Source organism: Helianthus annuus, chromosome 6 (genome assembly GCF_002127325.2).
Source record: "Helianthus annuus cultivar XRQ/B chromosome 6, HanXRQr2.0-SUNRISE, whole genome shotgun sequence".
Lineage (NCBI taxonomy): Eukaryota > Viridiplantae > Streptophyta > Magnoliopsida > Asterales > Asteraceae > Helianthus > Helianthus annuus.
Window position 1 is genome coordinate 14457317 of NC_035438.2, and position 72089 is coordinate 14529405.

General features: G+C 34.6%; 2 protein-coding genes, 1 long non-coding RNA gene, 1 other non-coding gene and 1 pseudogene across 9 annotated transcripts; 2 read left to right on the forward strand and 3 right to left on the reverse strand.

The window, feature by feature from the left end:
• The window catches only part of LOC110944436, a 2198-nt pseudogene extending 2054 nt beyond the window's left edge, over positions 1-144 (reverse strand).
• Positions 145-1750: 1606 nt separating this feature from the next.
• LOC110864824 lies at positions 1751-2206 on the reverse strand. Of its 2 annotated transcripts, XR_002550108.2 has the most exons (3): positions 2113-2206; positions 1927-2007; positions 1751-1858 (listed from the first exon to the last, which is right to left on the reverse strand). It is a non-coding gene; the product is annotated as an uncharacterized LOC110864824 (long non-coding RNA). The 2 variants fall into 2 exon arrangements; XR_002550109.2 differs by lacking the exon at positions 1751-1858 and having other exon boundaries at positions 1926-2007.
• An 8798-nt stretch (positions 2207-11004) lies between these two features.
• Positions 11005-14047, forward strand: LOC110944435. 2 transcript variants are annotated; one of them, XR_004860126.1, is made up of 6 exons: positions 11005-11105; positions 11216-11266; positions 11338-11489; positions 11700-11824; positions 12515-12994; positions 13486-14047. It is a non-coding gene; the product is annotated as an uncharacterized LOC110944435 (transcript). The 2 variants fall into 2 exon arrangements; XR_004860125.1 differs by having other exon boundaries at positions 11353-11489.
• A 21261-nt stretch (positions 14048-35308) lies between these two features.
• LOC110864822 (transcription initiation factor TFIID subunit 1) lies at positions 35309-51473 on the forward strand. 3 transcript variants are annotated; one of them, XM_022113983.2, is made up of 22 exons: positions 35309-35401; positions 36960-37035; positions 37111-37217; positions 37564-37626; positions 37714-37759; positions 37923-38186; positions 38281-38381; positions 38504-38681; positions 39245-40256; positions 40928-41368; positions 44631-44967; positions 45065-45274; positions 45964-46041; positions 46935-47138; positions 47243-47449; positions 48162-48651; positions 48741-48925; positions 49432-49563; positions 49673-49726; positions 49843-50151; positions 50242-50808; positions 50910-51465. In XM_022113983.2, exons 2-22 carry the CDS (start codon positions 36975-36977, stop codon positions 51258-51260), a joined length of 5397 nt encoding a protein of 1798 aa, XP_021969675.1. In that variant the 5' UTR covers positions 35309-35401; positions 36960-36974; the 3' UTR covers positions 51261-51465. The 3 variants fall into 3 exon arrangements, with proteins under 3 accessions (XP_021969675.1, XP_021969672.1, XP_021969674.1); XM_022113980.2 differs by having other exon boundaries at positions 35310-35401; positions 49843-50808; positions 50910-51473; XM_022113982.2 differs by having other exon boundaries at positions 35311-35401; positions 37926-38186; positions 49843-50808; positions 50910-51473.
• Positions 51474-59292: 7819 nt separating this feature from the next.
• LOC110864821 (jasmonoyl--L-amino acid synthetase JAR4) lies at positions 59293-63217 on the reverse strand. 2 transcript variants are annotated; one of them, XM_022113977.2, is made up of 5 exons: positions 63069-63217; positions 62046-62353; positions 61860-61961; positions 60337-61130; positions 59293-60023 (listed from the first exon to the last, which is right to left on the reverse strand). In XM_022113977.2, exons 2-5 carry the CDS (start codon positions 62339-62341, stop codon positions 59482-59484), a joined length of 1734 nt encoding a protein of 577 aa, XP_021969669.1. In that variant the 5' UTR covers positions 62342-62353; positions 63069-63217; the 3' UTR covers positions 59293-59481. The 2 variants fall into 2 exon arrangements, with proteins under 2 accessions (XP_021969669.1, XP_021969670.1); XM_022113978.2 differs by lacking the exon at positions 63069-63217 and adding an exon at positions 62664-62927.
• Positions 63218-72089: the final 8872 nt, after the last annotated feature.

Below are 72089 nucleotides of genomic sequence, written 5' to 3' on the forward strand. Positions count from 1 at the left end.
ATCATCTGGTTCATCACCCGAATCAATCAAATCAGGTAATGGGAAGAACTTACAGCACATGCTTATTTCAGAAACATCTGAGTAAGAGTTGTAGCAGCATATGGGTGAGCTTCCACCCTCATCCCACAGTTCCTTTCCTGCCATCATTTCAGAAATAAAACCGACCTAGAAAGCTACAGACAACTCAAAGGCTGCTTGATTCAAAGTTCCCAGCATAAATCCAAAGTCGCTGAAACAAATTCAAACATTAATATCCAAAACAAAATTGATGACAAAAATAGACAATGTTATTACATATACAATATTTTATTAAAGACAAGTTTTAGTACATTTGAATGCACTTTAGATGACTTTCAATCAATGGAAAGTAAATGAGTTAAGTGCCATACTGCTAACAGATCTTGGGGTACTTGAATTAAGAGAGTAAATTAAGACATGAGTATGCACTAAACTTTGACCAAACTGTGTGACTTTAACCGTGTAAATTAACATTTACATTCAGAAAAACGCAAGCGGGTTTATTTTAGCAATTTTAAACATGCAAAAAACACCTGTGACGGGTGGAAATAACCAGTAATTTATCAGTTCTTAAAAGCAACACTTGTAACGGGTCAACGAACACCAGACATTTATGATTAAGAAAACTAAGAATGAGATACACTCACTGTTACCGGCTGTAAACACTAAATGCACAGGATAAAGACAACTGTAATTAAAATATCGTTACTTACATAGTCGCTAACCAAGTTGTGCTGTAACATGTTGACCTCTGATTGCGATCGCCATCAATTTCCCACTCACATCAGCCTTTAATCAGCCATCGATGAGGTCACACACATCAACAATTACACCAAAACAAATGTCCTGAATCACCCACTTATTGTGCCCTAACTCAACCCAATATGAACACCACCTATTCTTTCACATAACAAATATCCGTTAATAGCCCCTTACGGTGTCGCAAATAGTTACTGCAGCTGTTAGAATCATCATTAAAGCCTCCAGAACTACAAAATTTCAACATCAGTTGCTAAATCTAATAGAAACTGAAGCACGTGACCTAAAAAAATCAAATGAAGGTCGCCAGACGTACCTTTGTTCTCGAAAAATATACATGCGGCCGCTAAATCGGAATCGGGTTGTCGGAACCAACCTTGACCACCATGTACTGCTAGGATCTCGTCTCAGTTCCAACCGATCTGCTCAAGAATCCTACCACCAAAACCATTTTTGATAAAATGAAGTAAATAATAGCAATCATATAAATTACTAATTAAAAACAATAACTCCTATCTTTAATTTCTTTATTAACAACATCATTTGTAATCCGCCAATCCAAAATCTACAACAATAGCAAGTAATAACAATACCAGAAGCTGCTATCAAATCTACTATAAAACAACAAATTCTCTATACACACAGTCCAACAAAATATGTCAACAAACTCTTAAAAGTTCATGTTAATCAGCCAACTTATTATACTAACATCATAAAACAAGCAACAACAATCACATAATCTATTATTCTACAAAACAAAATTAAAGTCAAAAACATTAAAAAAATAACCAAAACTGAAGAAAAAAAATACATACAAAGTCAACAATGGCGTCAAATTTATGCAAATGATTACCGCCAGTACACGCAGCAGAGTTCATCAAACCTTCATAAACCTTAGAGCATCCATTATCTCGGCTCGGATTCCGGCTGGGTTGGTTTAAAAAAGGTTTTTTTTGTTAAAATACCTGCAAAGTTTACAAATTCCCATCAGGATTCCAAGATTCAGCCTTTCAATTGAATCAAACTTTACCCCAACTTTCCAATATTTTCAAACAATTCTTTGATTCAGGTATTTTTTTTCCTGTATGAAAACAAAACACATCTATTTTCAAGCTCTCTAAAAAAATTAACCAAAGAAGCTTTGCTTACCAGATGGTTGGTTGAATCGAAATGATTGCACCACCACCGCCGTCGCCGTCACTTGAGTTACCACACCATTGCTTTAGAGATCTAGGGTTTCATATTAGATGTGAAAAAGGAAAAGTGATTAACAGCGATGATATCTATGGGTTAAACGACGATGAAGACCTTAGATTTAGGGTTTTGCAAGTTTACCTCTACTTCAATCATCGCTCGTTGGAAATCCAGAACTGAATCAATTAGGGTTTTGTAAGCTTGAATGAAAGCGTGAATGAGAAAGAATGATGCGTTTGAGAGATCTAGGCTAATTAGATAGTTTTTATACCCGGGTCCAAAAAACGGGTATGGATATACCACACGCGAATCCCATGTAAAAATATAACGTTTCTCATATTTTCCCGCCAAAAATCAAGTGAGGTTGCACCACAACACGACACGTGTCCCAAACCTTATTCATATATTATATATATAGATATAGACTAGTAAAATTTCCTACGCTTCGCGATGGGAAGTTTGTCGGTATCTGTCTATTTCGCAACAATATTGCTGAAATGATGCCTACATATGTTTTATGTGTCACGATCGAAATTTATAAAAAAAAAAGTTATTAATGAGGTTATAAATATAGGATAAAGATCAAATACAAATAAACTTAACGTACTAAACATACGAACTGAAGGAAAAGATAAAAAAGCACGGTGTCATTTTTGTAATTATCAGTAACTATCAAAATTACTCTTGTAGAGTAATTTTGATCTTTTGTAAAGTAATTTTATAAAATGTTCTTGTAGAATAATTTTGTTCTTGTAGGGTAATTATCAAAATTACTTTTACAAGTGAATCAAAATTACCCTGCAAGTTTATCAAACAAAATACAATTCAAAATTACTCTACAAATGATCCTGTAGAGTAATTTTGATCTTGTAGAGTAATTTTGTAAAATGATCTTGTAGAGTAATTTTGATCTTTTGTAATGTAATTTTGTAAAATGATCTTGTAGAGTAATTTTGTTAGCATTTAGTTATGGGGTTTAGCTTTATGGTTTAGTTTTTAGCTTTTAGTTTGGGTGTGTGTGTGTGGGGGGGGGGAGGTTAGTTTTTTTTTAGGTTTTTAGGGGTGTGGGGTTTAGGTTTTTTTTTGGGGGGGGGGGGGGGGTAGTGTAATTTTGATAATTACCCTACAAGACCAAAATTACTCTTCAAAAGATCAAAATTACTTTACAGTTTTTTTATTTATTTATTTTTTGGGCGGAGGGGTAGTGTAATTTTGATATATGAACATTTTACAAAATTACTCTACAAAAGATACTGATAATTACAAAAATGCCACCGCCTCCTTTTGTCCTTTTCATGCAATACGTATGTTTAGTACGTTAAGTTTATTTATAGAGTAACTTTCCCCTATAAATATATTACAACAAAAATACTATTTATATACACACGCATAACTTCGGTCTCGTTATAAATATGTTGTATAAAGAAAACCAAATAAAAAGGTATTTGATGTGTTTTACTTCTTTCAAGTTATTAACTTGTTACAATATCTATATCTATAATATATTAAAAAGGAGAAGTGGTGTACAAGATGGTAATTTTACCATGTGTATCAATTTTAAAGCAACATGTACAAGGTGCTTAAAGCCATTCTCCAAAATTTTAAGACGCTGCAGGGTTAATGTTGAGATTTCACATGGAATTCTAGAACCCTAATAAAAGCGTGTGATAATAAACTGGCGTCTCTTGATTTCCCCTGAATTGAATTGGTGATTCGTGGCTTCACCGTTTATCTCTTGAAACCCTACTGTAGTTGATGTGCGTGAAGTGTGTTATATTTTTAGATATATATTTAAGCCCTTTTTACACTTTTAGCCAAGTTTTAAATTTATAAAACACGATATTTACTAACACTAAACACACATATGGGCAAGTGCACCCATCGTGGACGTAGTATAGTGTTGGTAAGATACCGAGGTCGTCCAAGGACACAAGAGCTTTTAATACCGGTTTATCCTCAACGTCTAATCAAATCAAAAAGTTAGAAAAATTTTTTTAAACTAAGAAAAATAAAAACTAACTAAATGCTGAAAAAGAAAATAAAATAAAAACAGATAGACAAGATGAATCACTTGGATCCGACACGTGTATTAGTATAACCTTTGATTATTTTCGCACTTTTGCACTTGTTTAAGAGATTATCTTAGTTATTGTAGTAGGCCCCTCTTTTGAAGGCGACGTTACCCTCAACCCAGTAGTTTGAGTCAGCAAGGATACAATCCTAAAGGGTCGGATTATTGAAAGATAATGAATTAAGTTATTAATGCAAATTATGGTAGGCCCCGCTTTTGGCGGTGACGTTACCCTCGGCTAAGTAGTCTGAGTCAGCAGGGATACAGTCCTAAATAGCCGGGTTATAGTATTAATAGTAGTTAGCTTATGAGGGGGTCAAAGAGTTTGGATCCCCGCCATCCAATACCTATGGGCATTGAAGGAGATCCTACTAAATTTGACCCAGGTCCCAAGCAGGACCTCTAAACGCTGAACAAGGGCAAGACCTTTACCAAACCGTTCCCTTAACCCCCGACCAGGTAGCCAACATACCTCCATATAGACCGTGGAGATATGAATGGTGAAAATCTTTTATTTTATATAGACAGTAAAATAATGCCAAGACACCACGGACAAACGATAAGGAAAGATCACCTTCAACATAAGTAACTAGTTATTAAAGTCATTAATACATAACCAAATAAAAAGTGCAAAAGATTAAAAATAAAAAGTATTATACTAAACACTTGTCTTCACCAAGTGATGTAAGAGACTTAGGCAAACATGGCCTTGATTGTCAAGAACTCTTACGATCAATCTTGGATCCCGAGACGACTCACACACTCTATGATGGACAATGGATGATGGTGGTGGATGATGGTGTTATGGTGGTGGTGGGTGGTGGATGAAGTGTGAGAGAGGTGGTGTGCCAAGGGATGAGAGAGAATGAAGCCAAGCTCCTCTATTTATAGGCTGAACAGAACGCTGGACACGGCCCCGTGTTCGCTGAACACGGCCCCGTGCCCGTCTGACATTCTCTCTCTTCATTAATTGTAATTGCGAATTACAATTAATGCGCCTGCTGTACTTTCAACACGCCCCCGTGTCCGCTGGGCACGGCCCCGTGGTGAGCAATGGAAGCTTCTACTGGTTTGTCTTTTCTGCTGCTTCCTGGGCACGCCCCCGTGTTCACTGGACACGGGGCGTGTTCAGACTTCTGTTCTCTTCTCTTTGTCTTGGGAGGTGCCGTTGAGGGTCCGGGCAGTTTACTTTTGTTCCTTTTCTTGTATTTATGGTAGAATTAGTGGTCTTTTTGCTTCTTTTGTGATTTTGAGCTCATTTCATCCTGAAAATACAAAAGGAAGACAAAAACACTCTTTTTCCAACATTAGTACTTAAAAAGGGTTAGTTTTATGCCTTAAATGATGTGTTTTATATGTTGCATTTTACACACATCAAATACCCCCACACTTGAACTTTTGCTTGTCCTCAAGCAAAACTCTTTTAATGTGGCTTACACTCCCAAATGGAATAGGTAGAAGAGAGGTTTTTTAACTTGTCCTAGAGTGTCGGGAATCCAAGGTTTGTATAGGTTCTATTTTTACCTTATTTACAATCTTATTCGTCATGGTTTATTTTGAACTTTTCATAAGATAAACTACTTATTTGGGCATAGGATGCCTTATTAAAATTCCATTTATATACAAGTTCACATACCTCACGGGAGATCACTCAATCACTCGGCCGAGGGTGTATATTTAAGTGAATCGCTCGAGAGCGGCACGGATTTACATTTTCCATATGCTTGCCAAGCGATCAATCCTCCTCCTTTTTAACTTTTTACCTTTGTAAATATCAAGAGGTCTTTTGGGGTGAAGGCTTGGGTTTAAAGGTGGGTGGTTGGTTAGTGGTTAGTAAAAAGGGCGAAAATCGTAACAAATGTCGGTTTTCGTGAAATACCTTATTTTTTTGGTGACATTTATTTTTGAAGTATTTCTCCAAACAAGCTTTTTGTAGCTTATGTTTGTTTTTGACTTCATATATATATTTTTTTTTTTTTCACGTAAAGGTATGTTTATGAAAAACCGAGTTTGTTACTAAAATAAAGGTGAAAAAATGAAAAAGGTTTTTGGTGGGTAGAAAATTGTTTTGGGGGTAATGAAATGAAAGGTTTAGGCTCAAAGGGGTTTTCTAGGGGGGTTTTGGGTAGGTAAAAAAAATTAAAATAATGGTTTTGAAAGAAAAATAGTTAGTCCTAATGCCTCCATCATTTACTTACTTGGGTTTAAGTTGGTAAGGACCGGGAATGTATCGTCGTGGCAAGTTCTAGATTTGTAAAGACCGAGCGGCTATTCACACAAGAAACGAAAAATGAGCATTTAATCTAAGTATGTGTATTTTTATGCTCAATACAGGCTCAAAACTCACTTTTTGTGGGAATGGGTTTTTAATGTGACCAAGCATATATAATCGAATTTTAGCTAGACTTGTTATACCGTTTCATAATTTTCTTATGTTAGTTCTTTTTATCACGACGCTATCGGTTGTAAGTTTGTAAAAATATAACCCTTTTATAACTTGTTATTCCCAACTTAAACTAAGACAAGTAAATAAAATAAAAAATTGAAAAAGTTTTTGAAAAAATTTGGGGTGTTTAGCGGTTCCAATGGAGTTTTGTGTAAGGCTTGTTTTAGGATTTTGCAAAATTCCAAGGTTTTAGCATCCCCCCCACACTTAAATTACACATTGTCCTCAATGTGTCCAAAAATAGAGTTTTTGGTTGATTAGAATATGTAAAAGTGTGTTTAAAAAAAACAAAGATTTGTGTTACTGGCGCTCTGGACACGGCCCCGTGTTGACCGGGCACGGCCCCGTGGTCAAGTGCCAGTAACAAAAATTATAGAAATGAAACAGAAGCCTGGACACGGGGGCGTGTTCGCTGAACACGGCCCGTGTCCAGTTACCTGAACTGGGTGATTTCCTGCAGGGGGCTCAGCACGGGGCCGTGTTGGTTGGGCACGGCCCGTGTGGAGCCTTCTGTTTTGGAGATTTTTGTCGGTTTGTTCTGTTCTTCTGCATGGTTCCAATTTTTTCTCGTTCCCTTTTTCATCCATTACCACCATGAGTCCATAAATCATAAAAACCATCATAACATTGCTAATAGAGAGATAATACATAAAGATAGTTAATTAACTAAGGGGTACATAAGGTTATCATAAAGGTTCTACTTATTTAGGAAAATTTCGGGAATAGCTTCCCGATGTAGAAACATTCTTCAGCCCATGGCTCCTAGGTTCTCACTCAAAGCCATTCTTCTATCTCCCTTGGGAGGTAGAAGGTAGCTTCATTCTCGTCGGTATCTTGAGGAGGAGCGCTTACCGGGACTCCTTGCACTACCCTTGGTTGCGATACTTGGTGCAAGGCGTGCCATTCTGCTGGGATGATAACCTCGGGTACCACATTCCACGCCCTGTGTGTAATCACCGGAACCAAAGGCGGGGAAGCAAGAAGGTTTATCCTTTGGTGCAGAAGGTTTACTTCTTGCAGGCAGCCCTCCAAACTTATCGTCAGATGATTAACGCGATCCACCAAAGCTTCTTCTACACTTGTCAATTCGTCCACGGCTTCCCTTAAAGCGTAAACGTAGTTTACTAGGGAATCCTCTGCGGTGGACGATCTCCTTCCATTTCGGTTATTCCTTGAAGATGCTCCGCTGTTCCGGCTGGCCATTTTCTGCGAAATAAGCCGAGGAACTAAATTTTTGCAAAACAGTACCTCGAACACGGCCCCGTGCTCAGTGAGCACGGCCCCGTGTTCACTGTCTGCAGGAATTTTTGTCTAATGGTTCTAGGTTTTTAAATTATTTCTATATACTTTCGTCGTGTTATGAGCTTGGATAATTTAAAAACACAGTTATGGAACTAACTTTAGACAAGAATCCATAGCGAAAATTCCTACAAACCTTGCATAGAAGGTTGGAATCATGGGTTTCCAAGCTTCCATGGAGGTAGGGTTTGAAAAATTTTTGGAAGAAGAGGAAATGAACAAAAGTGGAAAAGATAAGATGGTCCTTAGGAACCTTCTTTTGGTACTTACCTAGGATGGTATATGTGAAGATTCCAGGGATCTCTGCTTGGTGGAGTGGTCAAAAATGAGCAGGATTCAGGCTGCATTTAAAGAAAACGACAGCACACTGAACACGGCCCCGTGTCCGCCGGACACGGCCCCGTGTGCAGAGAAAATCCTGACACATTTTGTCCGTATTCTGACAGAATCAGCAGAAAATCTTCTGAGCGAACACGGGGTCGTGGTGACCGGACACGGCCCCGTGTCGGAGGGCTGTCTCGTGGAGTTTTGTCTTTTCTAAGGCGCTTACTTATATCGGGTGGCTCCTGACTTGTTGGAACAACCCCAAAGTGCCTAAGATACCTTAATTGTCCTATACTAAGGCGAGAACGCAAGAGGTTGTCGGTGAGGGTAATTCCTATTTTCATTCTAGGTGGACAAGTCCAACCCTTTCCCGGGCTCTCGTTAAAGAAGGTGTATGCCGAATCGCTCAGGTCTATGTATGCACCGAACGAGGTCGATGGGGAGTCCTTCACGGCACAATCGGCACAGGGACGACTATCGTCCACGTCTTGTCTAGGAAGAAAGGTATTTTCGGGAGCAACGAGGTTGTCAGAATGCGGTTCCAACATTTCCTCATGGTCATCGTCTTGGGATGGATCTAAGAAATCCTTCCTAAGTTCTTTTGACCAATTTAGAAGTAGTTCTTCTAGTTGAAATAGCTCGTCAAGGAGCATATCTCCTAGAATATCCGGTTGGGCGCATTCGAGGGAGAAATAGTGTTTATTTTTACTTTCGCCCCTCTTAAGGCTACAAGGAATTGGTGGGTCTATATAGTGTGGCCTATAAGTGAGGAAGAAACATTTTAATTCCTCGTGTTCGCCTCCACATATTTGACACCACAAACCATAAGAGTGCCGAAAGTAAAAAGAATCACTATTACTCATGTTTGTATCAGAAGTTACCAACCGCCGGGATCAAACGGTTCTGTTTTCAGCAACTGAATCTTGGGCACGGGGGCGTGTTGAGTGGACACGGCCCCGTGTTCAGCCTACTGTCTGATATAAAACAGGATTGCCAGTTCCAATGATTGGGCACGGGGGCGTGTTCAGCGGGCACGGCCCCGTGCTGAGCTCTGCAGAAGCTGAAAAATCTAAAAAAAATCCTAAAAAATTAAAGAAAAATAAAAAGATGATTAGGCCGTTGATTCCTAACTTTCTTAAAATCCTTGTGTCCCCGGCAGCGGCGCCAAAAACTTGATGTGCGTGAAGTGTGTTATATTTTTAGATATATATTTAAGCCCTTTTTACACTTTTAGCCAAGTTTTAAATTTATAAAACACGATATTTACTAACACTAAACACACATATGGGCAAGTGCACCCATCGTGGACGTAGTATAGTGTTGGTAAGATACCGAGGTCGTCCAAGGACACAAGAGCTTTTAATACCGGTTTATCCTCAACGTCTAATCAAATCAAAAAGTTAGAAAAAAATTTTTAAACTAAGAAAAATAAAAACTAACTAAATGCTGAAAAAGAAAATAAAATAAAAACAGATAGACAAGATGAATCACTTGGATCCGACACGTGTATTAGTATAACCTTTGATTATTTTCGCACTTTTGCACTTGTTTAAGAGATTATCTTAGTTATTGTAGTAGGCCCCTCTTTTGAAGGCGACGTTACCCTCAACCCAGTAGTTTGAGTCAGCAAGGATACAATCCTAAAGGGTCGGATTATTGAAAGATAATGAATTAAGTTATTAATGCAAATTATGGTAGGCCCCGCTTTTGGCGGTGACGTTACCCTCGGCTAAGTAGTCTGAGTCAGCAGGGATACAGTCCTAAATAGCCGGGTTATAGTATTAATAGTAGTTAGCTTATGAGGGGGTCAAAGAGTTTGGATCCCCGCCATCCAATACCTATGGGCATTGAAGGAGATCCTACTAAATTTGACCCAGGTCCCAAGCAGGACCTCTAAACGCTGAACAAGGGCAAGACCTTTACCAAACCGTTCCCTTAACCCCCGACCAGGTAGCCAACATACCTCCATATAGACCGTGGAGATATGAATGGTGAAAATCTTTTATTTTATATAGACAGTAAAATAATGCCAAGACACCACGGACAAACGATAAGGAAAGATCACCTTCAACATAAGTAACTAGTTATTAAAGTCATTAATACATAACCAAATAAAAAGTGCAAAAGATTAAAAATAAAAAGTATTATACTAAACACTTGTCTTCACCAAGTGATGTAAGAGACTTAGGCAAACATGGCCTTGATTGTCAAGAACTCTTACGATCAATCTTGGATCCCGAGACGACTCACACACTCTATGATGGACAATGGATGATGGTGGTGGATGATGGTGTTATGGTGGTGGTGGGTGGTGGATGAAGTGTGAGAGAGGTGGTGTGCCAAGGGATGAGAGAGAATGAAGCCAAGCTCCTCTATTTATAGGCTGAACAGAACGCTGGACACGGCCCCGTGTTCGCTGAACACGGCCCCGTGCCCGTCTGACATTCTCTCTCTTCATTAATTGTAATTGCGAATTACAATTAATGCGCCTGCTGTACTTTCAACACGCCCCCGTGTCCGCTGGGCACGGCCCCGTGGTGAGCAATGGAAGCTTCTACTGGTTTGTCTTTTCTGCTGCTTCCTGGGCACGCCCCCGTGTTCACTGGACACGGGGCGTGTTCAGACTTCTGTTCTCTTCTCTTTGTCTTGGGAGGTGCCGTTGAGGGTCCGGGCAGTTTACTTTTGTTCCTTTTCTTGTATTTATGGTAGAATTAGTGGTCTTTTTGCTTCTTTTGTGATTTTGAGCTCATTTCATCCTGAAAATACAAAAGGAAGACAAAAACACTCTTTTTCCAACATTAGTACTTAAAAAGGGTTAGTTTTATGCCTTAAATGATGTGTTTTATATGTTGCATTTTACACACATCAGTAGTATATCTGCTAATTAATGCTTTCATATCCGTCTCCTCCTTCCATTCCAATTTAAAACTCCTGATGATGTTTGAAGCCGAGAAGAAACAAGAAACGGGGACGACGATGATGATGTGCACTCAGGTAACGTTTTTGGGGTTTACGAATAGATGTTATTGCAGATAATTATCACTCCATATGACGGATTTAGTAGTTAGGGTTTTAATTTTACCTTTCTTTTTTCGTTTTTGTAGATAACCCAAATGAAATTTAGGTTTATCAAGTTTCAACAATATACTTCTCAGGTTTGCAAGTTTATTGTAATGATTTATTGTGTTTGTTTGTGAATTGCTGAATTGATTTGGTAAATTGGTAGATTTGATTGTTCTAGGGTTTGGAGGATCGTTGGATGTGGCGACTGTTTTGGATTTTGTGGACTCTGGTAAGGATTTGATTGTTGCGGCTGATGCGAGTGCGTCGGATTTGATTCGGAGTATTGCGGCTGAGTGTGGAGTTGATTTTGATGAGGTAGTGTTGTTTTGGACTTGTTAAGTTTGGGATAAGGTGTTGATTTGATTTAAATTGTTTAAATTTTGTTGAATGTAACTTGTTAGAATGTGGATTTGTAGCTTAATTGATGATACGGTGACCGATTGTTTTGAGTGTTGAGTAAAGTATAGTACTTGTGTGATTTGTTATAGTGCCGTGTTAGATTGACATTTTTGTTTTATGTTGTAGGATCCGTCTGCTGTGGTTATCGATCATGGGAGCTATGCTGTGTCAGGAACTGAGGGGGATCATATGTTAATTGCTGCTGATGATTTTATTAAATCTGATGTGCTTTTAGGAAGTATAAAATTGAGGTTAGCTTTTGCTTGTTTTATTTGAAGAATAGTATTAGTGTATTACTTTTCCAATACATAATATGTTTTTTAATTCTTTTTCATTGTTCGCTTTTTTTCCTTGGGCTCTCGCTTTTTTTACGCTTCGCGCCTAGGCCCCAGGCAAGGCCAGTGCGCCTGGCGCCTTTAATAACTATGGTAAAAAGTATTAACCTTTAGAGGGATTCAGTGATTCTAATAAAAACAGTATCAATAAGAGCAATTCTATTATTTTCTAGCAACAGTCTTAAATACTTTGTAGTAAAGCACTCAGTCCCATCTCTCCTCCACACCCATCTACCTTAGCAAAATAAACCCCATGTAACAGAATCAAACATTGAACCAGCTCATCCTTCTCTTTGGCCAATGATCAGTATCAATCATAATCAGTATAGGTTTTGCTTTTTATGTGACTGTCTATATATGTGTTCATCATAAATTAATATTTTTTTCCATAGTTTCTTTGGATTTTATGTCGTGAATCAACTTACATATTCGGTATTCTTTGTATTGTTTTCTCTTTAGTTCGTTTAGTGTTGAAAGTAACTTGCCTATTTGCTACTGTATACACCCTTTGAAACCACGCTTATGCCAGTTTTCCTTAGTCATATATTTCAGATTCATTAGTCTTTTTTTATTTTTTCAATCTTAACTTTTCTGTTTTGGTTTCAGGTGGTTAATGACATGTTCAATCCAGCAGGGCAAAATTAAACAATAAGGAGGATAGTCAGGTAATTTGTGTATCACTATGAGAAGAAGATGAGCTGGGCAAAATTATAGATTTTGTCGAAGAAGATGAGCTAGGCTGGGATGTGAAACTGGGTGTTAATCTGCCAGTACCGTTTAGAACCAAACCGTTTCGACCAGTACCGGTTCGCGTCGAAACGGTTCGATTCGAAACGGTACTGGTCGAAACGGTTCAATTCAAAACGGTACAGATCAAACTGTTCACGTCGAAATGGTACGCATCGAAACGGTTCGTGTCACAACGATTCGCGCCGAAACAATTTGGTTTTATTTTCATTAAGTGAGTGGGCGGTTAATATTCAGAGAGACAACTATGCGTCATACGTTGTCCATTATCCCATGCTCGCTTATTTGGCGATAGTGGAAAATGAGTCTATTGGGAGAGAACGCTACAATTTCATGCAGGTGAGCTTCATCATCAACTTTTTATAATTCTTTTATACAGGTGGTCATTTCCTCTTATTTTAACAAAAAACTTAACCAAAGTTAGTGTTAATACCCAAACACGTTACAAACTAAACTCACAAGCCCTAAAGTTGTTACCGAAAAAAGTAGATACCCAAACCTGTGATTCGCGCAGAACCACAGGGACTATTTGTGTAAATAACTCTTCTTTTACATTTCCTTGCTTCTTTTTTTCTTTTTTGAAAATTCTACATGCTAGGTAGGATTATCTTTCAAAACAGGATCATTCACTTCTTTTTGATTCTGCAAAAAAGTTGGGCAAAAAGTGTGTCGGCCAACCCAAGCCGGCCCATTTCCATCAATACAAAAAGGGCAAATATGCTATTATTATTATTATCATTATTGTTGATACTATTAATGTTATTATTTTTGTTATTATTAATTATTGTGTTCATAAATTTTTTGTTGATATCTTTATGGTGCACCGTCAGGTTCTGCTACAGGAAAACGGGCAAGTTTTGGAAATGTGAGATCTGAAAGGCATTCTAGATGGGTCCCACACTTGCCGAAACAAAAAATACGGGTGAATTGAGGACAGCGAATAACGGAACAAGCAGCACTAAGCCTTTGGTTAGCGATGGCAAGCGCAAGCCGATAAGAAGAAATTCTCAAATTTGCCCACATTTCATCAAATCTTTCGACACGTGAGATATGGTTTTGTTTTTTTAATTTTGCTTGTAGTACAAGGGGGAAATGAGACTGGATGCGGTTAATGATGTTGACGAGGACGAGATGCTGGATGTTGACGTAGATTGACTCTTGTTAGCTCAGAAATATAGAATGCATAGTCACCCTTGTTTTTTGCAGTGTGTAACAGCTTTATTTTGATATGCTTTCATGTTTCTAATACCAGGTAACAAGTAAAGGTTATGCACTTTAAGGCTTTGGCAGGGACTTCTGTAGCAATCATATTTGCTATTTAGATAATGACATGGTAAATCTTAATGAACTTCATTACAAGACGATAAACAACTTTAAGTGATCGTTTGTTTGCGGTGGGCTTGGGCTACCTAGCGTTGTCTGTGGTCGCGGGCGTATGGGGTCGCCTTTATTGTTACTTGTAGGAAGGGATGGCATACAATATTATCATAGGAACAACAAAGATTATAAACGGTAATACCTTGAATAAAACCTTAACAAATATATTAGGCCACTAACCCCAATGGTATGTATTACTTTACTACTCATCAAAAATTATATTATGTGGAATACAAACTTCTACGACTATTTTTTGTTGAATGAAAAAAAAGTGTTAGATAACCGTAATGGGTTGTGGTTCGTAATAGGTATCATAATTGAATCTGATATGAGTTCGGACACCCGCCGCAACGCGCGGGCATTCCCACTAGTATATATATATATATATATAGAGAGAGAGAGAAAGGTTAACATACTTCACGACTTGTCATACTTCACGTAGGAGACAATGGTAACCGTTGGATCAGGGGTATAATCACGCATGGGACCACATAATCACGCATGGGACCACATAATCACGCATGGGATCCAAAATCACGCACGTTATTTTGGTCAAAAAAATAATTACGCATTTTATATATTTCGTGAAGTACGTTAATGTACGTTAAGGCGTGAAGTACATTATACTTTCTTTCTCTCTCTCTCTCTCTCTCTCTCTCTCTATATATATATATATATATATATATATATATATATATATATATATATATATATATATATATATATAGGGGAAGGTTATCTTGAGAACACTAAATATTGTGAGAACTATGAGAACGAATGAAAAAACCAATCAAAACCAATTTTTTTTAATACAAAACTCATTGTAATTAAGATATAACATCAAAAAAAGAATCTACAACATCAAATAATTCATTTCTCCTTATTTTTTACACATGTGTAAATATAACAGATTTACACATGTGTAAATGGCAAACTTACACATGTGTAAATTTTCTTTATTTACGAATTCACGTAAATTTAAACGTGTAAATTAAATTTCTAACATTGTATTCGAATAATAATGATAAGTGTAAAAAAAAAATTTGAATTTGAATTGTTTTTGACCAAGTTCTCGAGGTTTTTTCATTTGTTCTCACGGTTCTCACAATATTAGCGTTCTCATTTAAACCTTTCCATATATATATATATATATGGGAGGTTTCATTGGGGAACAACAAAAAAGTGGGGAACAGGGGAACAAGGGCATTTTTGTCCAACTATAGTTTAAACTGTGTTTTCATCTAAATCAATCTTTTGAACACGCGCGTACTTTCTTCTACGGCTGCCATAAACTGCTACACCAGTCGCCGGTGTCATTCCTCATCACCGCCGGTGTCATTCCTCGTCGCCGCTGGCGTGATTCCTCATGGCTGACGGCGTTAGCAGATCTCGCCGCCGTGATTCGTCGTCGCTGAGAACATGAATCGAGTTCATCGGAGATGATATTGGACTTGTTTCTCGCTGTTGAGAGTTCCGAAGTTAGGTTACATCCGATAGGAAATTCAGCGAAGGTAAATTTCATGATTTTGTTTATTTTGATAGTATATGTTTATCTACTACAGTATCTTTAGTTTAATTTCTATTTGTTTTGTTGAATGACCTAATTACACAGTATCTTTAGTTTAATTTATGTTTGTTTTGTTGAATGACCTAATTACACAGGAAGATGAAAGTTTTAGGGTTGCTTTGTGTTAACCGTTTGTGAAATTTTGTGATTTTGGAAGATTATTAGTGTATGTTTGTGGTGTTTTATAGAGGATTTTTGGGTTTGATAAGAGTAGCAGTAAGAAGGATTACTAGAAATAAGGTTTTCTAGCCCTAGTTTGAGTAAGAGGTTGTGTTTAGTTGTTAGGAGACAGAAATTGAGTTTTGAAAGTGATACGAATTGCGTTTCGGATTAAATATGACCAGATTTTGTATGTATTGCTTGCTACAAGTTGTAGATTGTTTTGCTAGGCTGAAAGAAAGTGAATTGTTTACGGTGAGTCGGTGACACGAAGGTTTTGTGATTTACAGTTAGGAGATAGAAGCCGCGTTTTATACTCCCTCATTAGCGGTCAGCGAGTCACACTTACTCTTATGGAACTCATTCGTATGGGACTTTTTAGGTTTTTGACTGATATGAATTGCGTTACGGATTACGCATGACCTGCATTTGTATGTATAACTAGTTACAGATTTTAGATTATTAAGCTAGGCTAAAAGAAAGTGAACTGTTTACGGTGACGTGAAGGTTTTGTGATTTAGAGTTTGGAGACAGAAACTGTGTTTAATACTCTCTCATTAGCCCTCGCCGAGTCACACTAACTCTTATTGAACTCGGTATGGGACTTTGTTAGATTTTGTATGTATAACCTTTTACATATTTTAGTTTATTTAGCTAGGCTGAAGGAAAGTGATTTTTTTATGAAGACATGAAAGTTTTGTGATTTAGAGTTATTTTATTTTATACATCAAGTACAAGGAATACTTATTTTGTTGAGTTGGAGTATGTTGTTTGTTGAACTTCTAAATCTTTGTTTTGTTTAATGATTTGATTACTGTCCTTATTTTTGTGACAACTATACAAAGTAGGCTACAAATGGCGTTGGAGGTGCGGGATAGTTTAGAGATAACACATATAGGGGAGTACTTGAATTTCCTTAATTGTTATCTCTGTCCATTTTCTGGGATTCTTTATCACATCACATAACAAAGCCTCAGTTTACTTACCAACCCTGAGCATAAACTGCGAAACATTATTAATGAAATTCTCAATCGCATTCCTCATAGTGAAGTGCTAAGGCCTTTTGTTCAAGAGCTACTAAAAGTTGCAATGCATGTTCTTACTACTGGCAACGAAGAGAACCATTTGATTTTCATTCGGATCATATTTGATCTATTGAGGAATTTTAGACCAACTCAAGAGACTGAAGTGCAACCTTTCCTTGACTTCATGTGTAAAATTTACCAGAACTTTAAACTCACGGTTAGCCATTTCCTTGAAAGTGGGGCACTTGTGGCTCCAGCAATGCCACCTCCTTCGTCAATGTTAGCATTACGTTCGCTTGGTAGTGAAGACGTTAAGCCAATGGAGATTTCAGATCAAGTTGGGTCTTCCACTGCCGGTCTTCCACTGCCTCGAGCACTAGGGCTGGAAAACTTAATCCAAGTACCAGGTCGTTCAAGATTGTGACCACGAGTCCTTTGGTGGTTATGTTTCTCTTTCAACTTTATAACCAACTTGTGCAGACTAATATCCCCCCAAGTATTGCAATTGATGGTTGCTGCTATCAAGGTGTTCTTTAAAAATATGCAGTTTAATTGTTTATCATTCTTTCTAGCCATTTTAATTGCTTCAACACATCTTTATATGCGAAAAGTTTGGTTATTTTTTTAATTAGTTAACCAATGTTGGGTTCAACGAAGAACAAAAAAATGTGGGGAAACGAGAAACCATTCATTTAACATGTTAAATATATTATAGAAAATTAATTTTAACAGGTTAAATTGTTTTTTATTTTTTTTATTTTTAGATCTTTTGCATATAAATAGATGTGTGCAGGTCTTTTTAATAAAAAATCAAAAAACTAAAAAATAAAAACATACTTAAAAACACTTTAAAAAGGTAACAATTTCTTTTTTACATAAATGATTTTTTTTATTTGAATGACTTCAACACATCTCCATATGCAAAAACTTAAAACAAATTGAAAAACATAATAATCTTTAAAATAGTGAATGAGGGTTGAGTTCAGTAGGAAACCAAAAAAAAGTTGAAAACCGAGGAATCATTTATTTAACAAGTGAAATATATCATAAAAAATATTTTAACATGTTAAAAAAATTAAAATTTTCAGATCTTTTGCATATAAATACGTGTAGAATTTAAAAAAAAATCAAAAACTTAAAAATAAAAACATGCTTAAAAAACACTTTAAAAAGGTAATAAATTATTTTTTACAAAAAAATGATTTTTTATTAAAATAGCTTCAACACATCTTTATATGCCAAAAATTTGGTTATTTTTTTAAATAGTTAACCAAGGTTGGGTTCAACGGAGAACACAAAAAATGTGGGGAAACGAGAAACCATTCATTTAACATGTAAAATATATTATTGAAAATTTAATTTAACAGGCTAAATTGTTTTTTTTAATTTTCAGATATTTTACATATAAATACATGTGTGCGGGTCTTTTTAATAAAAAAATCAAAAAACCAATAAATAAATACATACTTAAAAACACTTTAAAAAGGTAACAATTTCTTTTTTACATAAATGATTTTTTTTATTTGAATGGCTTCAACACATCTCCGTATGCAAAAACTTAAAAAAACTTGAAAAAAAAATAATTTTTCAAATAGTCAATGAGGGTTGAGTTCAGTGGGGAACACAAAAAAAACTTGAAAACGAAGGAATCATTTATTTAACAATTGAAATATATCATAAAAAATAATTTAACATGTTAAAAAAATTAAAATTTTCAGATCTTTTGCATGTAAATACATATAGAAGTTTAAAAAAATAAAAAACTTAAAAATAAAAACATGCTTAAAAAACACTTTAAAAAGGTAATAAATTATTTTTTTTTACCAAAAAATGATTTTTTATTAAATACATCTTTATATGCCAAAAATTTGGTTATTTATTTAAATAGTTAACGAAGGTTGGGTTCAACGGAGAACACCAAAAATGTGGGGAAACGAGAAATCATTCATTTAACATGTTAAATATATTATAGAAAATTAAATTTAACATGTTAAATTGTTTTTTTTTTATTTTCAGATCTTTTGCATATAAACACATGTGTGCAGGTCTTTTTAATAAAAAAAATCAGAAAAATAAAAATTTAAAACATACTTAAAAATACTTTAAAAAGGTAACAATTTCTTTTTTACATAAATGTTTTTTTTATTTGAATGGCTTCAACACATCTACATATGCAAAAACTTAAAAAAAATTGAAAAAAAATAATTTTTAAAATAGTGAACGAGGGTTGAGTTCAGTGGGGAACACAAAAAAGTTAAAAACCGAGGAATCATTTATTTAACAAGTGAAATATATCATAAAAAAATATTTAACACGTTAAAAAAATTAAAATTTTCAGATCTTTTGCATGTAAATACGTGTAGAAGTTAAAAAAAATTCACAAACTTAAAACTAAAAACATGCTTTAAACACTTTAAAAAGGTAATAAATTATTTTTCACAAAATTTTTTTTAATTAAAATAGCTTCAACACATCTTTATATGCGAAAAATTTGGTTATTTTTTTAAATAGTTAACCAAGGTTGGGTTTAACGAAGAACACCAAAAATGTGGGGAAACGAGAAACCATTCATTTAACATGTTAAATATATTATAGAAAATTTAATTTAACAGGTTAAATTGTTTTTTTTTTTTTTTAATTTTCAGATCTTTTGCATATAAATACATGTGTGCATGTCTTTTTAGTAAAAAAATCAGAAAACTAAAAAATAAAAACATACTTAAAAACACTTCAAAAAGGTAACAATTTCTTTTTTACATAAATGATTTTTTTATTTGAATGGTTTCAACACATCTCCATATGCAAAAACTTTAAAAATTTTTGAAAAAAAATAAAATTTTAAAATAGTGAACGAAGGTTGAGTTCAGTGGGAACACAAAAAAAGTTGAAAATCGATGAATCATTTATTTAACAAGTGAAATATATCATAAAAAAAATTTAACATGTTAAAAAAATAAAATTTTCAGATCTTTTGCATGTAAATACGTGTAGAAGTTTTTTTAAAAAAATTACAAACTTAAAACTAAAAACATGCTTATAAAACACTTTAAAAAGGTAATAAATTTTTTTTACATAAAATGATTTTTTATTAAAATAGCTTCAACACATCTTTATATGCCAAAAATTTGGTTATTTTTTTAAATAGTTAACGAAGGTTGGGTTCAACGGAGAACATAAAAAATGTGGGGAAACGAGAAACCATTCATTTAACATGTTAAATATATTATATAAAATTTAATTTAACAGGCTAAATTGTTTTTTTTTTAATTTTCAGATCTTTTGCATATAAATACATGTGTGCATGTCTTTTTAGTAAAAAAAATCAGAAAACTAAAAAATAAAAACATACTTAAAAACACTTCAAAAAGGTAACAATTTCTTTTTTACATAAATGATTTTTTTATTTGAATGGTTTCATCACATCTCCATATGCAAAAACTTTAAAAAATTTTGAAAAAAAAATAATTTTTAAAATAGTGAACGAGGGTTGAGTTCAGTAGGAACACAGAAAAAGTTGAAAACCGATGAATCATTTATTTAACAAGTGAAATATATCATAAAAAAATTTAACATGTTAAAAAAATTAAAATTTTCAGATCTTTTGCATGTAAATACGTGTAGAAGTTTTTAAAAAAAAATACAAACTTAAAACTAAAAACATGCTTATAAAACACTTTAAAAAGGTAATAAATTATTTTTTTACAAAAGAAAATGATTTTTTATTAAAATAGCTTCAACACATCTCTGTATGCCAAAAATTTGGTTATTTTTTTAAATAGTTAATGAAGGTTGGGTTCAACCGAGAACACCAAAAATGTGAAACAAGAAACCATTCATTTAACATGTTAAATATATTATAGAAAATTTAATTTAACATGTTAATTTTTTTTTAATTTTCAAATCTTTTGCATATAAATACATGTGTGCATGTCTTTTTAGTAAAAAAAAATCAGAAAACTAAAAAATAAAAACATACTTAAAAACACTTTAAAAAGGTAACAATTTCTTTTTTACATAAATGATCTGGTGTTGGTTCGAACCCGACATTGTTTTGGAATGAAAGATGGGTACACATCAAGATAAGAAGAAGTACAAAATTAATTCATACGCAAACTTGTGATCCACAATCAATCAAATGAATTATTGCAACATTTTTGTCTCTCTTTTGGAAGTCACCACTCTCTGATCTTTATTAATAACTGCATCCATCACTTATTATCAGATATAGATTGTATATGTTGCACATATGATTAACAGAGCCCCTGCAAGGGATGTCCATGTTGTGACTCCAACTTACAAAAATTTAACATGTTAAATCCAAATTATTTCAACTATACAACGCTCAGTGCATCCACATCCAATTATGGTAATACATAAATTTAAAACAAAATGTAACGTCAATAATAACCAACTTGTTTAAAGATTGAAAGAGGCTTACTGAATTCTTCCTTGAGTCTTCTTTTATGATCATCATCCAAGTAGAAGACTTCATCAAAAAGTGGATGGTCAACATGTACTATTAGAGTATTAGCTCTAAGCACTAAAAGTAAATTTGGTGACGATGACATGGCATTTGTAGAACAGTTAAATCCCACAGGTTGGTTTCCTGGGCGAGGCATTCCCATAGGGCCACCGAGAGTTGTGGACCAGGAGATGCACCCAAATTGTAGGAATTAGTTGGTCCATCTGATGGTTGACCACTAGCGAAACTAAGGTCTAAACTGTTCAACTCCTGAGCAACATGTTCCATGAAGAAGGGCCGAAACTGTGGACAAGGTAATTAACCTCCAACTATAGGACCACCTTTCGGTGGCGTTGCGGGTTGCAACCAAACTTGATCGCCAGCAAAGCACCTCATGTCAACTGCAATATATTTCCGGTATATTATCCAAATCAAATACGGGCCACGAAAAACAAACGAAACATCAATCGGCAACAGAGAACTGGGAACATGTTAGAATATATTTTAACATGTTAAATTAAATTTTTATAAAATATTTTAACATGTTAAATTAAATTTTTATTAAAAAAATTTTAGAAATTTTTTATTTTTGAATTTTTTTTATTAAAAAGGCTTCTAGATGTATTTATTCCAAAACTTTTTTTATAATATATTTTAACATGTTAAATTAATTTTTTATAAAATATTTTAACATGTTAAATTAAATTTTTTTTAGAATATGATTTAACATGTTAAATTAAATATTTATAAAATATTTTAACATATTAAATTAAATTTTTATGAAAAGTATTTTTTTAGAAATTTTCTATTTTTGATTTTTTTTTATTAAAAAGGCTTCTAGATGTATTTATTCCAAAACTTTTTTTAGAATATATTTTAACATGTTAAATTAAATTTTTATAAAATATTTTAACATGTTAAATTAAATTTTTTAGAATATATTTTAACATGTTAAATTAAATTTTTTATAAAATATTTAAAATGCTAAATACATTGTTCCTTGGTTTTTAATTTTTTTTACCGTTTATTTAAGTGTTTTATGCATTTTGTGAAAAAAAAAACAATATATTTAACATGTTAAATATTTAAAATGCTAAATGCATTGTTCCTTGGTTTTTAATTTTTTTTACCATTTATTTGGTTCAAGTAACATGTTAAATCTATTTTTTATAATATATTTAACATGTTAAATATATGGTTCTCAATTTGTAATTTTTTTTACCTTTCATCAACTGTTTTTAAGAAATGTTTTATTTTTAAAAAAAAAATTTATTAAAAAGGGTTCTAGATGTATTTATTCCAAAACTTTTTTTTTAGAAAATTAATTTTTAACATGTTAAATTGAATTTTTATAATATATTCAATATGTTAAATACATGTTCCCCACTTTTTCCAAGGCTGTCCATTGAACCCACCCCTACACAATATAATAAATTAGACGGATAAACACGAATTTTTATAAAGTATTGTCGATGGGTTTGAAGCTCTACGAGATGAATAGTCCAAGCTTAGGCACGACGACAGAAGAGGGAAGGGGTTCAAATACAAGTTTAGAGAGGCTACAAGCTTATTCACATACCTATAGTGGAAACTATGTCGAATCTACATAACTATAGTTTGGTACCCCTAGCCCTGGAGTCAAAGTTAAAAGACTCACTTGGACATAATAAAACTACAGTGCTTATGCCTGAGGACTTGCCATATAACCTCATTGTTCTTTATTTTGTAATGACTTTAGAATTCACCTGTAAAGAAAGCCAAGATCTGAGTATGAAAACAGATATACCTGGCATTTGCACAAACTATTAGAGCCTAAAATAAATATCTCATATTGAAAATGTGTTCTTATCAATAAAAACATAAGAAAAGAATAGTAGAAAGTACTTCCCTATTAATTCCAGCATCAACAAATCTATCTAAAAGAAAAATAAAAGTTATGTGTTGCTTGAGTAATAAGAACTTACAGTGGGAGACCATATAAGTTGATGTTGCTTCAAACTGGTACTGATACTTAGTGCAGAAATTACACATGTATGATGCTTATATGAAAGACGCCCAACCCATGTGAGTTCTTTCTCATGAAGAATCACCAACACCGGTTCAATGTAACCTATAAACTCAATGTTATCAAACTCATAACTCACCAAGAAACAAAAAAATTGAACATTAATCCAAACACATGCTCTTCAAATAACATGAATCAGGCGAAGTTAGTTATTAAAAAAACTCATCCTGCAGGACCAGTATCTTAACTAGGACTTAGAAGACTGAATGTTTAAAAAATTGAACATTCACAAAGATGAACTACAACCCAATCACATTCAGCCGCAACCCCGAAAGCCAGTCTAGATAGTCTCAATGCGAATCGAGGGGGCGTAAGGATCATCATACCAAATATACGAGTTTTTTACAAGTAAAAAGCAGCTTATTAAATAAATGGTCAACGTTCTAAAAAGGATTTTGTGGAGATGAATGTAGCTTTGAGCTGGTTGTTTCTGATCTTGAGCTTTTTACTCTTCTAGATTTGAAACCGAAAGGTGAATTCAATATATTGCAAGTTTGGAAGTTCGTGTAATAAGTTTCAAATAAGTTTAACATGTAAAATTAGAAGTGTTTCAATTAAAACCCTTGCAAATGACATGAATTGACTTACTGCGCTCATCCAGGAAACACCTATTTTTTTACATAATTTTACATGTGAATTTAAAATTTTGAGATAAATTCAATACACAATCTCATATGCATTCAAAACAGTTACGAAACTATGCTGATAATTCACTATTACTAAATTAGATTCAGTTATGTTTGCAGAATTCAAGTGTTTCAACCTCATGAGTAAATCTAGGGCTTCAAATTGACACAACCAGAAGAAAATAGAGGAAATCGAACAGATTCACGATCATATCAGTTCATTAATTCATTAAAAATCTATATGAGGAATTCAAATTCTAGCTTTTCTGAAATAGATTAAGAACTAAAGATAATACATACTAAGAGGTCATTGATTTTGCAACTCACCTGGATTGTAGCCGGAATTACCGACATCCGAAGATTCATTTCCGATGTAAATTAAGCTCTTTCTTCACCGTCCATGGCGGCGATAGACGACGGTGATTTCAGTCGTTTCATTCCAGTAGCGAAGTTGATAGAAAGATCAAAGTATGAGATCTGAACAGACGCATAATAAATTCCGGCGAAGATTTATGTTAGTACGCAACAAGACGGCGGAGTGCGGTGATGTCAAAGGCGGAGGAGTGGTGGAGTTCAGTGGTTTCAGGGACGGAGGAGCGGTGGTGAACAAACAAGATGGATTAGGGTTGTAAAAATCAAATTTTCATTTATTCCAAATCTACCCTCCCTTCCTTTTTCCTTCACAATGGGTGAGATCTAATCTCAGCCTTCCAATTTTTAGATCCAATGGCTTTTAGAGGGGTTCCCCGGTTCCCCACTTTTTTAATGTTCCCAATGAACCTCACACTATATATATATTAATCATTAATTGTTTGACAATCATTTTCAAACAACAACCAATGTATCTCGAGTCTCCTCTCTCCCTATTGGACCAAAAAAAGAATGGCAGAAACGTAAATAAGATTCAAAGTTTGGATAATTGTTTTACTATTTACAAGACCATAAATTGTAATTTGTGTATCACAATGGTTTCTTCCGAGTACTAACATTTGTACTAAACTTGAGTACTTTATAGGTTGGGTACCATTTTTTCGTTTTTAAATTATCTGGACTTTTCTTACGATGGCTAAACGTTCTTATGAATGTGAGATTGGAAACAAACAATGATGAAGGTATGACTAGTTATATTGATTGCTACTAAGGTGCACACCTCATTAATGTCCCATTGGCCATTGCATTAAAAATTCTATCAATTTAAGCTACACGAGTTACATTAAAGGTTACTAATTTTCTTTCACCTTGTATTGTTTTCATAATGTCGACCAACGGTTATTAATTTTCTTGCACCTTGTATTGTTTTCATAATGTCGACCAAAGGTTATTAATTTTCTTGCACCTTGTATTGTTTTCATAATGTCGACAATAAAAACAGTGGCGGAGTCACATTGTAGTGAACGGGTTCAACCGACACCATATAATTTCACATATCATCCATAACGTCTAATAGGAAAAATTCAAGCGACCTTGTTGTCTTTTTAAGATCGACACCATTTTTTTCTATACAAATATATAGTTTAAAAATTAAGCCTAGTTACTTAATTTTTAATAATGGACTTTTAATAAGGCCCATGTTTTTTTTTTGATTATTTTAACTCAAAAAACCATTATGAATTAGTAAAATTAGAGAGAAATAAAGTTGTTATGCTTTCTAAAACACTTGATTATATAAGAAAAAAATGTTATTTCATAATTTGATAAACACAACATTACTCGCGTCTTACCTGAATTGAATTTAGATGAACCGGAAGAGACATTGATACTTGATAGGACGCTAAAAGATGATCTATTCAACGTAAAAGTAGTGTTCGGACTAATATTCTCTTTATTTTTATTATAAGAAGTTAATGTCGATTGAGTCTGTGTTGAAATTTTATTCAATCTTTTGATATTCAAATATATACGTCTAGCCTTCCTTCTTTTTGCAGCCTCATCCTTGTCTACATTACGTATAGAAACTAAAATGACATATACATTAGTTAGATTTATATAAGTGGAAATTTTGTAATAAAGTAAGTAATATAGATTTGAAAATACCATTGGAGATATCATGTGAAGGATATGTTGAAAAAGGAAGACTCGTGTTATGAATTTCCGAAGATGATAAACCACAAGAAGAATTGATGTTTATACCACGGCTACAAATTGATCTGTTATACATGGGAGATGTGGATGAACTTATATTTTCTTTATTATTATGAGTTGAATAATCTAGTGTGGATTGACTCTGCGATGAGGTTGTATTGAATCTTTTACTGTTGGAATATATTCTTCTAGCTTTTGTTCTTTGAACAGCTTCAGTTTTGTCAGTGTTGCTGCATATATCATCTGAGATGATATATGAATTAGTAAAACAATGAAATGAAATGAAAAGTTAATTGAATAATAATATCTCAAAAAAAAAAAAAACTTTAAGAACATACCGTTAGATATATCAGACAAAGGATTTCCTGAATTCACATTTATTTTACGTAAATCGGGAATTGATGCGGATGAACCTTTACGAATGTGAGACATTTTCTAAAATGAAAACTATAATTACTTGTCATATATTCTTGCACATAAATAAATATATAAAGTTAGATAAAGTAAACGTATTATGAGGATAGAACACGTACCTTATATCACGTGAAACCAGTAAGTATAATAGAATACTTTTTCATACTTTGTCAAATTCGATGATGATGTTCTTTGTTGTGAGAACAAATGATGTACATGTAAATAACAATATATGAGAGTGTATTAAAGTAGTGAAAAGGAAATAACCTTAAATATGGATATAAATTTAATTGATAGTAATTAAGAAATAATGCATTATTGTGTTCCCTAAATTTATGAAATCTGCATTTTAGGTAATTATACGTTTTTTCAATAACTTATTAGTTGGATCATAAATATATATGGAAGGTAGCAAAATTATATATCCGACAGGTATGCTTTCTATAATTATCAAAGCATAACATATTTAATAAATTAAATAAAATATTATTAGTAAGTAATAGTGGACACCATAAATTCATGTAAAAAATATATTTTAAATAATCTTGTTTGTATATTTTTTTAAATATTGGAAAAATTCGATATATGTTATCATAATACATGTTCATGTTACATGATTAGTTATAAAAAAACCACATATAAAATAAAAATATACTATTAGTTAGTGTGAAATGGAATGTAAAAAAAATACATTAAAACCGAAATAAAACTGTAATGTAGATAAAAATGACGATTATTACTCAAAACCAAACATCACAACTTTAGAAATTCAAAACATGTATTGTCCGGAAGAAACAAATCAAAACCATAAACAAAAACCACGAATTCAAACAATCAATTGTTTTAGACGACATCAACAAAAACCAACTTCTCAAAAGACACCAAATAACTTAATGCTATGACAACTTCAAAACTATTTCTCAACTTTAGGAATTAAGAGGTTCCTCTTGTCTGCACTATTGAAATCCTGAACCTCTCCAGACTTTTGGAGCTTCGTTGCAGATGTGTGAGAATCTTCTTCAACATCATAGACTTCAACCAAGTTTCGCTTGACTTCATCCTTAGCTGACATGGAATCAGGAGTATCAGTGACATCCAATGAAACAGGTGAAACGGTGCTAGCCATGTTAGACACAGGAGTAGTGTTTTCGATTCTTTTGGCACCAGAGTTCTTCTGTAAGACAAAATTAACAGGTTACAAAAGCAACTCATAGTTTAACATATATATAATTAAACAAAGACGAAGAAAAACAAAAATTGACACGAATACCCTGAAACCATCCGATGTCTGAGATTCAAATTCTGAAGCATCAATATTGAGAGACTGCATATTTTTTGAAAAAAAAAAACAAAATATAAAGTTCAGGAAAGTAAAATATCTAAAACGTAAATTTATAAGGTAATAAAATTTATACAACATACAGTTATCTGTGAAGAGGATTGCTTCTCTTGAAGTAAAGATATAACGTTAGGATCCACAGTCAGCTTCAGTATACCATACTTATGGATGTTATACTTCAAGACGTAGCCAGTAACATCTATTTTAAAAGCAGCAGTCTGGCCAACCAATGCGTCTACTTCAGCAGGAATCTTCATGGAATCAGAACGCTGAACAATAGTAAAATATTGATCATTTAGGAAGAAATGTGAACTTTTTAGTAAATAAAAAACATAACCAAAATGAATAAAAAAATAAAACTTACAAATTCAGGGTTAGCAGTAAGAATATCATCAACAGACTTTCCTAACAACTTCCGTGCTTCACGATCAAACAAAGTAAGTGTAACAGAAGCTGATAGGTCTTGAACTCTAAGTTGAATCTTATACCTATTGAAAACATAAGTCCATATTTTAAAACAAAATAAATATTATTGATGAAAATGTGAGGGTTCAAAAGGTGTATTGACTTACTTGAGAGAATAAAACTTACAAATTCAGGGTTAGCAGTAAGAATATCATCAACAGACTTTCCTAACAACTTCCGTGCTTCACGATCAAACAAAGTAAGTGTAACAGAAGCTGATAGGTCTTGAACTCTAAGTTGAATCTTATACCTATTGAAAACATAAGTCCATATTTTAAAACAAAATAAATATTATTGATGAAAATGTGAGGGTTCAAAAGGTGTATTGACTTACTTGAGAGAAGAAGTTATAGTTTTAAAAGCACAACGCTCAGATACACAGGTAAGAACCTCCTTTGTAACAGCTGAACCTGATTCCTGGGTGTCCTCGCTCAGATTAAAAACTTTGTTGATCTTCTTGTTACATCTATTACAACCCTCATAGAACCATCCTTCATCTTTGTAAACACCCATTATATTACCCAGAACAATGACCTTGCAAACCTGCATATTTTTATGACAACATATAAATATATAAAGTAAAATTGTACTGTAAAGTTTTCAATTATCAACAAATGATACCGTGTTAAGCGAAAAGACATCACAAATATTTAAAAAATCTTTGCTCTGCAATATTTCCTCTTCAACAGATTTTGACATGGAACCAAGGCTCGTGGATTCACTGACTTCAATAGACTTTGCAAACAAACTGTTGAATACAAAAACAATAATGTATATTTTAATAAGTTATACATCATCATAATATTGACAATAATTCAATCGATAAGATAAATAAGAAATAATGTGTACAATCTTTTTTCATACCTGTTTCTGAAGTCCTCGACTTCAGGACAATCATGATTGCAAAAAAGACGACTAACCGTGTATGAATTGTTAACATACGCAACCCCTAGAAATAAACAGTGGAAATTAAGAAATAAAATATATATAATATATAATATAAGTAAGATTTTAATAAAAAAAAAGTTACTAAAGAAAGAAAACAAACCATTCCACCACTTGACCTTGCCAAACTGCAATATAATGATTGCATGAATATTTTTTCCTTTGATACTCTCAAAAAACGACAAAACTTTATCGCAGTATTGATCCCACAGAGTAAGAAATACCGTCCGACCCCTAAGTAATTATTCAAATTCATAACAAATTGGTATAAATAAAGTTGCATAAATTTCATTACATAAGTATGGTAAAAAATATACAAACATATGTTTACTATCAATTGTAACAATAATATGTATACTGGATTCTAATTTAATGGTTAAATGCTTACTCCGGATCAGATATCTCTATAGTAACCTTAACAGACTGCTTTCCAGTTGATTTGTTTGTAACAGTCTCTTTAGGAAATGATCGACTCAAATAACCAATAACATCTACAAAAATACAAAATCGATCAATAAGGTGAGGATACAAACTGTAAACAAAAATATTAATGAAAACAACACTAACATCTGTTGAAAAAATATTATAATATACATACCAACTGTAGAGTTTGAAATACCATTACGGTTCAAGATGTCCGCAAAACTCAAGAAATCAAAACCATACGGTGATCCTCCAATATCTTCACATGGAATAACTTCGGTTGTCCCCTGGAAACATAGCCTATTTTGATTGTCAACATACCTGTAGGTAGAGTTATTAAAACCTATAGTTGGATTCCTGATAATCAAACATTTCTTTTCAACTAATGAAGGGCGAAATTGTGGTAAAACTCTATTCAAGCATGTTGCCTCCATCTTTGTCCCCTGTATAACGTATGAAAACTATATTTAATAAAGTATAAAATTCAAAAACATTTAATATATATATTGAAAAATTGATCAACAAAATAAATAAACCTCTTCATCCATTAGAATCATGTCAATTGAGTATAATTGACTGGGATTCCTCCTTTCAGGGTGTTCCCAAACCCTGATCACCCTAACCTTGACAGAAAACTGCTCTTGAAAGGCATCAACAGCTCTCAACATAGTAATGTTATGGTTCTCCATTATATCTATCAGACGGCATAAAACGTATTTCAATATACGAATCAAGATAACTAAAGAAGAATGAAACAAAGTAAAACAAAGAAAATGCATAAACATTTTCGAAGGAAAAGATAGAGTTTAACAATTTTATTTTAAATCAAAGAAGTTTATCATATGGTTCTATAAGAATTGTAAGATGAAAAATTAGAACGTAACCAAATAAATGTAGTAATATGAAGGACACAATGCGAAAATGAATGAAGTTTTGAAATAATATTTATAGTACCAAAATGAAAACGTATATAAGGAAACAATCATTGATTATAATAAAAATAAAAAATATTGAACAATCAAGAATCAACAATCAGCATCATCAAACAGCAATAAAAAACAAATCAATAACATATTCTAAATAAATACCAAAAATATAAAAAATATGAATATGGATAGTATCAATTTGAATATTCTTTAAAAAAATAGATTAAAGAATTATTATTGATAAATTCAATTTGAAAATTATTCCCAAAAATAAATTAAGATTTTACATATATCATTAATAACATCAACACAATTTACGGTTGTTATATAATTTAAATAATATATTAATCACCGTTCCTAATAATTACATATTATTTCTAAAAATAAAGAAACCAATTTTACTTATTTTAGTTAAGCTTATATAGATGAGATTTGTTTGGTTTTGAGTCATAAACAGACATGGTAAAATATCTTAATTTGTTCATTTACATTTACTAACTATGATGTTAACTGCAGTTATTAACAAATGTTTTGTATATGTAATATGGATTAATATTGTAAAATTTATTTCTTTATGGTTTATTTGGATCAATCTTTTATAACATTATTTTTCTATTCTAATCATACACAGTAAATTTTTAATATAACTTAATATTAGGATAACGGGCAATTCAATAATGAGAACACAAACTAATTGTTCAGACCATAGGTAAGATAATATAAATTGTAATAACTTAAAGTTGAAAACCATATATTTTCTGATCAAATTGAATAGACATAATTAAGTTAATATATATATATATATATATATATATATATCATATAAAAAACCACAAAAAAGATAACCATAATGTCAAATAACTACTAACTATGGTCCACAGGAGAAACAACCCTTTCTACACTCAAAACTTGTTCAGTTTCATCAAAACAAAAATAAACCGTGTCACCCACCTTAATGCCAGCAATGTTCATGAATCTCGACCAACTCCTTAAAGCATAACAATAACCTTCGAATCTCTCTTCACGTATCGTACCATTAGCAAACTCCTTTTGAGGATTAAGATGCAAAAGTCTGATTGTGATACTTTTAACACCCAATTCAAGTTTAGCCTTTCTAGAAACATCATCAGGAAGCCGCTGTATTGTATTCCAAAAATTCAATTAATAACAACATCAATCTTATAATCTTTATGTATTATGTCAAAAAAACAAATATAATATTTAATATTTAGAAATAACTAAAAAGATATCACAACTTACAAAATAGTCAGCTGCCATTCGAACAAAACGAATAATATGTCCATTGGTTTGTTCAGCATCATCAGTGGGAGGCACATCTTGAATAGAATCAATAGGTGGAATATCAACCTGAAACTTCAATATAAAATTTATTAGATTTATTCATTAAAATAATATAGTATTAAATTTAAATATAAAAAAAAATAATACTTACATCATCGACATGTACATGATCAAAGTTCATTTCAATACCATTTATATCAAATACTCTTAAATGGAAAGAATGACCAAACCATTTTGTAAATAAAAAATAAGAACCGGCCTCCAATTGATATTGAGTAACAATTACATCAATACCCGCTGTAAAACAGACTTTACCATTAAAACTTTGAACCTTAACATGAAACTCTTTATTGTCTAAATAGATAGTTGAAATTAAATCAGCAAACGTATAATCATGGGACTTTGGAAGGATAGAATCAGGTATCACCTGTATGAATGATAACAAAAAATTAAAAAATAAATAACATAAGACTTGTAAACAATTATGAAAAAGTGGAAAAATAATAATAAAATAAGAAAAATATACATGTATTAAAAAATAATCTTACAGTCAAATGAGAAGCTGTAGATACCATGGATGACCAGAAACAAATAGAGCTCACACCATTTACAAAATATGTTAACTTGAATGTTGTAGAATCCAAAGGAGTGAAGATTACAAAAGTGCCAGATTTAATTCCTAAATGTGTAATGACATCAGACCAACCATTGAAAAGGAAAAAGATTCCTTTTGCTTCACTTATGTAAACAGTAAATTTACGCCCGTTGTCTGTTTCTATCAGAACATTAGTAGGAGCCTTATAGACACCCCATAATTTAGTAGTCGCGTGAGAGGGAAGAGCCTTATAAATAAAACAATTGAAAATAAATTATAATAAAAAAAATAAAATAAATATAGCAAAATTCTTGAAAAGGAAAAATATAGATATATGACATATGTCAGAAATTATGAAATACCATAATAAATTCTTCGGCTCTATTCAAATGCCTACAGAAAGATGGCCCCCTGATACTGATTAGAAAAATTATATTACATTCAGATAAACATAAACATAAACATATATAATATCTCAAACAACTATATAGACATATACATATTATAAAATTCTAAACACAAACATAAAATTTAAAATAAACCTAAACAATTTTAAAAACCAACAATAATGTAAAAAATACTAATAAAACGAACTTATACAGACGATATGTAAAATAACATATTCAACATTCAAGAAACATAATAAAAAGGATTTTATACATAAAAAATCATAATTTACATGAATAATTACTAATACACATATTAGACATAAAAAATACATATCAAATCATAACAATAAAATAATTTTACGTATTTCCAATTTCAAAAAATTGTATACATATCTACAGATCTAACACAATAATTGAAAATTGTATTACAAAACATATTGTAGTAGATAAAAATATTACCTTGATGAAGTTCCTGACATATTCAAAACCTACACACAACATTTACAAAAAAAATTCATATGATTACATATTCAAAAATTCCAAATTTTAAAAAATATAATCAAAATAAAAAATAGAAGAATAAATTCAAAAAACTTCTGAAGCAGTAACCTGTTTGTTGGAAGAATCGGTATAACACCTGATGAAGAATCGAAAAATAGAAAGGAATAAACAAAACACTATGATCAGTGAATAGATAAAACAAATTACAGATTAAACGATTACGTATTACAGGAAGAACATACATACCCTGTATGTTCGAAGAATCGATATAACACCTTATGAACAATCAAACTACAGAAACGAAAAAAAAGCCCTAAATTCATATATAAGAACAAATAAAAGTACAGATTCAAAAATTAGTTAATTCTTAGATATTCTTAGATAAATAACATACATACCGTCGATGTTTCAAGAATCGTTGTTAGATTTGATGAATAATCGAACGTCGAACGATAGATAGAAAGGTAAGAAAACCCTAAATCAGAAAGAGTATAAGAGAAGAAAGATGAATGGAAATCTAGGTCGGTTTATTTGGTTAAATATGGAACGAAAATTAAGGACCCGAATGCAATGGTGGATCCCGTGTCGGGTTATGTTAATGAATATGAGGAGATGAAAATTTTGGCGGGAAAATGAAAAATGGAGGCCTTAGATGGTGGACATGTGTCCCCTAATTAAGGCTTTTATTAGGTTGTATAGATGCTCCGCTCTAAAGTTATATATTATAACGTCTGAGCTGTATAAGCCGAGTGAAACGACTAGGCTCACACGCTACACCTTCAACTGTGGCGTCAAAGCGTTCGTTAGATGCTACCTCAATTTCCTGCCACATGTCAACGTTTAATTGGTCATATTGGTTTTTAACTGAAACGTCTACGTTAGACCTTTGATATGCATTGATTTCAATGAGGCGTCTACCTTAGACGCCTCGTATGTTTTGGCGAAGTGGGTTAGTGAATGTTCAATTTCATGATTTTCCCTTTCAGAATAACAACGTTATCTGATATCCAAACTTTCAGAATGTTCATTTTAGTCTTTTATATTTCACCTTATATAAACTTTTAAAGGAATTCAATGGGTGTGATTTTAAATAAATCAACGTTTGTATATTATTCAAAAATAGTTGGATAAATAATTAAATAAAAAACTTACTAAGAAGCACAAATTAGTGTTGTTTATGAGCGAAGCTAGGGCAGGCTTGGGCTTCATTTGATTATAAACTGAGTTCAGCTCGGCTCGGATTTGAAACCGAGCTGAAATAGCTTTCAAAATTCAATAATATCTAAAATAAGTTCAATCTAATACATTAAAAGTTAAAATCAAACTCACCCAAATAAAAAATACGTTTCAGATTTCAACGAAAAAATAAATTTTTGTGCATCCTAATCAACTCCGAAATACGCCATAGATACTCGCAATTAATAACCAAATTTTTATAATATATTCTCTTTTTATAAAATCAATATATATCGAAAGTAAAATAATCCAAGCCAAATCGACTTGAGTTAACAACGAGCCAAACCGAGCCAATTCAGCTTTGTTATGAACTGAGTTGATCCATCTCAATTTCAAACTGAGTCATATCAAATGAGCTTTTTCCGAGCTAAATCCAAATGAGCTTCGAGCCAACTTTTAGACAGTCCTAGCACAAATGCTTTTCTAATAGAGTTTTTATCTGGAAAAATAACAAAGCGATCTAACTTTTTAACACCCAACAAAGTAAAGTGAGGTCATTAGGTTTTTTGTGGTTCAAAAATAGATCAAAGTATAGAACGATTCTATAGTCAGATTAGTGTAAATATTATGTAGTCTCATTTGTTTGTGTCGACTAGATATTTGAAACCAAAGATCCAAGCTACTTCAAGTGCTACCCGACCTGACCCGACCCGGCCCATCGATGTCGCTATAAATATAGGATCCTGCCCTAAATTTCAAAAGGGTGCTACTTTCTACACCCCCCTATTTACTTTTTTCACCCCCTCACAAGGGGGTATAATCAGGAAAGAGGGGGGTGCGTATAGAATGAGCCATTTCAAAATTATAGCACCTAGAAATCGAAGAGGAAGAAGTTCAAAGTTCCCGAGGTACGTTCAGCTCTTCTTTTACCAAATTAACGCTCATGATTTCGTGATTCTAGTTATGTTTACAATAAAAATTGATCGATTTTGCCCTTTTGTTTCAAAAAAAAAAAAAACCCCCGATCAAGTCTGCTATCATTCTACAGTTAGGGTTAGGGTTTGTTACCGAAAAATCCTTCGATTCTTCCAAATTTGTTTTCGAAAAATCTTCGATCATGTAGGATTTTTTAAATTCTCATTATGCTTGCTAATTATCTTACTTTCAAAGTTAGGGTTAGTTGTATGATTTTCTTTGTATAGCTATCCGACATCGTAGAACCCTAATGTTGTATATGTTATTACTTTCTGATACCCCCAAACTGTTTCTTTTAAGTTGCCAGATTTTCTTTAATCTTGTAACATGATTTAAAATGTCTTCGTTGTCTTCGAATAGTTATGCTTCTTAGGATGTTTGAAAATTATAAAAAAAAAAAATACTGGTGCTTATGATACGAACCGATGTAACGGTAATTATGAGCATTGTGTTGAGGATTGTTCATTTAAGGCAGAATAATCTAATACTAATTAGATTAGTAATTGAGTTTTAATTTGATTTAAGAGTTAATTGCCCGGATGGTCCCTGTGGTTTCACGTTTTTTCACGTTTTTTCACGTTTAGTCCCCACCTTTTGGAAATAGCAGGTATGCTCCCTATGGTTTGTCATTTTGTTACCCGGTGCCTCGACATAAGTATCTGAATTATTTTATCAGTGGGGTGAGGCGCACGATTCGTGTCGAGGCGTACGTTTATGTTTTAGGCAGGATAGATAGGGTTTTTTTAGGCGGCAAACTTATTGGCGGCAAGAATAAAGTAGATGGAGACGATTATGAAAGAATCGGGATGAAATACAGAGGTAGATGGAGACGTACCTGGCTTGTAGTGATGTGTGACCAATAAAAATTAGGGTTTCAGGATAGAGAAGATGACGGAGGCGTAACTCTTTTTAGGGTTACTGAAAAATGACAGCCCCTTTATTCATTCCATTTACAAGCACTTACTTTAAGACCCTTAAACATTAACTTTTATCATATTTAACCCAAACTATTCTCACAGGTTTATTTACATTAGGAAAGTTATTTACTTTATGAAGATGATGTTTGTTATGCTATTTGATTTAATTAGAAACTATTTGTGTTTTTTTTATGTTAACTATTTCATGAAATTTGAATCTTTTTTATGTTTTTAACTACTGAATCTAATGAAATTTGATGAGAAAAGTCTTATTTTGATGTTAAATATTTATTATTTTATGATATATATAATTTTAATATTTATTTATTAATACCGCCTCAGCCTTACGCCTCGTTCCGCCTCAATACTTACGCCTCGTGAGGCGAAGGGAAAACGCCTCGATACTCGTTTCCGTTTTTTAAAACCTTGGCTGAATTTTCTAAAGATTGGTCTTTTCCAGTGTTTTTGGGAGTTTAGACGTCTTGTATATTTTTTCGACCTTTTTCTTTGAAGGAAAGAATATATTTTTTAAATGTTTGTTATTGATGCTAAATAGATACTTTTGATTTTGCAGATTTTATCTTAAATAATGGATTCTAATGCTGATAATACTTCTGAAGATGGTAGGGGCACTGATGACCGTGATGAAGGTATATAAAATTGAGACTAAACTCTTTAGCTTCAGTGACAAACACAGTGATTTCTAAACAAATTTTGATTGACAGATGATGACGATGAATATGAAGAGGGTCGTGACGGAAGTCGTCTTCTAGAGTTCATGTTTGGTAATATTGATGGTTCCGGTGATCTTGACATTGATTACCTTGATGAGGTCTTTGTTTTTCTTGATATTTAGTTTCTTACACACACACACACACAGGGGTTCTAGAGTGAACACTAGTGTATTTGCGAACTGAGTGAACAAATACTGGCCATTGATCTACACACGTGTATGGCCAGGATCTCATCATCAAATGGTAAAATACACTAGTGTATTTCAACATCAAATCCTGACCATTGATCTACACACGTGTATGGCCAGGATTAGTTCACTCAGTTCGCAAGCTACACTAGTGTTCACTCTTGAACCTAATCCTATATATGTATATATATGTGTATATATATATATATGTATGTATATTGATGAATCATGCATTAACCATGGTTTTGTTTCTCAGGATGCAAAGGAACATCTTGCTGCACTAGCTGATAAACTTGGTTCATCTTTAACAGATATTGATGTACACAGCTATCATCTGCTTGCTATATTCTTAAATACTATTTTAACATCTTGCTTTTAACTCCTTTTTTATTTTTTAAACGTTCAGCTGTCGGTAAGAAAATCACAGACATCTGGTGATGCTGCTGAACAAGGTGATACTTTTGTTTTCATGTTTATTAAATTCATGACTTTGAACTTATAAGATAATGATTTGATTATGTAAAATTTTAGCAGATTATGACCGTTTTGTTGTTTATTGAATTCATGACTTCGAGCTTATAAGATAATAATGATTTGATTATGTAAAATTTTTAGCAGATTATGACCAAAAAGCTGAAGACGCAGTAGATTACGAAGATATCGATGAACAATATGAGGGACCGGAAGTCCAAGCGTTGACTGAGGAAGACTATCTCTTACCAAAATCTGATTATGTTTCAACAACCGTAACTGCACCATTAACTACATCATCTTCACTGTTTGATGATGAAAATTACGATGAAGAAGAAGAAGAAGAATTACCGAAAGAACTTGATCATGTGGATAACAATGATCAAGTTCAAAACACTTCTGTCTCAGGTTTAATGTTTTGCAGAACCGTATCTTATCTTTACCTTGATTTATTAAACAGAAATTCTCTAGTTTTTTTCTAAATTAATTGTGGGTCCCATAGGTGAGGTTGAATACGACGCACAAGAAAAACGCTCTCCAGAGGATGGCACAGGTGCAGTTGAAATAGAAAACTTGGATCCTGATGTTGTGGAACTTGATAAGGTTAATGATACGTTTATTGTGTGTACGCGTATTTCCTATAATGGAAGTATTTTATACTCTTGACTTCATTTCTGTTTTGGTTTCATAGGTTTATATGGTGCTAATTTAATTTCTGTTATCAGGACGACACGACTCTGTTAGAAGAAGAAGAAGAACCATTTGAAGCAAAAAATTCAACACCGTTGCCTGTTCTCTGTGTAGAAGATGGAAATGTGATTTTACGGTTTTCGGAGATTTTTGCTATTCATGTTCCTTTAAAGAAAGCAGTAAAAAGGGATCAATGGTTTTCTGTTCCAAAAGGTATTAGTTTCATATGTCAACTATCATATTCCTAGAATTAGGGCTGCAACTGCAAATGAACCGAACGAACACGAACAACTTCGTGTTCGTTTGTTAAGGAAATATATGTGTTCACGAACTGTTCATGAACAGTTATCGAACGGGATTTTATGTTCGTGTTCGTTCGTTAAGGAAATGAATGTGTTCGTGTTCCTTTGCTAATTTTAGGCAACAAACGCAAACAAACGTTCGTGAACACAAATGGAAACAAACGAACACAAGTGTTCAGGAACAAAATATATAATACATTGATACTTATTAGATATTTTATATGTTGGAATTTTAAAGTATTTATGTACAATATATAAACTAAAAACACTAATGAACTATCGAACACAAACGAACACATTACCGAACATAAATGAACGAATGCGGCCTTTGTTCATGTTAGTTCATTTATTAAACAAACGAACTTCCCGCCGAACAGTTCACAAACTGTTCGCTGAACGTTCAGTTCGTTTGCAGTCCTACCTAGAATGCAACTATACGTTGTTTTCCTGTTAACGTTTCTTTTTAAATTTCAGAAAAATATAAGTCAATGGACGTCTCTGAAATCGTGGAGGAAGATGAAGAAGCGTTTTTGAAAGGATCGTTAGACGGTTTTCCTCATATGAAACATAAGCATGTGTTTGAAGATGATTTATTGACGATAAATCAGGATAAAATCGAGCTCCCAAAATCTGGGGTTGTTAACGAGGATAGAATGGTAATTTCAGAAGATGATGATGATCAGAAGGAAGACGTTTGTGATGATGTCATACCTTTTAATGGAAACTCAATGTTAGATTTACCTCTTGACCAACAAGACTGGGAAAACCGAATTATTTTTGATAATTCTCCAGATGCCACTGAAACGTTTAGTGGAGGTGAGGTATCTGGACCCGAGTCCGACTCGTTAAACGGGCGCACGAGGACACAAACGGTGTCAAAAATGGATGATAAAGATGGTGGTCTTTTTAGTCATGTTTCGATAGAACCGTTGAGCTCAAGAAAATCTCCAAAGTCATACAGTTCATCAGAAGAAACGGTTTACCATCCGCAACTTTTGAGGTTAGAGTCCCGTTTGGAAACCGATGAAAGAAACCCAACGGCTGAAAGCGATACGATTAAACGGTTTGACAAGCTTACTTTACGAAACAAAGATTTGCTAGACGGGTCATGGATGGAAAGAATAGTGTGGGACCCACAACAATCAGTTTCGAAACCGAAAATACTTCTCGATCTACAAGATGAACAGATGCTGTTTGAAATTTTGGATAACAAGGATGGCGAGCATCTTCAGCTTCACGCTGGAGCCATGATTACAACTCGGTCTGCTGACTCAGCCGCTGCCGGTGATTCGTTCGAGCTACACGGTGGTTATGGCGGTCAATCTGGTGGGAAATTCAATATCGCTAACGATAAATTCTATTCCAGCAGGAAGTCGTCTCAGCAGCAGCTGAAATCGCATTCGAAGAAACGTGCAGCGCATGGTGTTAAAGTCTTGCATTCGATACCTGCACTGAAGCTACAGACAATGAAAGCCAAACTTAGCAAGTAAGAGCGAAATCTTGATTTTTTTTCATGAACTAACTTGTGTTCTTAAGCTAAATGAGTCGGTAGAAATCAAACTCTTATTGGAGTAAAGTACACAGATGGTCCCTGTGGTTTACCAAAATTTCGGATTTGGGCACTATTTTTCCAAAAGTACAAGGATGGTCCCTATGGTTTGCACTTGTAACACATTTAGTCTCCAACCAACAAATCTGATGGTTTTAGCAGGTCCAAGTAATGGACTAAATGCGTTACAAATTGCAAACCATAGGGACCATCCATGGAATTTTGGAAAGCTAGGGGTCAAAACTGGTAATTTTAGTTTGGACCGAAATGGGCCAGGTTATCGTAAAAACATTTAGAACAAAGTTTTTCCATTTTAAAAATTATTATGGTGTCAAATATGATTGCAACAGTTTGTTAACATCAGCAACTTAAATATTTGAATTAAGTAATTTAGGAGGTTTTATCATTTATGCATTATAAATGCACTTTGGACAACTTTTGTCTCGTTCAATGTGATTTACTTCATCTTTAAAGATTTTTTTTTTGAATTTACATGTTTGATCCGTTAAAGATAAACATAACTGGAATCGGTCTATTAATAAGTATATTGTGCCTTGGTTTTTGTATCAAGATTATGTCTACTGATGATATCTTTATTGTATTTGCAGTAAAGATATTGCATATTTTCATAGACCGAAAGCTGTATGGTATCCACATGACAATGTAGTGGCACTTAAAGAACAAGGAAAGCCGCTTACAAAAGGATCGATGAAAATATTATTGAAAAGCTTAGGTGGAAAAGGCAGCAAGCTTCATGTAGATGCTGAGGAGACGATTTTATCCGTCAAAGGAAAAGCTACTAAGAAGCTTGATTTTAAACCATCAGAGCCAGTAAAAATAATATACTCGGGAAAAGAGCTTGAAGACGAAAAATCTCTCGCTGAGCAAGACGTTAGACCGAATTCTTTACTGCATCTTGTACGTACGAGAATACATTTGTTACCACGTGCCCAAAAGCTTCCTGGCGAGAACAAATCTTTGCGTCCACCTGGCGCTTTTAAGAAGAAATCAGATCTTTCTGCAAGAGATGGCCATGTATTTCTAATGGAGTAAGTGCTTTCATTTATTTAATTGTTTTGATTATCCTCGCTATATTTACATTGATATATTACTGTAAAAAAATCATATATACCCTACCAAAACTTGAAATATCATATATGCCCTTACAGAGTAATTAAAATATCAGATATACCCAATTTATTAAAAACAATCTAATAAATGGGGTCAAGTTATTCTACAAAGTCTTCTAATTGTAAGAAGTGTAAGAAGGATTTATAGAGTGACAAGTGTCTAATAACCTAAAACTAAACCCACTACATCACCACCAAAAACCTAAACACCCCCCCCCCCCCCCCCACAACCAAAAAACCTAACCCCCACCCCCCAAAAACCTAAAAAAAACCCAACCCCCCCCCCCCCCCCCCCCTTCCCAAAACCTAAAAAAACCTAACCCCCCACCCCCCAAAAACCTAAAAAAAATCTAAAAAAAACTAAACACCCACCCCCACCCCCCACCCCCTCGGCAAAAAAAAAAAAATTTTTTTTTTTAGGGTGGGTGATGTGTGGGGGGGGGGGGTTTAGGTTTTTGGTGGTGGTGGATGTTTAAGGTTTTTTTTTTTTGTAGTGGGTTTTTTTGTGTAGTGGGTTTTTTTTAGGTTATTGGACACTTGTCACTCTATAAATCCTTCTTACACTTCTTACAATTAGGATCCTTTGTATTTGATCCTAATCCCTAATAAATGATCATTTACCCTTGTTTTTTTAACTTCGAGTTTTCATATATGTTCTTTGATATGAATCCAGACTCAATTCAGGAGGGAAGTTAGGAAAGGAATAGTGGGTGAGTAGGGCTGAAAATAGTTTAACGCAGCCACATCCTCAATTGAAAACAGATCCGGAGATCGAAGATTCAGATCCACTAAACCTCTCAAGCATAGTTATCGATAGCGGCCATAGCGACCGCTAATCCGCTATCGCGAATAGCGTTGCGAATCGATGGACCTGTGCTATTTGGATCTCGCGGCTGAAAAGCGTGAAAATAGCGACCTCCGGCGTTGAATTCCGGCGCCGGCGCTGCTTTTTGGCCGGAAACATGTGAGAAGAAGATGCGACCAGGAAGAAGATGCAGAGTAGCGGCGTGTTTAACACTCCTAGAGTTAAATAACTTTAGGTATTTTAACATTTAACCCCTCTATCTTTCACCAGTTTATATTTAGCCCCTAAAACTTATAACTTTTACATAAAAAAGTGTAAAATTAGTTTGTGTATTTAAACATTTAACCCCCTCTATCTTCACTAGTTTACATTTGGTCCTTAAACTTCTGAATTTATGCATAAAAAGTATAAAATTAACATTATATACATATATAAATTATAAATATCTATATTTTTTATTTTTAAAATTTTCTACTACCTTATCGCTATACATGAAATAGCGAGCGCTATTTCATCGCTATCGCTACGTAGCATATAGGTACCTTGTCGCTATTTGTCGCTATTCGCTATCGATAACTATGCTCTCAAGGGAAGATTTGACCAAACATAGGGATGTGAGTTGTGAGGTTATCACCCAGATTCTTTGGGCCATATAGAGTCTTTGGTAAGGTGGACCCAGTAGTCTAAGAGTGCGCGCTTCCACAGGGCTCTTGCATCCACCCTATCATTCATATTACAGCGTTCAAGGCGCCTCGTAGACAACTCCCTGCTTCATTGGATACTTCCCAGCCTACTACTAAAGTTCTAAACAATAATGGGGTCCAGGAAACCGCTCAAGCTATAATGGAATGGTTCATCGCTTGGTATAACAGTCAACAATTATCAGATTGGCGACTTGAGGACAAGTCGCTTCACCGGCGGGGATGTATTGATACGAATCCAGACTCTATTCAGGAGGGAAATTAGGAAAGGAATAGTGGGTGAGTGGGGCTGAAAAATAGGAAGTAAGTGCTGTTTAGTTTACGTTTAAATGTGTGTCTTTGTGTTTAGTTTAGGAATCTGGTTTTTATATTCTTAAATAAATTATGCTAGATATGAGTTCAGGCGGTGTCCTTTTGGCGCAAAACTTGATGAGTTCAGTACTTTATGTTTTAAAATCCTGCACGTTGTGTCCTTTGGCCCTAACCCATTTAATTTCTTTTGGTTAGATCTAGTCACCCAAGGATATTTTAGTCTTTTTACATATTTATTTAATATTATTTAAAAAAATAAAACAAAAAATTTTAAACCCTACAAGCATCTGATTCCCCTAATTTCATCTTCATCTTGTTCGACCAAATCCCATCCCCACCTCACCCTTCTTCTACAACATCAACAACAATGGCTTCACGGTGGCCAAATCCTTTTCATCTCCTTCGTTATCCGGCGACATCTACAACATTAAACCTGTGGTGAACTGCGACGGGCGTGGATCTGACCAGGGTGGGTGGTTGAGGCGGTGGTCTATGGTGGTGTTGATGGTGGTAGAGAGAGTGGTGGTTGCACGGGTGTGGATGGTGCTTGACGTTGGTTCGAATTCACCGACTGGTTCTATTCCTGTTCTTCGATCTTCAAGATTACTTGAACTTGTCGATCTGGTCCTATTCTAATGAGAGGCAAATGGGATTTGGTGGTGGTATCATCAATTGTTTTATCTTCCTCACCAAAATAAGATGAACAATTGATTCCTAATAATTTGCACAGATTTATCGTATTCTTTGTCTTTTGCTGCTGATGATGATTTGTGTTCTTTTATAGAGATGGAATTTTAGTGTAAAATAGAAGTTTATAGTAGTGGTTTTTTTGGGCCAGATTTGGTGGTGGTGGTGGAAGGAGGTTGTGGTGGTGGTGGAAGAAGGTGAATATATATATTTTTTATTTTAAGATATTTTTTAAAATAATAGGAGTAAAAAGACGATTATACTATCATGTGCCTTGCACATGATCAGATTTAACCAAAAACATTAACTGAGTTAGGGCCAAAGGACATAACGTGCATGATTTTGAAACGTTAAGTACAGAACTCGTCAAGTTTTGTGCCAAAGGAAACCGCCTGCAATTTGGTATAAAGATAAAGGACAAAACTTGTAATTTACTCTATTAGTAAATATAATATTTGAAGTTAAAGGTCATACGTGAGATTCAAAGTTGTAGAAAAATAAGGGTAAAATTGTCATTTATTAAATTGTTTTTAATGAATTGGGTTTATATGATATTTCAACTACTTTGTACGATATTTATAATTTTGCATGGGTATATATGATATTTTGCAAGTTTGTAGGGGGTATATATGAAATTGCCTCATAATATTTTATTTCTAACAAATATATATATCAGGTATTGTGAGGAAAGGCCTTTACTGCTTGGAAATGGCGGAATGGGTGCTCGTTTGTGCACGTACTACCAAAAATCAAGCCCCAGTGATCAAACCGCCACTCAATTGCGCAGTGGGCCCAACAATTTGGGGAACATTCTCACCCTTGATCCAGCCGATAAATCACCATTTTTAGGAGATATAAAAGCCGGTTCGACCCAATCCTGTCTCGAAACTAATATGTATCGAGCTCCAATATATCAACATAAAGTCTCGTCAACTGACTACTTACTGATTCGATCTGCAAAGGGAAAGCTCTCGTTAAGACGCATGGACCGCATTTATGTCGTTGGTCAACAGGTCTTTATAGTTCATATCAAACCCTTTCTAATTCATGTATCTGCATACTTAACCACTTGTGATCATTTTTTAATCTGTTTGGCCAAACTTGATGTAGGAACCTCACATGGAGGTAATGTCTCCTGTGTCGAAAGGGGTTCAGACGTATAACATGAATAGGCTTTTGGTGTATATGTATCGTGAGTTTCGCGCTTGTCAAAAACGTGGCTCGGTACCTGCCATTCGTGCTAATGAGCTGTCAGCACAGTTTGCAAATGTGGCTGAGGTTTCTTTAAGGAAAAGGTTAAAGTTGTTTTGTGATTTTCAGGTGAGTTGGATACATAATAATTAGGGACAATTGCATATTTCCCCTTAAAAAACTGCTTAATTGCGTATTTACCCAATTGCATATATCCCCTTTCTTAACTATTAAAATTGCATATATCCCCTTTCTTAACAAATAAAATTGTAAATTTACCCATTTTGATTTATTGCATTAAAAACAAGTTATATAATGACTTTTTTACCCTTATTTTTACTAAAACTTAAAAAAAATATACATATTTATTCATTTTTACTAGTTTTTGTGGATTTTTACTAGTTTAGCTGTTTATTTCAGTTTAGTAAAAATAGTAAAAATGAATAAATATGTATTTTTTAAAGAATTGTGAAAAATCCACAAAGACTAGTAAAAATGAATAAATTTGTATTTTTTTAAGTTTTAGTAAAAATAAGGGTAAAAAAGTCATTATATAACTTGTTTTTAATAAAATCAATCAAAATGTGTAAATTTGTAATTATATTAGTTAAGGAAGGGGATATATGCAATTTTAATAATTAAGGAAGGGCATATATGCAATTTTAATTTTAAGTTAAGTTGGGTAAATACGCAATTAAGCAGTTTTTTAAGGGGAAATATGCAATTTTCCCTAATAATTAATAACCTATTTGACTAATCTAGGTTTATGGTTTTTGCAACCACTAATATGTTCAATGTTTATGTTAAACCACCACCAGAGGGGTCAATGGGTTATGAAGCGAAATTTCCGTATTCCATTGGAAGAGGAGCTTAGAAGGCTGGTTACACCTGAAAACGTATGTTTTGATCTTTTGATACACTTCTTTTATTTGTTTAACTTTTGTTGTTTGACCTTGTGAACCACTCAAGTATATATCCAGTTTCGTTTATATTTAATCTGGGCTAAAAATGCCTATTTCTTTAAATTGCCCATTTTTAAAGACTATAATACCATTGTATCAAGCTATCAATAAGCAATGATTATTCAATGCAAAAAGACACTCCTGTGTTGTCATTGTATGCTATTTGGGCATGTTTTTAGCTTCATTTGTTATAAATGAAACTGGATACGAAGTATAAAGTATGGGTGTGCTTACTTTGGTTCGGATCGGTTAGTAGCCTTAACCGAAACCGAAGTCATTGGTTGATCTATTTTATCAACCGTTCGGTTTTCGATCTATTTTATCAACCGTTTGGTTTTCGGTTACTTCGTTTGGTTTATTCAGTTAGTTAGTTGGTTTTCGGTTCGGTTAATAACCAAACCAAACTTGGGCTAGTTTTTTACTTAGAAATACATAGAATGGAGGTATACACATATGATATGATAGTATAAATACATAAAATTTGAGGTATAAATACATTAATTGGATGTATAAATATATGAAATGGAGGTATAAAACATAAAATACATGAATTGAAGGTATAAACATGAAAATACGGAGGTATAAATATGAAAATACGCATGGTTTGGTTCGGTTCGGTTAATTTCGGTTAACAGAGGGTTAAAAAAACCGATAACCGATCTTCGGTTCGGTTTCATTGGTTTCGGTTAACAGTTCGGTTATTTCTCACTGTATTTAATATTTATGTTAATATGCCTATGGTTCTCTTTGATTTTGTCCCATGGCTTCTTGAAGATGCCTTTAATTCGGGAATTATATTTTTTTATCTGTTGTTTTTGTTTTGTTAGGTGTGTGCGTATGAAAGCATGCTAGCTGGCATGTACAGGCTCAAACGTTTGGGCATCAGCATGACTCATCCAGCCGGTCTTTCTTCCGCAATGAATCAGCTGCCCGATGAGGCAATCGCTTTAGCTGCTGCATCCCACATCGAGCGAGAATTACAAATAACCCCCTGGAATTTAAGCAGCAACTTTGTCGCGTGTACAAATCAGGTAAATCTCACTCTCTCTGTTTAAATCTTGTGTAAGTGAACTCAAATCGGAATATTCATGAATATCTATTTGGCTGAATCTTGATTTGTATTAATTTTTTTCAGGACAAAGGAAATATTGAGCGGTTGGAAATTACCGGTGTTGGTGATCCATCTGGCAGAGGTTTGGGATTTAGTTATGTTCGCACGGCTCCCAAGGCACCGGTTTCCAATGCAGTAACGAAGAAAAAAGCACCGATAAATCGAGGTGGTATAACCGTAACAGGAACAGATGCGGATCTTAGGAGATTAAGCATGAAAGCCGCATGCGAGGTAAGCCACTTATTGCTCGTTTCTTTTAGTCATCATGTGATATGGAATAATCAGTTTTAGTAGATGGTGTTCGGATCTGCTTTTGTCGTTTGAAGTTGTGACAACTTGTCTTGTTAGGGCTGCAAACGAACCGAACATTCAATGAACAGTTCGTGAACTGTTTGGCTGGAGGTTTGTTTGTGTTCGTTCGTTTAATAAATGAACGTACACGAACAGTAAATTTCGTTCGCTTAATTAAATTAATTAAATGAACGAACATGAACGGAGGCCGCGTTCGTTCATTTATGTTAGTGAACGTTCGGTAATGTGTTCATTTATGTTCGTTTGTGTAAGATAGTTCATTAGTGTTTTTAGTTATTTTTTATTCAAATACTTCAAAATTCTATTAAATGAAATATTTAATACCTATTAGTGTATTTTATATTCTGTTCATGAACGCTTGTTTGTGTTCATTTGTTTCGATTTGTGTTCATGAACATACGTTTGCGTCCGTTGCCGAAAATTAACAACCGAACACGAACACGTTCATTTCCTCAACGAACGAACACGCTCATTTCCCTAACGAACAAACACGAACAAAGAATCCTGTTCTGTAAGTGTTCATGTACAGTTCGTGACGCATATATTTTCTTAACAAACGAACATGAACAAGGTCTTGTTCGTGTTTGTTCGGTTCGTTTGCAACCGTTGTTACAACTAATCCATTCTACAGGTTCTCATTAAATTCAACGTTTCCGAGCAACAAATTGAGAAACTTACAAGATGGCATCGGATCGCAATGATCCGGAAGCTTTCTAGTGAACAAGCAGCCTCCGGAGTCAAAGTTGATCCAACAACCATCAGCAAATACGCACGCGGTCAACGGATGTCGTTTTTACAACTTCAACAACAAGCACGAGAAAAATGTCAAGATATCTGGGACCGACAAGTTCAAAATCTTTCCGCCATTGATGGTGAAGATATCGAAAGCGACAACGAGGCGAATAGCGATCTGGATTCATTCGCAGGGGATCTTGAAAACCTTTTGGATGCAGAAGAATGCGATGACGGTGAAGACGGAAATTACGAGTCGAATCATGAAAATAATTTAGCTGGAGTTAAAGGACTTAAAATGAGACGGTTGCCTTCGCAAAGTCAGGCGGAAGTCGAAAACGAAGATGAAGCTGCTGAAGCTGCAGAGTTATGCAGAATGCTCATGGATGGTGCGGATTTTAATCATTTTATTCTCTTAGGTTTTACTTTGACCTTAAAAGTCAATTGTTGACAAAGTGGTTGGTATTGGATTATTCAGGAGATGATGAGGCTGAACGGAAGAAGAAAAAGATCAAATCAGGCGATATGGGATTGGTTCCTATGCAGCAGTTAAATAATAATTCTAAAAACAAGGATAAATCGAAAGCAATGAACACACCTGTGAAGTCGTCAATGTCGGGATCATTTTCTATAAATGAGAATGCTACTAGATCATTAAAAGACGTACGTATCTTTATATAGTTTACATTTATACATATAAGTTTGTAGAGTAAAATGCCATTTTCGTCCCTAACGTTTGGTCAGTTTTGCGACTTCCATCGAAAGGTTTGTTTTTCCGCATCTGAATCCAGAAGGTTTGAAATCTTGCCATTTTCATCCGGCTCGTTAACCTCATCCGTTTTCTCCTTTAAGTTAGGGGTATTTCCATTTTTTGCTAACTTAAAGGGCAATTCGGTCTTTTTCACTTTATGTTAAAAGATCGAATACCCCTGAAAAAGACCGAATTGCTCTTTAAGTTAAAAAATGACGGAAATACCCCCGACTTAATGGAGTTAACGGGCTGGATGGAAATGGCAAGACTTCAAACCTTTTGGATTCAGATGCGGAATGACAAACCTTTGGACGAAAGTCGCAAAACTGGCCAAACCTCATAGACGAAAATGGCATTTTACTCTAAGATTGTACATAATGATTTTTTTTTTTTTTTTTTTTTTTTTTTGTGGTGGCAGGATGACTTGTTTCCTTACAAGAAAAGCGTTTCTTCTGGAAAGATGAAACCGAAAAAGAAAGATGATCTTGAACAAGTTGGTTTATTGAATAAAAAACTTCGAATTTTGAATGATGGAATGAATCTTATGAAGGTTAGTAAATAGTAATTTGTTCTCTCTATTTTTACAGAAAAAAATAAACAAAGCTGCAATTTTTTTATTATATTTTTACTTTTCTTTTTGGTTTTCTGCGTGATTGCAGGTAAATACAAAGAAAAATGCAAGAGAGAGTTTTACATGTGGAGCTTGTGGTCAGGTATGTTTTATACAATTTTTTTTTTTTTTTTTTTTTTATATACAAGTTTTACAAGTTATTGCATTTTATTTCTTGAAAAATATTCTTTGTAATGTTTTTACTCGTTTGGCATTCAGTATGGTCATATGAAGACGAATAAGCACTGTCCCAGATATAGAGAAAACGCCAGCATCCAAATCGAAAGTAAAGATTTCGAAAAAGGGTCCAACAAATTGATCAATTTGGATCCCGTTGTAAAACCGCAACAAAAAAATACCGTAAAAAAGCTTATACAAAAAGGTGGCACGAAACTCGCTGTTATAGAAGCACCCCCTGAGGAGGAAAGAACGTTAAAAGCCAAGGTTCTAAAGGTCAAATGCGGGCCCGCCAACGACAAGGTTCCCGAGAAGGCTACTCCAAGCACCTCGCAAGTTTCTGATCGACCGGTAACATCGGATACCGAAACGGTTAATAAATCTTCGTTTAAAGTTAACAAAATTATATTCTCCAACAAGTTAAAGACTGAAGATGTCCAGGTTGAATCACGCAAACCGTCATCTCTTGTTATCCGGCCGCCTGTCGAGACTCCTCGAAACCCGTCTCGATTAGTAATTAGACGACCCAAGGAAGTCATTGACCTTGACCAAGTTAGTCAAGAAATCAGCCCAGGAATCGAGCCAAGAAAGACGAAACGAATTACGGAATTATCGGGTTTTCAGAAGTCCAATAGACCTATAGACAATCATCAGTATTGGGAAGAAGAAGAACAACCAACAATGAGTTACGAGAGAGAGCGGGAACAGGAGCAGCGGGCCCGGAGATTGTATGAAGAAGAACAAGCAAGAAAACGGGCGAATGAGATAAGACTGTATGAAGAGAATATAAAACGGGAACGGGAAGAAGAAAGGCGTCTGCGCGAAAAAAAGAAGAAAAATAAAAGTTTTGTTTTCGAGACTCGAAACGACTATTATGATGAGCCCCATTTGAGAAGAGACGAGAGACGGGAACGCGACCGCGCTGCAAAGAGAAAGCCTGTTATGGAGTTGGGCGGCAGGTTCGGTGCTGATTACACCTCAACTGTAAAACGCCGCCGAGGGGGTGAGGTAATTAATTCAAACTTAAAGGACGGAAAATGCAATTTACCCAAGAATAAAATTTAATAGTGAAGAAGAAAAATTGATTGTTATAGAAATTTTTTATACAGGTTGGTTTAGCTAATATCTTGGAGAAAATTATTGATACTCTAAAGGCGCATCATGTGTCGTTTCTTTTCTTGAAACCGGTGACTAGAAAAGAAGCTCCGGATTACCTGAAAATCATTGACCGGCCGATGGACCTGTCAACAATGAGGGAGAAAGTTCGAAAGTTGGAATATAAAAGCCGAGACGCTTTTAGACATGATATGTGGCAAATTACGTATAATGCTCATAAATACAACAATGGAAGAAATCCGGGAATCCCGCCGCTAGCTGACCAGCTTTTGGAGATTTGTGATAACTTGTTAGACCAATATGATGAAATCCTTGATGAAGCTGAAGCAGATATAGAGGAATGAGAATATGTTTGTGGAATTGTAAATTCTACTGTGTAGTTTAGTTGAAGGGTAAAAGAGTAATTTCAGCCCCTTTATTATGGGATGGTGGTCATGGTTTCATTTAGTGACTCTGTACATATTATGTAGGAATATAAGTTGCAGGTTTTATAAACCATTTGCTTTTCTACTTTTAAATTGATGGAAAATGAGGGAAGAGTTTAAAGTCTTGAAAAATCTAGATTGCCTTTTACCTATTTTGATTTTGAAATTCCTATAGTCAAACTACTGAACATGACTTAGCAATAGGTAAAAAGTTTGAGTCAAAATCCATTATTTAGAGCAATCCTCTCTACTTATTTAGAGTGTTTGTGAATGGAGGAGAGAATTTTATTATTTATCATTATTAAATTTGAAGAAAACAATGTTGATTCTCTAAAATTTTCTAAAGTGTGCACCCAAATGCCTTTATGCACACCAAAAAGGGTTTTTTTGTCCTATATGCACACCCTACAGTGTCGAGCTGTGGCCAAAGCGCGGCGTTTTGATCTTGTTAACCAGACAAAAGACTGACGGGTCTGTTGACCAGACCAAAACGCCGAGCTTTGGCCGTGTTTTGGTCCTGTCTACCAGACAAAAGACTGACCGGGTGTCTGGTTGACAGGACCAAAACGCGGCCAAAGTTCGGCTTTGGTCCGGTCAACAGACCCGTCAGACACCCGTCAGTCTTTGTCTAGTTGACCGGACCAAAATGCCGCACTTTGGCCACAGCTCGACACTGCAGGGTGTGCGTATATGACAAAAAAAAACCCTTTTTGGGCTAATTATCTACACACCAAGTGTGCAAATAGTCTCCCCCTTTTCTAAATTTTTAAAAGTGGTTGTGAATAAAGGAAAGAAAAAGTTAATGCCAAAAGTATAAAACAATACGGTTGTGTTTTTTTTAGTGTAATTATAATGATGAAAAGAATCGATTGTAAATGCTCTTACCCATAAGTTCTTAGCCAGATTATATTATAAAACATTCGAAACCATTTTTAAAATCAAAAAATTGACCCACAAGTTCACAACCAAATCAAATTCAAGAGCTTAAAATCTAATTTTACTAACAACAATTTTTACTCCTAAATACCAACTAACTATACATTTTCATTAGACTGCAAGACCATGGGCACTTGAGCTACGTTGACGATCACATTATATATTGATAGGATCCGATTCTGATTACTAACAATTCAATTGAAATTTGGAGAAGCACTACAAACTGGGATTGAAATTGATACGAAGAAGATGATACAGACTCAATAACTAACACCAAAGTGTTCCCAGGGCTACGCCCTACACTCTATAAACAGAGCCTAACAAACTTACGTATTTTCCTATTCCCCTCCCCCAAGTAATTACTGACCTATACTTATACTATATTATTTGCACTTACCCCCTCCTAAAATACACAATTGACTTTTAGACTAGAAACTAGAACATGATTCCTATCATATACATTCAAATACTTTGACAACCAACGTGCGGGCGTCAACCTAAATGTGATGCATAATTTTGGTTCGAACGTGATGTGTTATAATCTTTTGGATGCACATTTTCTTTTAAAACACGTTATCAAACCTATTATTTCATTGTAGGTAAAAGATTGTCATGACAGAATCAACAAAAAAAAAAAAAGTCAAATTCAATCAGAGAACAAAACACTTGATTATAAACAAAACCAACTCCAAACATCGATATCCCACAATTAAATATTAGAAGGGAAAAAAAAAGTAAAAACCAATTACACCAATGCGATACTGCTCTCACCACCCGGGGGCTTGCGAACGCCGCCTAAGTAGTCTCGGGACTCCGCCTTCCCATCAGCAAAAATATTGCTGCCGCTCATTTCACGAAGCTTGGCGGAACTCAATGGTTTCTCCGCACATGGCACCGCCTCGTCTCTTTTGAAAATGTTATTCCCTGACAGCTCCGTTAGTTTTTGGTTTGGGATCTTTTTCGCGGTCTTGATCACGGATTCTTCCTGATCAAACACAAATCAATTGTAATATAAGATGTAGACAATAGTGTGTTTGGATGTCGTATGAAGTTCAGTGTTGTAAGAATCGCTATGCGCTAGTCGAACGGTGCGGTACCGACTAAGTATTAATCATGATTAGTAGTGATTAATCGGATTGGGATTTTATATGTAATTTTCAGTTTGATGAATGGTATATAGTAGAAAATATGGTATTTTTGAGTAGTTGTGTTTGATGTTTTGGGAATTTTGGCGTTTGTAAGTTGAATGGTATATAGTAGAAAATATGCGTTTCAGGTTCTAGGTTCTGGGGGATGTGTTTTTATGTCTTGGATGTTTTTTTGTTTTATATAGCCATGTGATTTGGTCCGTATTGGCGTTTTATTCATCATTATGGCGTTTTGGTATAGAGGTGTAAAGACGCTTTTACCCTTAATGATGCGCGTCCACCTAAGAAAATTGATGTTATTTACGAAAACGCCACCGCCCCAATCTAGTCCATAGATTGTTTTAATCGGACGATCGATAAGCGTTCTCACTGTTCTCACACTTTTGAGCGTTTTCTCCAAATCCCGACCCTATATATATATATAGGGGAGGGTTATCTTGAGAACGCTAAATATTGCGAGAACCGTGAGAACGAATGAAAAAACCAATCAAAACCGAATTTTTTTAATACAAACCTCATTGTAATTAAAATACAATATCAAAAAAGAATTTACAACATCAAATAATTCATTTTTCCTCTCAAAATCACTCTTACTAGATTTTTTACGCATGTGTAAATATAACAAATTTACACATGTGTAAATCCCAAACTTACACATGTGTAAATTTTCTTTATTTACGAATTCACATAAATTTAAACGTGTAAATTTAATTTCTAACATTGTATTTGAAGAATAATGATAAGTGTAAAAAGAAATTTTGAATTTCAATTGTTTTTGACCAAGTTCTCGTGGTTTTTTCATTCGTTCTCACGGTTCTCGCGATATTTAGCGTTCTCATTTAAACCCTCCCCTATATATATATATATATATATATATATATATATATATAGAGGGTTGGGCTATATAGAAAACCCTATCTATATAAAAAACCCTAGAAAACCCAACCTCCCGACATTTTTTTTTTGAAAAAAATAACACATGTAATATACATGTTTTTAAGACTTTTGGGCCAAAAAAATCAAAAAAGCGCCGAAGGGATAATTTAAAAAAAAAAAATTCAGCAATTTCTGTCTTTTTTGCCTAACACATGTTAGGCACTGAAATTTCTTTATTTTTTTTTAAAAAATCCCTTCGGCGCTTTTTTTTTTTGGCCCAAACACTCTAAAACATGTATATTACATGTGTAACTTTTTTCAAAAAAAAAAATGACGGGAGGTTGGGTAAAAATGGGGGAGATTTGGGTTTCCAGAGTTTTCTACCTAAATGAGGGTTTTCTGTCTAGCATTGTCCTATATATATATATATATATATATATATATATATATATATATATATATATATATATATAGAGGTAGAGGTTCTTGCAAAAAAAATTTTTTTTGTGAGAAAGGTAAGAAATAATCTACACCATTAGATCTTTGATCTAATGGTTGAGATCATAATGGCAAAATTGTAAATAATGTTTACTATTAAACATATTAATTTTCTAGATTAAGGGTATATAGGTAAATTTAACATTTTTAAATTAAGAAACTAACATTAATGCACATGTAACTTCCCCCCCGTCTTTTTTAAACGTCAACAACTTTTTATACGTAATTTTTTTAAAAAAAATTACACCATAATAACGAGCTTTTTTTATCTTTAGTATGACTACCATATTGCTATACTTATATAGAGAAAAAATATGTTTCGATCAGATGTTTAGTCCATGAATGGTGTTATATACTTGCTGAATGGTGTCATATACTTGCTGAATGGTGTTATATACTTGCTGAATGGTGTTATATACTTACTGAATAATGTTATATACTTGCTGAATGGTGTTATATACTTCCTGAATGGTGTTATATACTTCCTGAATGGTGTTATATACTTGCTAAATGGTGTTTATAGAGATCTTTTAAAAAAATCCAATTCCTATAATTAAGGTGGCGGTTATGGGAAGTTTAATTAATTGAATTAATGATAAAATTACTTGTTGACCCTTTTGAATTAGTTTAGATTTAGGACACATGTCATCTCCATAATATTTCTCACATTTCTCACACTTTTAACCTTTTTTACAATAACCTTACCCTTATATATATATATATATATAGAGTAGGGTTTCTGCGGAAAGTGTGTTTTTCCTAGAAAGTATAGGAAGCAATAAGAACGCGACATGTGGCATTGAAGAATTTTAAATAAAAGGGCAATTGTGTAATTTAAATATTATTTTAATTATGGATTATTTTATTAGGATAACTAACCAAGCTATAATTATGGAAACTAAATATTCCATTTAATTCAATTTAAATCATACAATCCATACAACATATTCACAGGAATTCGTAAAAAAAGATTTTACAACATTGCTGGGGGATTCTTGACGCTGTGTCTTAACAGCAAGCATATTTCTTGACGCTGTGTCTTAACAGCAAGCATATTTCTTGACGATTGTGTTTTAACAGCAAGCAGATTTCTTGACGATGTGTTTTAACAGCAAGCAGATTCCGATTTTTTGACGATGTGTTTTAACAGCAAGCAGATTTCTTGACGCTGTGTTTTAACAGCAAGCAGATTGCTGGAGGATTCTTGACATTGTGTTTTAACAGCAAGCATATTTCTTGACGATGTGTTTTAACAGCATTCAGATTTCTTGACGTTGTGTTTTAACAGCAAGCAGATTGTTGGAGGATTCTTGACATTGTGTTTTAACAGCAAGCAGATTTCTTGACATTGTGTTTTAACAGCAAGAAGATTTCCTTGACGTTGTGTTTTAACAACAAGCAGATTGATGGACATTGTGTTTTAACATCAAGCAGATTTCTTGACATTGTGTTTTAACAGCAAGCACATTGCTGGACACACTGTCAGTGTGTTCGTCTTCAAACACAACCCAGTGTCTTCGTCTTCAACACACTATCATCATCAACATTAAAATGGTAAAACACATAAACCTTAAAACACACTGCCATCATCAACATATTCAGATGTCATTTTAAAACACACTTTTATCATCAATATTAAATTGGTAAACACTTAAACCTTAAAACACACTGCCATCATCAACATTAAAATGGTAAAACACATAAACCTTAAAACACACTGCCATCATCAACATATTCAGATGTCATTTTAAAACACACTTTCATCATCAACATTAAATTGGTAAACATATAAATCTTAAAACACACTACCATCATCAACATATTCAGATGTCAAAAAAAGAACCCGATTCAATGATAGATAAAAAAATTGAAACAGGTATGAAAAACAACAACCGATAGGGAAACATCACCGGCCGACCAACGATTAAAATCATCTTCCTCGTAATATAATATAAAAGAAGAATGACAAAATTAATAACTTACAATCTTCCTTATTCATGTGATGATGATTAATACTTGATATGATGTTGCCGCTAATATGAATGATGATCATGTTTTTCTTCTCAAAAAATCGTGCCCTCCAAAACCTGTTGTCGATGATGATGTATGATGTTGTCACAACATCTGGCTGCCGTAATAAACAAGTGTTGATGATGATTTTGTGATTGTTCCTAGAAAATCCTGGCATTTTCGCAACACACATCGCCATCGAGAGAGAGAGAGAGAAAGAAAGAGGAAATCCCATGATTTTAGGGATTGGTTATTGATATGGCAGTTTCTAGATTTAAAACAATTACAATTACCAAAATACCCTCACTATATTAAAAGTCTCTAATTATATAACTAAGATATTACGAAAATGCCATCCATTTGATCTAAGCCATTAAAAACACCAATCGGAGTGCCAAGATCGCTTCCTAGACTTTCTAGGAAAAATGCACTTTCCGCACAACTCCTACTCTATATATATATATATATATATATATATATATATATATATATATATATATATATATAGAGTTAGGATCGTGTAAAAAAGGGCCAAAGTGTGAGAAAGGTAAGAAAGAATCTCACCCATTAGATCTTTTGATCTAATGGTTGAGATCAATAGGGACCAAAATGTAAATATTTTTATTAATTTGGATTGAATTGAAATATCTAGGGGCAATTGTGTCTTTTTATCTTCATTTTGTAAATCAAAATCCCTACAATTTCGTTCTCTCTCTATCATACGTTCCTATTTTCTCTCTTTCTTCTTCCTCCCTGCAAACAGAAAACGTAAACATCAATCAGAGAACGGACGGTGGATATTAGTTCTGTTCTGTCATCCGGCAACAATTAACACTGGTATGCAGTGATGTTTCATTTCCATCCCACACAACCAAATATTCGATCATGTATAACGATCCAAGTCTATGCGGGAATGGAATTGCGGATTCCGGAGTCTTATCCATCCGACCTCCATACGGTGTTAACACCAAGAGCGCCATTCCGGCTTCTATTTGATCATTGTAAAACCGCCATATCCCTTCAAACCCGTCTTCCGAAATAGGATTCGTCGCAAAATCTGATTTCCCTTTGAAAGAATTCTTCAGCATCGCGGTTCTGTTTAACAGAATCTTCAAAGGTTCTCCGTTTGTGAAACAATCTCGCCGTAATTTATAGTTACCTGGTAAAACCGAGCGGAGGAGCGAGCAGCGGAGCCGATCACCGTCGAATCATTGGCGAAAATTTCCGGTGAAAACAACAAATCTCACTGGCATGTTCATCTCCATCTGTTATTTTCCTTTGTTAATGGTGTTTTTTCTTTTCTGAATGGTGTTATTTTTCTTTTCTTAATGGTGTTTTTTTCTTTTCTGAATGGTGTTTTTTTCTTTTTCTGAATGGTGTTATATTTCTTTTACTGAATGGTGTTATTTTTGTGCTGAATGATGTTATTTTTTGTGTGAATGGTGTTTTGTTTTGTGCTGAATGGTGTTATATTTTGTGCTGAATGATGTTATTTTTGTGTGAATGGTGTTTTTTTTTATTTTTTTATTTTTTTTGTGCTGAATGGTGTTATGTTTATGCTGAATGATGTTATTTTTGTGTGAATGGTGTTTTTTTGTGCTGAATGGTGTTATATTTTTTTAAAAACACCATGTATGAACATGCTCTGAATGGTGTTATTTTTGTACTGAATTGTGTTATATTCTTGTACTGAATAGTGTTTTTTTTTATTTACTGCTGAATGGTGTTATATTTTTTGAATTGTGTTATATTTAAAACACCATGTATGAACATGCTCTGAATGGTGTTATATTTATGGACGGTTATAAGTCCTAAAATCCAGGTTTTTCTCTCTCCAAATCCTTAAATCAAGGATTACCATATTTGAATTTGTTAATGCATTTACAATCCTACCCTTTTCAATTAATTTTAATCTAATGGTTGAGATTCTTTCTTACTTGAGTTAATTACTGTTTTCGTCCCTGTGGTTTCTCAAAAATCACTATTTCAGTCCATTAGTTTAAAATTTGCGATTTCAATCCCTGTGGTTTCACTTTCGTAACCATTTCAGTCCACCTCGTAACCATTTTAGTCCCTGTACTAACAGAATAAATGGATTAAAATGGTTACGAAAGTGAAACCACATGGACTGAAATAGTTACGAAAATGAAACCACAGGGACTGAAATCGCAATTTTTAAACTAATGGACTGAAATAGTGATTTTTGACAAACCACAGGGACGAAAACAGTAATTAACTCTTCTTACTTTTCTCACACTTTTGGTCTTTTTTACAATAACTCCACCCTATATATATATATATATATATATATATATATATATATATATATTAGAATTTTAGCTTTAATTTAAACAAGTCAAATGTGAGAGTCAATGAGTAAGTTTATCTTGGTTCGGGCTCGACTCGTTTAGAAACGAGCTGATTTCTAGCAAGCTTTTTTTAAGCAAGGCTTGAAACATGATTTTTTTTAACAATAGAGAGACTAATAATAAGAGTCTACCTCAATAACAAAATATATTAAAACAATATACATTTTAATATATTACATTGTAACTTTGTGTATGGAAATTCTACATATTGTGCTAGAACTTCGACCATGATCAAAACAACATTATTTGAAGCCCTGTGCAACACACACAAAGATACACCTTTATTCCCAAACCCAAACACCCCTAACCAAAAGCACTACTAATGTAACTCTTTACAACATTATCACACAAAATCCGCAACACCCTATCGTTAACCGGACCAACACATCTTGGCATCTTGAACTGGTTCAAGGTACACCCCAACCCGACATAGTGGTCCAATATCTTTTGAAATGTCCCTCTTTTCAAAATTTTGAGCTCCAGCGGTCCAATAGCTTGGACCTTTCTGGAGCTTACATAACCAGCATCAACAAATGCTGAGTCTATACAATTGCAACACTCTTTAAATACTTCATCGCTTGCGTTCCCACTTACCTCCCAAAAGATCACATAATGTCCCGGATCCGACGAGAGGTCAACTTGACTTGTAAAGTCAACCACCTCGAGTTTTTCGGCTGCCAACAACTTGGCGGCGGCTTCAACTGATAACTGCAAATCTTTCTCGGTGTTCTTGTCTATGTTGATTGCCGGCATTATATCTTTTCTACAAATAAACTGGAGTTCTGGGGTCGAGTTATGGAACCCGACAACCTTAACAACATCACCGAGCCTATAACGGTACAAACCTGCATCGGGAAAGTCAAAAAGTCAACGCTTGAGGAATCTTGAAGTTAGTTGCATGATGTTCCGACAATGCTTATAAAGTTGTACAACATGTGGTACCACAACTAGACATCAAATATGAAGCATGTCACACTGAACAAGTTACAAAACACGTGGATATGTCCCACCTGTTAATTAATCAATAAGTGATCTAACCAAAGCAAATCCCTCATTTTGTAAATAAAATCAAACTGAACCGAACCGAACCGAACTGATACGAACAATGCCCATGATATAAAAATTATAAATAAACAAAAGGATTAAGATCTTTGGTACCTGCAAAATTGGTGACAACCACCTCATACTCTTCGCCGACGTGGACATCTGTCAAACCCACGGGTCTAGGCTCGATCCGGCCCAATGGACCGGCGTCTCTCAATGGTATGAACTCAAAATACCCAATGTGGGGAAGCACGGCAAAAGTAGCCATTTCAGGTGGGCGGGTCGGGTTAACATTTGCTCCAATCCACCCTTCAGAAGACCCGTAATCTGCACTCAACAACGGTATTCCACCAGCGTAATGCCTTAACTTTTTCAAATAAGGTTCCATCGATCCAGTCATGATCCCGTATATGTATTTCACACTCGGGAACAACTCCTCGATCAACCCATACCAGTTGCTCAAACTCAAACATTTTTCATGAATCTTGTAGGCTAACTCAGCGTTCGGCTTCAATATCTTGGCCATTGCGGTTCTAATTGTTGGAACAGTGATTCGGGTGGATAAGGTTCCGGTTTTTATGTCGGAACATAATTCTTCCCAGACTAACTCAAAGCTCCTAAACGAATGCACAATGCTATGGGCGAAAGTCGAAGATATAACTTGAATTTCGTCACGAAAAATGAGCCCGCAAAGAAGATGACAGTATAAAGATTGGTGAAAATCTGGCCCGAAAATGACTTCATCCGGGCTACAACACGGGGTTTGCATATCCTTCATGGTTTTCTTGAATTGTGCACTACGGTATACGTTTGACGTAGCAGTGCCTGCTAGTAAACCGCCTTTCGTCTTAAATTGTTTACTCCCATAAATAAAGCTCAAAGCTTTCCCATTTCCAATCGGAAATTCCCTATACGAAAATAGTAAAAATTAAAACTCGGATTGCGTTTGTTTATAATATGATGATGATGTTTCTTGTTATAAAAAAAAAAAAAAAAAAAACCCTCGGATTTAGACAAGAGGGCGGATAGTGATTTTAGGAAGCAAAAATTACCAAAACGAACATACTTTTTTAGGTATACTTATAGTTCAGATCAAGTTATACAATCTAATACATACGAGATAAGCGAAATAATTTTCTTAATAGCGGAGTCAGGTTTGTACATTTCAAGACATTTATGATAATAATATTTGCATTATAAAGTAGGTATAGGAAATAATTTCTAGTATTTTTATAGGCCTAGAAGCTGATAAAAATGGCATATTTTTTATGTCTGGGTCATGAACAGGTCTTGCTAAAAGAAGATAAGGAAAAGACAGTGTGAAAACTTTCCTACCAAACCTTAAAAGGACCCCCTTAGTAACTCTGCCTATACAGTATAGACACATTAACTAGGAGGTAATAAAAGTTTCTAGAATAAAAATGGACAAAACAATCAATAGCTTTTACCAGAATCATGGAAAAATTCATAACATGTCAAATTATATTTACTTTCACTTAAATTTAATTCTTTTCATGCCGTGGTGATACAGTGGTAAGCGTTTGAGTCCCTCCAACAGAGGTCACAGGTTTAAATCCGGCTTTCACTGGTTTTTCTGCCTTTTAACTAACGGGTACTCACGGTTACAAAAAGTTTACCTGTTTCTGTAGGCGAATGAGGTCCGATAAATCTGCATAGTTGTTTCGGTCAATTCATCATTAAAAGGTACAAACTTTCTCTTCCCTTCAGTAGTCCCAGAACTTAAATATTCAACAAACAACTATAAATAACTAGTGCTATCAATATTCAATGCACAAAATACAAAAAAATATAGTCCAAAATACCTTAATGTAATAGTGGTGATTGGCTTGCCTGTGAGAATAGGGTGAGTTGCACCATCAGCAATTTGTTGAATTAAAGGCTCAAGATCTTTGTGGGTGACAAGAGGGACACAAGTACTGTAACTCTCAGTGTCAGTTTTGCCATCAAGACCCCATTTTTTTAAATATTCTGCTTCACTATTTTCTTTCAAGATTCTCTTTAAAGTTTCAACTTGAACCCTCTTAGCATCTTTGGTTAGAGCTTCAAATTCTTCTATCACTTCTTCAGGATCAAATCCTTTTTCCATCTTTTCTAACATAATTGCTTGTTCCTATAACAATATTACCAAAAAAATAAACAAATAAATAAAAAAGACTCACTTGCTTGACAAATTTGACAAAAGTGACAAACTTTCATCAAGATAAACATAACCCATATCATAAAATGATAATTTGATCATACCCATGTAAAAAAAGATTATGAAATCAAAGAAGCTAAAGAAAAAGATTGAATTTTGAAAGTTAAGAGGTACCCACATCACAAGAAAGTTAAAGCAAGTAGCAACAAAAAGAAATTCAAAAGGTACAATCAAGAAAACAATTAAATATAATATCTTAAAAAAAGAAAGAATTAAGTAATACCAATTGAGATAATAATGATGATAATAATGATGATCAAGAAACACACAGAAACACACTATGAGTGGATAGATTAATGGTTAAACTTTTGTGGGTCTCCCAGAATTGACTTGAGGAATCTTCTTGATCTGGAAAAATGGGCTTTTTCTAGAGAGAGAAACCCTTAGAGAAAGAGAGAGACAAGGTGATCTGTCTGGTGAATTTGATTCTTTTATCTTTCTACTGTTCACAATTGTGCATAGCAAGAACACAGCACAGATTTGGGATTATTTTTATCCATAAACATACAAAAGAACACACACCAATGAAGAACACAATGGTGACTGATACGAAATAGACACATTACATATATATATATATATAATATTTATGTATAGACTTGTAGAGAGAAATGTGAAAATGAAATACCTTGTTGTGAGTGTTTGTTTCCCCTTTCTCTTGTTTTTTCTGTTAGAAGAAATGAATGGAAATTGAGTAGTAGTGAGGAAAGATTCTACTAGGTTGGAGCATATATATAGGCTATTTAGTAATGCTAATATGGGGAAGTTGGATATCATACAAAAGTCATTTATTTTTTTAGAGGAAAATAACAAGAGGAGACAGGTGGATTTGTATCTTTATTTATCCGTGATGGTTATGTTTATTTGCGTCCATTTAGGGTGTAAGGGGTGCTCACCTAATAGGTGAGTCCCCCATCTTACACGTAACCAACCAGATTAAGCCACGTCAACTCCCCTAATACACTCCCCTAATACCCCTTTTTGATGGCGGCACTCCCCTATTAGGGGAGTTGGTTTTTTTTTTTTTTTTTTTTTTTCTAAAATAATGCATGTTTATAAATTAAAAAAAGATTAATAAAAATAAAAATTAAATAAAAGACATTTCATTAAATTAAAAAAAAACATTCGAACTAGAAAAAAAAAAATACATTCAACCTAGAAAAATATAAAAACAAACTACTCCTCGTCCGAATCAACTTCAAGGTGAGGCAAATCTAAACTTCCGAGATGCTCAACGAGATCGTGTTTTAGCCTCCAATGCGTGTCTTCGTCAATGAGCTCCGTATAGGCTGTATCATCGAAGACGGGTTCGACTGGAGGATCTTGAATATGAACCGGTGCTATCGCCATTCCGTCGTCTTTTATAATCATGTTGTGTAAAATAAGGCACGTATACACGATGGACCTTATCTTTCTCACCGTTTTCGAACGCATTGGACGATTTAGTATTCCCCACTTCGACTTTAACACACCAAACGCCCGTTCCACATCTTTTCTTGCGGCCTCGTGTTGCCTCTTGAACTTTTTTTCGTTCGGGTCGTGTGGATATGGAAAAGACTTCACAAACACGGACCAGGTAGGGTAGATCCCATCAGTAAGATAATACCCGCGTTTGTATAAGTGGTTGTTCACTTGAAATGGACAATTTGGCGCCGTTCCGTTTCGTTGAGCAAGAAATAACGGAGATTGTTGCAGCACGTTGATGTCGTTTTGTGAACCCGCTGGCCCACAAAAAGCATGCCAAATCCACAAATCTTGAGACGCTACCGCTTCTAACATAACCGTCGGGTATTGATGATCGCCTCTCATGTATTGTCCACGCAATTCTGTGGGACACATTCTCCAGACGAAGTGTGTACAATCCAGACTCCCTAACATACCCGGTAGGTGATGCCTATCCTCATGAGCCTGATACAATAGCGCGACGTCGTGGCTCGTTGGTCTACGTAGGAATTCACCGCCATACCTTTTACATACCGTCTCGCAGAAATATTCAAGGCACTCACGAGAGGTCCTTTCAGACATATTTAAATACTCGTCCCCCTCGTCTGGTGGGTTACCGGTTGCAAGTTGTTTAATTGCCGAAGTAACCTTTTGCAACGGTGTAAAGCTTTTCTTCATTCTCCCGTCTAAGCCTTCTTGAAACCACTCGTCATACGCTTCCACGTCACTAACAATTTTTAGGAACAAAGACTTGGACATACGAAACCTGTGACGAAAAGTATCTTCATTAAATTTTGGATTTTCATCAAAATAATCGGCCATGAGTGTCTCGTGGCCCCCCACACGATCTCGACGGACATAATTTTTTTTACTAGACGATGCCGTGTCTAGTAGCTCCGCTTGTTGGATGAGATTTTGGAAGAAAACTAAGCTACTATCGCTTGACGATGCATCTCCATCGTCGGGAAAGTCGGGCAGGGTAGAAAGAAACGGAAGCTTGGAATCCATTTTGTGTTTGAAAGATTTAAGTTTGAGAGTTTTGGTGTGGGTTTGTTGTGAATGTGGTAAAAAAAATGAATTAGATTGGTTAGTATATATTGTTTAAAAAAAATTGAATTTTTTTTTTTTATAAATTCGACCGTTTACCAACGGTCAAATCTCGTTCAACGTGCAAAATCAATCGGCAAGCCCACACCCAAAAGCCACCCCGAATCGGGACCCCGCGGGGATGGCGGCGGTGTTCCCGATCGGGGAAAGGCTTCACCGAACGCTTCCCCGAATGCGCCCCGTACACCCTTATATTCACATAATAATTCTGCACATTTTTTTAACAACAAATATATATATATATTTTTTTTGTCTTTGGGACTTAGAACCCAAAATCTCCTTCTTTCAAGGCGTTTAAAGGCATTGTCTTTGCCAATTGATATTGACCACCACCCCATTAGTAATAATTCTGCACATATCTCTGCATATCATGTAGTGCTTATTAAAAGGGGTTATTGTGTTACGTGACAATCACATCAGCTAGAGACATAATAAAAAAGTATGGAGTAAAAAAAAATATACAAGAGCCAATCAAAACCAACATAAAATCCACCAAACAATGAAAAGTCGTCACCTCATAACCCATTTGCCTCCCACGCCGGTGAAGATTCTCCCGCCCCACCCACAACGCCACGCTCCACGCCACACGCGTGCCGGTGTGCCTGGCGTGGAGTGGCTTCCACACCATATTTCCACGACTTGCATATATCCGAGCATATTCACACTATGTAAAACAAGATAAACACATATTGTAATATGTTAACGCACTGTTCATTACCCTTTTCTATAATGTTATTATATTAGTATTACTATTAATATTAATTATTAATTATTAATACATATAATATAATAATACTAGAAGTTGGTTAGAGAGTCTACTTTTCCTACAAAGCGTAGGAATCAATCTCCTTGTGACATGTGGCATCTAGTGTTTTTTTTTACTAAAGGGTATTAAGATAATTGAATAATCATATTATTTATGCAAGATTTTATATCATAACAATAAAAGGCTATTTTTATGGAAACTATATGTCACGGCCCTCGGCCCCGGTTTGACCCGGTTCAAGAGCCGTGGGACAGGAAACCCGTGGCATTTAACTTAGGTGACAGCGGAAGACTTTTAACACAGGATCTTTTAATACTAAAAATGCCCGTTTAATATTACATAAAGTTTTAGGGATAAAATCCCATAAATTACAATAAGATGATTTCACAAGGAAATCTTTATTTCTCAAAACATGTTTCTTTATTTATTCACATTGAGCCACTTCTCTGAGCTTGTAGTGCTTCACGGCACTTTCCTTGGATCACAACAGATCACCTGAAACATGTTTGAAAAAGGTTTTATCAGCGGGGAAATACTGAGTGAATCATTCAGTTTTACGGAAAACATTACTTTTGTTATAAATCACAGTATTAAGAGCGATTACAATGTTTCTGATTATCAAACCAACTACCCACAGTACTTGTCACTTTGAACATCCATCGGGTAGCCTCTTTGCCCGATGGTGTCTGTGACTATGGTCATATCACTCATTGGCTAACTCGTTGTCCAATAGTGACGGTTATCAAGTAATGTATACAAAACCCCACATACCGGCTGTAACTTGGTGATTACAAAGACGTAATCCCTGTAATTATAACTTTGAAAATAATTTGGAGTTTTGTAAAACAATTGATAAAAAGAGAATGACTCACTTTGCAGAATTTACGAGCAAAGTACAAGCCTACTGATTTGCCCTGATTAACCTAATTTAACAATAATGCACACACACAAACGGGTTAGTAACTAATACAGCAGTTACGACAATTCACGAGATTAAACCCTCACAATGATTTACAAGTGCAATACTTAATAATTCAACGGATTCACGACGAATAACAGAGCATATCACGACGAATAATCAAAGTACAAGCTCAATTTGAGCAGCACTCGGACAATCGTTGGATAGTTATAATCGATCGGACGTTGTATCGTAATAGCGATCGAGTTATTACCCTGATTGCGGCAGCACTTCGTGAATCGGGTGTGGTGTGGACTGTTATTGCTATAACTCGACGTACACAGAGAATTCTTACGTCGTTTCAACTCCAGATTTCAAGTCCCAATGTCTGTTATTTATACTGATTTTTGGACACGCTTACGGACCGTAAGCCATATCCCTTACGGTCCGTAAGGGAAGCAGTCTAATTAGAGGCTGCCTAGGCTCGGGACTAGGCTTGCTGAATCAACTGTTTTGTGAAATTTAATTTAGACAACGAATAATTTGGATAATTGTCCAATCTAGGGTTTACCCCCCTTGAGTTTTAGGGGCCCTGATCCTGATTCCGATTGTTCTGAAAATTTTAGGGTTAATGCAGAATCACTTGGGTGTCTCAATTAGGGTTTCCTTAATAGATAATTATTATTCTAAGTATTATTTTTAGTGAGAGTTGTTACATCCTCCCCACCTTAAGAAAAATCTCGTCCTCGAGATTTACTGGAATAAATGAGGATATTTGCGCTTCATTTCTGATTCCAGCTCCCAAGTGTATTCTGGCCCTCTCTTTGAATTCCATTTGACTTTGACCAGCACTAGTCGTTTGTGCTTGAGAAACTTGACTTTTCTATCTTCGATCTGAATTGGTTTTTCTATGAATTTCAGTTTTTCGTTTACCTCTACATCTTGAAGAGGTACTACCAGGGATTCGTCTGATAAACATTTATTGAGATTGGATACATGAAATACATCATGTACTCCAGCTAGTTCTTCTGGTAGTTGTAAGCGATAAGCAACTAGTCCTATTCGTTGTATCACTGGGAATGGTCCGACATACCTTGGACTCAGTTTTCCTTTCTTACCAAATCGTACTACTCCTTTCCAAGGAGAAACTTTCAATAGTACTTTGTCTCCGACTTGAAATTCTAATGGTTTGCGACGATTGTCTGCATAGCTCTTCTGACGATCTCGAGCCGTTTTCAATCTTTCCTTGATCTGAGTTATCTTGTCAGTAGTTTCTTGTACGATTTCTGGACCTGATAGTTGATTTTCTCATATTTCTGCCCAACATACTGGAGTTCTGCACTTGCGTCCATAAAGTGCTTCGAATGGAGCAGTTTCAATGCTTGAATGATAACTATTGTTATAGGAGAATTCAATTAAGGGTAAATGGTTATCCCAATTACCACCAAAATCTATTACACATGCTCGGAGCATGTCTTCCAAAGTTTGTATCGTCCTTTCACTTTGTCCGTCGGTTTGTGGATGATATGCAGTACTCAGATTTAGTCGGGTTCCCATTGCTTTCTGGAAACTAGTCCAGAAATGAGAAGTAAAACGACTATCCCTGTCCGATACAATGGATAGTGGAACTCCATGTAAAGATACTACTTCATCTACGTACAACTTTGCTAATCTTTCCATGCTAAAGGTTTCTTTCATTGATAGAAAATGAGCTGATTTGGTTAATCGATCCACAATTACCCAAATCGCATCATTACCTTTTCTGGTTCTGGGTAACTTAGTAACAAAATCCATTGTTATGAGTTCCCATTTCCATACAGGCATTTCTAGCTGTTGTAGTAATCCTGAAGGTTTCTGGTGTTCGGCCTTAACTTGTGAACAAGTTAGACACTTAGATACGTATTCGGCTATATCCTTTTTCATTCCTATCCACCAGAAATTATTTCTTAAATCTTGGTACATCTTATTATTTCCTGGGTGTATGGTATACCTAGATTTATGAGCTTCTTCTAAAATCTTATTTCGTAATTCTCCTTGCTTAGGTACCCAAATTCGTTTCTTGTGGAATTTCCAAATTCCATTATTTCCTTGTTGCAATTCTTTTATGTAACCTTTCATTCCTTCAGCATCATCCTTGATTGCTGTTTCCTGAATTTCCTTCAATTGCTCCATTAAATCTACTTGTAGATTTAATCTAAGAGCACGGACTCGCTTTTGCTTCTCATGATACTTACGACTTAAGGCATCTGCGACTACGTTCGCCTTTCCTTCGTGATATTGAATATCACAGTCGTAATCACTCAGGATTTCCATCCACCTCCTTTGCCTCATATTTAACTCTTTTTGTCCAAATATGTACCTTAAACTTTTATGATCTGTATAAACAGTAAACTTACTTCCATATAGATAATGTCTCCAGATCTTAAGGGCAAAAATTATGGCTCCTAATTCTAAGTCATGAGTCGTATAATTTTCTTCATGCTTTTTCAATTGCCTAGAGGCATACACAATTACCTTCTTGCGTTGCATCAACACACATCCAAATCCTAATCTTGAGGCATCACAATATACTTCGAAATCTTTTATTCCTTCGGGTAAGGCTAAAATTGGAGCATTTGTTAGTCGGTGTTTTAAAATCCTGAAAGCTTCTTCTTGTCTAGGTCCCCATTCAAACTTAACGGCTTTACAGGTCAATTTAGTCAAGGGTACAACTATCTTAGAGAAATCCTTAATAAATCTTCTGTAATATCCAGCTAAGCCTAGAAAACTTTTAATTTCCATAGCTGTTTGTGGGACCTTCCATTTAGTGATTGCTTCTATTTTAGCAGGATCTACATGAATTCCTTCGTGATTTACCACATGACCTAAGAATTGCACTTCTTGTAGCCAAAATTCACACTTCGAGAATTTGGCATAGAGCTTTTCTTTTCTTAACAAAGTTAAGAGTTCATGTAGGTGCTCGCAATGTTCATTCTGGCTTTTGGAATAAATAAGTATATCGTCGATGAAAACGATCACAAATTTATCCAAGTATGGTTTACAGATCCTATTCATCATGTCCATGAATGTTGCGGGTGCATTTGTTAGTCCAAAGGGCATAACTGTAAACTCATAATGACCATACCTAGTTCTGAAAGCAGTTTTAGGTATGTCTTCTTCTTGTACCTTCAGTTGGTGATATCCGGATCTTAAGTCAATCTTAGAAAAATACCTAGCGCCTTGAAGTTGATCAAAGAGATCATCGATCCTAGGTAATGGGTATCGATTCTTAATTGTAACCTTATTTAATTCTCTATAATCGATACACATTCTCATCGATCCATCCTTCTTTTTCACAAACAACACTGGTGCTCCCCAAGGGGATGAACTAGGTTGTATAAATCCTTTGCTTAGTAATTCGTCTAATTGCTTTTTCAATTCTAGCATTTCGGTGGGTGCTAATCGATAAGGTGCTTTGGCTATCGGTGTAGTACCCGGCATTAGATAAATTCTAAACTCTACCTCTCTATCGGGTGGTAACCCAGGTAATTCTTCTGGAAAAACATCTGGGTACTCTGAAACTACAGGGATATCCTGGAGTTCCTTACTTTTAGTGTTAATGATTACAGAGATCATATACAACATTTCTTGTTTTCTCGAATAGCTAGCCAATTTCATTACTGAGATGAATTTCAGTGGCTTTCGAGGTCTATCTCCTATAACCAAAATCACCTCTCCTGTGGGGGTACGAATTTCTACGGAATTCTTATCACAGAGGATTCGAGCATGGTTGGCTATTAACCAATCCATTCCTAATACCACATCGAATCCGGCTAAGTTCATAGGTAACAGGTTTGCAGAAAACTTATGGCCTAATAGTTCTATTTTCCTTCTTGCAAAACTTTATCTATGTTAACAGAATTCCCTTCTGCGGTTTCAACCGTAAAAATCTGCCTAAGGGTGGTTAAAGGTAAATTAAGAGCTTGGCAGAATGAAGTATTAATAAAACTTTGGTTTGCACCAGAGTCAAATAATACTTTCGCAAATACGTCATGAACTAAGAACGTACCAGCTATCACATCTGGGATGAGTTCGGCTTCTTGAGTGGTCAACTGGAATGCTCGTGCATTCTTCTTGGTTGTCCCTTCAGTTGGTTTGCCTTTGTTATCTGCTGGTTTAATCAATTTAGGGCAGTCGGGTTTGAAATGCCCTGCTTCTCCGCAGTTATAACAGACCCTGGTCTTTCTCCTACAATCTTCCTCACGATATCCTATCATTTTGCAGAAATTGCAGGTCACGTTGCATCTTCCAAAATGTTTCTTTCTACAATTTTTGCAGAAAGGAGGTGACGATGATTGCCCTGTTCCTCTTTTCTTAGTATTACCCACACGAAATCCTTGGGTAATCTTCTGAGCCAATTCCTTCTTTCGATCTTCTTCTCTCGTGCGTACTAGTTCATCGGTTAAGGTATTAGCTAACTCCACAACATCGTCAATAGTGCGTGGTCTTGCAGCCTTAACGATGTTACGGATTTCACTAATTAGTCCCCAAATGTAACGGGAAATGAGTACCGGTTCTGGCGAAGCCAGGGTAGGTACCACTCTCGCATATTCGAAGAATGTCGAAGTATATCCCCGACATTCTATGCCTATCATATGATGACTCAGGAACTTGTTGGCCATTTGTTCCTTTTCGTATTCGGGACAGAATTTTCTTTCTACAAGACTCTTAAATTCTTCCCAGTTCATTGCATAGGCCACCCTTCTTCCTTTTGCTTGCAATACAGTGTTCCACCACTCTAACGCCCCTTCTTTAAACAAATTCGACGCATACATAACTTGATCTTCTTCGGCACATTTACTTATTGCAATTACTGCTTCGGTTTTCTCCGACCAACGCAGTACTGCAGTTGCTCCTTCGTTGCCTGCAAATTCAGCAGGTTTGCAAGCAAGAAATTCCTTGTAAGTGCAACCAGGCGTTGCAGCTTTCATTTTCTTAGGAGGTGGAGCCTGTCGTGGATTATTATTGTCATGATTGCCGCCTCCATTTACACTATGACTAAAATTGTCTTCCTGGGTACGTTTACTAGGAATGATTTGTTACGGTTCAACAGGTTTCTGAGCAGCAGCCATGATTGCAGGAATAGCATTAGCTATCCCTTGAGTGATGATATTTTCAATATCTTGTCTAGTCATGTATTGGTTTTCCTGATTTTGCTCAGATTGATTCTCTTCATTAACTGGTTCATTACTAGCGTTTTCCATCTGATAATTGGTATAAGTGTAATTTATTAGTGTCAAATAATTGCTAGTTACATATAACAAAGTAATTACACATAAACACATAAAACTTACAACATATATTTATAACCAAAATTGTCGAGTTTCTCGACTTCTACTTTGTTTGATAGATTATATAGGCGTCAATACACACTATCTTTCTTACAATGTTTTATT

Bases quoted from the DNA above. Each gene is read 5' to 3' on its own strand.
- LOC110864822 (XM_022113980.2), top strand. From the start codon at position 36,975: ATGGATTCTAATGCTGATAATACTTCTGAAGATGGTAGGGGCACTGAT. The intron at 38,187-38,280 runs GTTTAATGTTTT...TGGGTCCCATAG, and splicing joins TCAAAACACTTCTGTCTCAG to GTGAGGTTGAATACGACGCA. The intron at 49,564-49,672 runs GTTAGTAAATAG...GCGTGATTGCAG, and splicing joins ATGGAATGAATCTTATGAAG to GTAAATACAAAGAAAAATGC.
- LOC110864821 (XM_022113977.2), bottom strand. From the start codon at position 62,341: ATGTTAGAAAAGATGGAAAAAGGATTTGATCCTGAAGAAGTGATAGAA. The intron at 61,962-62,045 runs GTATTTTGGACT...TGAATATTTAAG, and splicing joins ATCACCACTATTACATTAAG to TTCTGGGACTACTGAAGGGA. The intron at 61,131-61,859 runs GTAAACTTTTTG...ATTTTCGTATAG, and splicing joins TCATTCGCCTACAGAAACAG to GGAATTTCCGATTGGAAATG.